Below are 72089 nucleotides of genomic sequence, written 5' to 3' on the forward strand. Positions count from 1 at the left end.
ATATATATATATATATATATATAAAGAGAGAGAGAGAGAGAGAGAGAGAGGAAAAACAAGACATATATAGTTGTGTCCATTATAGGAGATGGTGGGACGTGCTTCGCCGAATCGTTCGATACATTGTGAGAGGGCAAGAAGATTGCACTTAACATGTAGGGAACGCGTGATTTTGCAAGACAAAGAATCATGCGCTAAAGACAAGTTAATGGGATTCAAATTTGAAGTGGAAGGATGCAATTGGATGCAACTAGGGCTCAAAGACATTCAGAAGCAAGATAGCGCACTTTCGCCAAAATTGCTATAGTTTCCCATGGTGAAGTGGGGTGGCTCTCTATTCTACGTCATTTCTGGTATGAGATGATATAAGGCACCCATCTATGTTTCCATTGCTATTCTATGCTCCTACTATTCGCTCACTTGGACCTATGAACCACTTGTGTAGTTTTTGTCATGCTTAGTTATGGAAGCAAGAAACAAGAACAAATATGCAACAAGTAGTGGGAAAACATTGTTGTGATGTTGGGCTTGTGTAATTGTTGCCTTTACAAGAACTACCTGAGATTTTGAAAGCTTTATTGCATGGGAATGATGCTACAAGTAGATAATTCAAGAATAACATAGAGCGTACAATAGTGTGATGTCTTTTGTCTCATTAGGTGCCCAAATTGATGGGATGTTTTTTGGGGATAGAGGTATACATAAATTTTGGGTCCATGGTAGTGTGTACCATCGTGTGGGTAGTTTGCTTCGTGATGATACTAGCATGAAATTCCACATTTCACATGGTTATATGAGCTGCAGGATCGCTTGGATGATCCAATGATTTTGGAATCCTTATAGAGAATGATACATGCATGCAATCCTTATGCCAACACATTGGTAGCTATGGGGGGGATGGTGAGAAGAAATCCACATGTAGACTTAAGGATGGTTATTTTGTGAGAGTCGTTCAACCTCCAGACAATATTTGGTTCCCATGGCTAGCGAGGTTGCCGCTATCAAGCCAGGACAAGGGAATGATCTTGATGTTCGTAATAGGGACATCCAAATTTTACGTCGCAATGGCCATATTAGAAGAATATCTAACTTGCATCGATCATACATGCCACTCATGTATGTTATTCTCTTTCTTTTAGGGGAGGATGGATGGCATGTATGTATCCCATATGTTGATGATCCTGGTCACCGCGGGGTACAAGGGCAGAAGTGTGTGACATAGAGGCAATACTATGCTTATCGTTTGCAAGCGAGGTCTGATACAAATGCATGCCTTCTGTGGGGGGGAGATTACTACAACAGTACATGGTCGATGCATACAATATAGTATGAAGCAATCCAGATTGCTATGGATATGTAATAATAAAGCATCTTTGCATGTAGAAATTTACCAAGGATTGGCGGACATGGTAAATGCAGTTGATGGGGCAAACACCTTATTTGGCAATGCTACACGGCACGGGGTTGTGTTGCCATCTTCTTTTACGGGAGGACCCTGATATATGTGTCAGTTATATCAGGATGCTATTGTGAAATTGGGGGATCGAGCTCTCCTAGTCACTGGGACAACATCCTAATACAACACTAATCTAAGGAGGATGCAACCTAAGTGCAAACATGATGAAGAGAGTGCTCATGACATGTACCTCAAGCCGATTAGGTTCCAAGATAGATTAGCTTGGACTCATAAAGAGAATCTTGAGATAGTGCAAAGTGCTTGATTGATATTACTTCAAATGAACCTCCCTTTTATACGTGAGGGTATTTACATCCATATGCTTGCTCACATGTGGGATATCTCCTCCACGCCATGTGGTAGCTTGCCCTTTACTCATACCTTTGCTCTACATGTGCTCATGGCACCATAACTCTCAACACCTCCCCTTGGTGCCATGATCCTTTGGCTACCGCAAGGTGGTCAGATGTGAGTTACATTCCATCACCTCCCCTTAGTGCTTGCATTGCTACTTAAGGTGGTTAAGTGTGTCTTTTACATGTCAATACCTCCCCTGGGTGCTTTCATAGCTACTCTCAGGTGGTCAGGCTTGATTTACAAAATATAGGCAAGGTTGGCAAGGTTTTTGTTTCTCAATACATGCTGTTCTTGTCATTTTGCTCATGGCTTGATGACGATGGCGTTTGCTTCTTTGCTTAGTGTAGCTTCATGCATGATGCTTTGTTCTTCCATGTGCCTTGATGCTTTATGTGTGGATGCCATGCTTCGTGCTATGGTCATCTCATGCACTTGTGCTTTTGGCATGCTTATGACAATGATGTGTGCATTCATGCTTTGATTTGTCAGTTGTTGCAAAGGTCTTACCAATTGATCTATTTTAATATTGGTAGTGTCTAATTGCTAACAATGATTCTGATCTAATAGGTGCGTAGAGCTCAAAAAGACGATGACTTTTCCTTTTTGGAGCGTGTGCAAATTCCTCTTGGATTGCAAGTTACGGCTTGTCGAAGTTTCTGTGAAGAAGAGGCCTTGATGATGTGGCACATGGATTCACATGCTGAATTCCATACTATGCTTAGCAAGGGACTCTATGCTTAGGTGGCACTGCTGACTGTGCATGCTTATGTGGTAGTTAACCAACCCTAACTCTAACAATGGTGGGTTAAGTTAACCAAACCATGATTGAGTCTTATCTACCACGTGTCACTTTGTAGACTAACCCAAGGTGAGTGGCTTATCTGCCACGTGTCTCTACCTTAGGCTACCACGTGTCCTAAGGTTAAGACCTTAGAACATAAGGAAATGGAAGCTTTGAAGCTTCTTGCAGCCGGCGACGCGATGAGGAGGATGATGGCGCATGGTGAGGAGGATGGAGAGGGAGTCGCGTGAGGCTGGAGTTACCGGAAAGTCGATGAAGGAGCCATTGCGTGTGGTTGATAGGCGACCGTTGACACTAGTTGTGGAGAACCTGGAGGTCTGCAAGTAGTTGGAGTTGTCGTTGAAGCTTGATGGAGGTGTTGCTTGGCGGCTATGGTAGAAGCTCTCACTGATAACCTAGAGGCTATGAGGCAGCCCATTGTGTGGAGGGCTTTACGTGCTGGAGGCCTGTTGATGGACATGCTCATTTGGAGAGACGTCATCTATTGGGGAGTCCAAGTCATGGATGCTGCAGGCTGTGCACAGGCCTTCTGTGGGAGCTTATTGTAGAAGCGTCATAGGAAGCCGGGTGGGAAAGCAGTTGGACGAAGCTTTGGAGTAGTTGCCCTATGGGCTGCTTGCACTTGCTAGCTAACTGTTCTGAACAGAGCGAAAGATATGTAGTCAGGTCTTTGTTCTTTCGCCTACAGGGAACACTAAAGGAGATTAGTGTTTATTGGGGTCTCTCCTTAGAGGTCGCGATGATGGGCTCGTTGAGGAGACCATCGAGTCGGAGTTTGTTGTAGTAGGGCCTTTGTTGCTATGTAGTCGCTCTTTGCTGTGCTGTGTAGCTGTCCTGTGCTTGTTTGTTGCTTGCTTGAGGCCGAGTCAGCTACTGTAGAGGCACCAAGAACAGCTTGGGCCAATAAAGCATTACTCTCTCGCAACTCTATTCTCTCTTTCTGACACAAAATAAAGAAGAGTAGATGGAAATGAGACTAACGGAAATTTCTAATGCATGACAGAAATTTCTTGAGATAGAAGAGAACTCTCAATCAAAAAATCTACATCTAATCTAGGAGAGCTAGGACCTAAGCTCTGATACCATGTGAAATCAGGGGATCGACCTCTCCTAGTCACTGAGACAACATCCTAATACAACACTAATCTAAGGAGGATGCAACCTAAGTGCAAACATGATGAAGAGAGTGCTCATGACATGTACCTCAAGTTAATTAGGTTCCAAGATAGATGAGCTTGGACTCATAAAGAGAATCTTGAGATAGTGCAAAGTGCTTGATTGATATTACTTCAAATGAACCTCCCTTTTATAGATGAGGGTACTTACATCCATATGCTTGCTCACATGTGGGGTATTTCCTCCATGCCATGTGGCAGCTTGCCCTTTACTCATACCTTTGCTCTACATGTGCCATGGCACCACAACTCTCAACAGCTATGGCCATTGTATGCAAAAGGGGTAAACTAGATTTGTTCATTACATTCACTTGCAATCGGAAATGGCCTAAAATATCTAAAACATTATTGCCTCGTCAGAGTCCACAAGACCGCCCTGATTTGACCACCCGTGTGTTTCATGAAAAGCACAAGGATATGATGAAATCATTAACGAGGGATGACCTATTTGGTAAGGTAGTTGGGTACGTTCTGTGATTGAGTTTCAGAAGAGAGGCTTGTCACAGTCGCACATATTGTTGATTCTAGAAAGTGCCTTCAAACCAATAGAGATTGCATACAAATTGGTATGCACAAAACTACCTGATGTAGCATTGTTTCCTGAGTTGCATAATGTCATTAGTCAGTGTAATATTAGTTCATGGTCCATGTGGGGCATTGAATCCCTCTGTAGTTTGCATGATTGATGGTACATGTTGTCGTCATTACCCACGTGCCTTCTCTCAATGTACTGTGGTGGGAAATGATGGCCATCCTGTCTACATGTGTTGGGATGATGGTAGAGAGATACGGGTAAAACATGGTGTGGTAGACAATCGATGGATTGTGCCATTTAATCATTTTCTTTCCATGAAATACAAGGCATATATAAATGTTGAGGTTTGTTCCATGATCACTGCAGTTAAGTATCTATATAAATATGTGTATAAGGGTCATACAGTAAGGATGCAGATTGCAAATCATGTAGGAGGGGAAGGAGAGATGCACAATCTGCATGATGGTATTATTGATGAGATCACACAATACTTGGATGCACGCTACCTGCTGGCTTCAGAAGCGTGTGGAGGACTTATGAATACTCTATGCACATTGAAAAGCCTAATGTGTAGCGGTTGGAGGTTCATCTCCCATTGATGAATAGTGTGATATTTCGAGATGATGATAATTTACAAGATATAGTGCAAAGGGAGCAAAATAGACAAAGTAATCTTACAAAGTGGTTCAAATGCAATGCATTACATTGCATCATGATGCAAAACAATATGCTTTATGGAGACTTTCCAAGCACGTGAGTTTGGAACAAAAATAGGAAGACGTGAACACAAAGAAAGTTGGGAAATACCATTGGCTGCATGTACAATGCACCATTTGGAGGTGATAAATACTTCAACACATGCTACTTAACATTTGCAGGGGCTGTAAGTCTTTTGATGACCTACACACATTTGGTGGGAAACTTTATCCCTCTTTCAAGGCAGCATGCATTACGAGAGGCTTACTGGAAAGTGATGAAGAGTGGTTCGTGTGCATGTAAGAGGCTATGTTTGTTTAGAATAGTACATAGTTGAGACAACTCTTTGTGACGAATTTGCTCTTATATGAGCCGGAATCTCCTCGGCTTTTATGGGAAAATTTTTGTTCGATGCTTTCAGATGATTTTTTTCACGCATTGGAAGTAAGTCAGGAGAATCCAGTTCATCGTCACACAATGGCGATATGGTAGTCCCTTGCACATTTAGATCATATTCTTTAGCAGCATGGGTGAACATTGGCCGATTTTTGTGGTTTGCCTACCATGGATACAGCAAGTGATTTTGTTGCAGATGTGTTACTACAAGAGGAGAGGATGTTTGATGTTCAGCAGTAGGCAGAAATTCCCGTATGATGGAAGCAAGTCTGAATCCCTTGTCAGCTGGTCACCTACGATTAGATTTTAGTAATTGCTCATGCAAACATGGGTGATGTGTTCTTTCTAGATAGTCCGGGAGGATCTGGAAAGACCTTGCTTTATAATTGTTTGCTTTCTCGGTTACATGGGGAGGGACACATTGCATTGGCATGCACATCTTTCGGTATTGAGGCATTGTTGCTCTCCAATGGACTTATGGCACACTCACACTTTAGATACCATTGAATCTACATGCCACTAGCACTTGCAATATCAGTGTGAATAGTACTCTTGCTAATGTTTTGAGGCTGGCAAAGCTAATAATATGGGACAAGGCTCCCATGACTTATCGACATGCCTTTGAAGCACTAGATAGGACTTTACAATACATCATGTCGAGCGATCAACTATTTGGTGGTAAAGTAGTGTTGCTGGGAGGAGATTTCCGATAGATTTTGCCACTGGTTCCAAAGGCTGGACGAGAGGACATCGTAAATGCTGCTTTATGTCAGTCGAAAATCTGGAGACACACAAAGATCTTAAAGCTTACACAAAACATGCAGGTGCTTTAATGTGGTGATGGTACCTCAAAAAGTGAGTTCATCTAGTGGGTTCTGGACATTGGAAATGGGATAAGCAGGGGCACAAAAGAAAGTGTTATTGTAATTCTGATGAAAATGCTTTTGCAAAACAATTCCATGGAGGGCCTGATTGAGTGGGTATATACTGGACTTTCACAAGTTGTGAACTTTGCATCGTACTTTGGAGACTATGCGATTCTTGCACCTCGAAACCTTTAAGTTGATGCAATCAATAATGTAGCACTAAATGCAATGCCAAGGGAGGGAAATGAGTATTAAGTGCAGATTCAATGAATAGTACAGATGTAGATTCATTTCTGTACGCAACAAAGTACCTCAACAGCCTCGACCTTAGTAGTGGGATTATCCACCTCACCGATTGGTTTTGAAGATAAATGCCCCAATCATTTTGCTGTGCAACCTGGATCCACAGAAGGGACTATGCAAAGGCACTCGATTGATATGCAAAGAGTTCCACACAAAGGTGTTAGAGGCCGAGATCATCACTGGTACGCATATTGGCAACAGGTTGTTCATTCCGAGGATAACCTTTCTTCCAAGCAATTTGCAACTACCGTTTGATATGAGGAGGAGGGAATTCCCCTTTCGATTAGCATTTGGCATGACAATTAATAAGGCCCAAGGTTAAACATGACCATTCTTGGCTTATACTTGGCAACACCGGTGTTCAATATGGACAATTATATGTGGCTTTCTCACGTGTACGATCATCAAATGCTGACAAAGTATTTGTTCAAGACAATGCCGACGAGGCCAGCGGTGTTAAGGATTCAAGGGTAGCATATACTACAAATGTTGTGTATAAGGAAGTCCTGTAAGTGCAGCAACAACAGCAAGTATGTATGGTTGTTGCCTTCCTACATTGTACCGTTGTTCATTGAAAGGTAAAAGCATATGTTTCGTTGTTTGCTTATGACTTGTACATTAGTTTCAATATAGCTCATGTATTGATGACCATGGGCCAAAGCTCAACCTAATTGTAACTCAACGTCCTCTAATGCTGCCAAAATGCCAATACAATGGCTATCCAATGAAATGTAGAGAATGAGTTTGATGTCGTTTCACAAGATGGGGTCTTGGGGGTTCTCTCATTCCCCTCCGCCTTCACGTTTCCAATCTCTTCCTAGTCTCCTGCTGCCCCTCTTGTGCTCCTCTTCACACCGCCTCGTCCCTCCCCCCGCACATACATCACCTTTGATCGCTCTCCCTCTCCCCATTCTTGGTGATATCTTCCGGCCATCATGTTTTTGACATTGTTTCTCGTGTTCTTGTATCCATGTCTGGCGCCTGTTGCATGCTAAGTCTTCCAAAACTCATCATCAGCTTTTGATTTTGTTCAGTAGGTCTCATGGCATCCATCGGCGGGCAGGCCTATTATTGCCATCAATGTCACCGAACTGTCCGCCCAGCTAGCGTGGTCGATTTGGTGTGTCCGGATTGCAACGGCGGGTTCCTGGAGGAGTGGTCGGGCTCTGTTGATGACGGCCCTTCTTCAGACGACGCCCCTTCTTCTCCACTTCCCAATTATAATATATGGGACTTTATGGCGCCCAATTTCGGTCAGCTGCTCGAAGATATGTCAAGTGTCCTTTTGCGGATGCAGACAACACAAACGGCACACGGGCTTGGACTGCACGTGGAGGGGCAAGAAGGGGGGCGGATTAGCCCTGGTGACGTTGGGGGCGTAGACCCCATTCTTCTTTTACGGGGCCAGATACAGAATATGCTTAACATGCGTAATGCGGAGGTGTTCATTGACAATGGAACTCGAGGAGGGCCTCGGCGTCTGCAAGGCAACATTGGAGATTATTTCTTTGGACCCGGGCTTGAGCAGCTCATCCAACAGCTGGCAGAGAACGATCCAAACAGGTACGGGGCTCCTCCGGCAGCCAAATTGGCAGTTCAAGACCTACCTACTGTTAAGATATCGGAGGAGCATCTGGGAACGGATGCAGCTCAGTGTGCGGTCTGCAAGGATGAGTTTGAATTGTGCTCAGAAGTCAGGCAGATGCCTTGCAAACATATGTATCATCCAGATTGCATTTTGCCGTGGTTGGCACAGCACAATTCCTGCCCTGTATGCCGATATGAATTGCCCACGGATGATCCTGACTATGAACAAGCTCGTGCACGAGGGTTTACTATATCAGCCTCTTCTGCGTCTGTAGGTGCACAAGAAGAAGGGGAGAGAGGTCCTAGTGGGTTTTCAATTTGGGATACCCCGGAACAGTTTCCTATGGGGAGGCTCCCTATCAATACGACCGTTGATGCCTCGGAGCAGCAAAATGCCCCTGCCAATGCCGGAAGCAGCGACCCTCCAGAAGGAGGTAATAGTGGAGGGTCTGGGGGGAGCGGGGTTGGGACAGGAAGAAGGTTTTCTATCACCTTTCCTTGGTTCAGGGGAATGGCAACCACCTCACAATCTCCTGCAAATGCACAGGCAGAAAGCTCAAGTCAAGCAAACAGCGGGGAGACTGTTTCAAGTGGTCCAGTTGGGGATGGAAATGATACCCCAGGCCAAACCTCAAGAGCTCCTAGAACGGATGACGATGGTGACACTGTAATGTCTGAGACAAGGCAAGAGGATCTGGATTACCCCTGGCCTTGAATTTGTAGTTATCACAGTAGTTGTTTATGCACAACCTCTATGTAATTCCACCAGGGCAGTGGCTGTCTATTTTCGTTTTTTAAGTCTCATGTCAGCTTTGATTGTGAGATACTCAGAGCATAAAGGTTGTTCTTATTTTGATTTAGCCTTGTCTGGCTGAGGCCTGTTTACCGGAGATAAACCATATAAAAGGCAACGTGGCACCATAGCCGCAGAGCATGGAGTATCAAGGCTTGTTATGTATGAAGGAAAGTTCTGGACTAAGATGTGGACTTTCTTGAATGGGGGTTTAAGTTCTGCCTCATAATGACTCATCTCATCCTGGAAATACAAATGTACAATGTCGCAGGTATTCCAGTAACCACATTATCAATGCTATGGTGACATGGCTCTGGAAGCAAATTATAAGCGTCAGATCTCTTTTCTAACAAGAGGTACTGAATGTTTAACTGGAGAGCTATCCACAAGCATACGTCAAGCGGAATAGTACCTGCTGGCGTAGTTGCACTTACTGATGCATGGATTTTCCAACCTCTTCTACTAAATAAGTAGAAAATTGTCTGTTTTTGCAATCTCTCTGTGCTCTTGTTGGGAATTATTTCCAATGAGTATTCTGGTAATTAGATCCGATTCACTTTGCCACTGTGACTCGCTATCAGTTTGACAATGAAGCTACTGAAGGCGTCTGCTTTCTAGTGAAAGTCTCTCTCTCTCTCGTCGTGTTGACGTGGGTCAAGTCACAAATGTTTGAGCTAAAAAATTCTGTTTCCGACCTTCGGCACTTTCAAATTTCAAACAAGTTTCTAGCAAGTATTTGTCCTTAGACAATTGATATCTTCTTGAGTCATCGTTGGACAGATAATCATGGTGAACTGTGCACAGCTTTGCTTTTTGAGCTCTGTCAATGTCTTTGTTATGATTTGGGAATCTTGAGTTGGATCCCACGACAAGTTTCCATGCAGGCTTTTAAAACCTAGGATACACATTTTTAGGTACGAAGACATTGTTCTGTTCTCTTGTCTTGGGGTGAGTTTTGGTGGAAATGCAGCATGCGATATGACTATTTATCGTCATCTATAGGATGCAGGCTGCAATGGTCATGGTTGTATCTGTTGTTTCCTTTCTACGGATAGTCATGATGCTAGTAGACCCATGATGATACAAACTGAATTGTTTCTGATTTTGAAGAAAAGGAGTTGTATAGGTTGAAATTTTTTGGCGTGCCATATAGCCCGATGCCATATTGAGAAGCTCATTTTTTTGAGGGATTTGCGCCACTTGGTAGAAATCTAGAGTCTCCTCTCTCTCCACATTTTTAGCCCCCTCCTCTCCTCCTCTCTCTCTATCTCTCTCTCTCTCTCTCTCCTCCACTCCCTCCGAGTCCGGACTCCCTCTCTTCCTTTCTCTCTCTTTCTTCCTCCTCTTGGGCAGGCCTATTGAATGATACATATCATTCATCTTGTTATACATATGTGAGGTTGCAGTGTCTTCAGTTAATCTATTGTCTTTGACTTCAATGGAAGAGGTTTCGGTATAAATATGTTCAGACTCAAAGGGGATTTTTTGTTGTATTGTACGATTCGCATTTTACTTGTAATCTAGTGAATCTACAAAGGAGTTTGCTTTTGATACTAGAATTTTTACTTTTTCCACCAGCATCTCTTCATATGCGTTTTCATTTTAATCATTCCCTTCCTGTTCTTTGTTCTTTTTCCCTAGTGTATAGACTTCTCTCTTTTAAAAAGGTAAAAGTAGAAATCAAGTACTACGCTTGGGTTTCATGTGTCCCTACGAGTGATTAACCGAGAACGAAAGTATACGCTTACGATGTATGTCTTTATGTTCAATTCCTTGAAAGCCTATACTGTCCATTTTACAAGCTGATTATTAGAATTTTTGGTAGACAACCTGTGGTGCCGTGCGTAACAACTTTAATCATGGGGTGGTGTTTGTGTGCATTAGTTTAATTCCATGAAAGTTCAGAGCTTTCATTATTCCGAAGGATGATCTATATGCTGTTGCTCTGCTCAGGTGACTCTGTGGTTGGTAGACAATCTTTTTTGTGCCATGCCGGATTGTCAAAAGAGACTGCGCTGAATGCACATTATCAAGAACTTTGCCGTTAAAACTTTTTCCTTCAAGACGTTGCTAATGGACTGGGCATATTAATGGTAGAGTGACGTGACGAACTCAACTTGGTAGCTGCAAAGAACTGCGCAAAATCACGGTTAGAGATATTTTAAGGATATTTTGATGGTGCATTGTATCTTTTCCCCTTCCTTGCAGCGCGAGGTGTTGTTTGCAGTCATCATCAAAGAGGGAAAAAGGTGGAAGCAATTTCATGTGTATAACGATTTATCGGCGTCCATCAATGTATCTTGGAAGCTGTTTCTTGCGGTGCTATGCACAAAATGACATTTGGGACAGGAGATGGGCATGGCTTATAGGCACGTCCATCTTGTTGCATATAAACCCCACTTGCTTTCGAGGAGTAGAGAGCTTAATCATGATTGATGACCTTGATTGGATAGAGAGAGAGCCCATCTACAAAACAAATTCGAGGATCAATTTCTTACGTTTAGGAACTCCATCGAGCAGTTGGTTACCTCACAAGCTACCCTTAGGGAGCAAACATGCGTTAAGGGTGCAGCCAAACACTACATTCACTACATTAACAGGTTTGATTTTTCAAGCATCATGCATGAAGGCATGCACTCACACATATGCTATTTGCATGTTTTTGAATTAAATCATTAGTATAAAAATGGGTCGGCCAATGCATCTAGTAGATGGTGTAGAGATTGATACTTGGTAGTTGAGGTGATGGGATGGTCTTGGGTGAGTGAGTTGTTTGTAGCATTGGCATAGTAGAACCCAAGGTAAGCTTGTTTGAGTCTTGTTTGCTCATTGCAACAACAAACAATGCATCGATTGACATTAGTTTATTTTTATGATGAGCCTCTAACTACTCCTAAGCTTGTAGGAAAATTTTGAGTTGATGGCTTTCGTTTGCCATCAACCTTAGATGAGATCCTTGACATGAAAGCCATATCTTCTTTCTAATTTTAGTTGCAACGTCTGCAAGTTTGCTTCAAGAGAAAATTTGGCCAAGCAAGCATGGTTATTGGGTAGTAGCATGAACAAGCTTGATTTTTTAGTGTTTCAATGTAAGTCTAACATGAGATGATTATAGTTGGTAATGGACAAGATTGCATTTTGTGCTCAAACTTTTGTATGTAGAATGAGCATCCTCTTTTAGGGATCCCTCATATGTGGAGGGTGAGAATGCTCAAGGCACATTATTGAGATAGTAGAAATATCAAATGGAAGCATCGTGAGAGTGATCCCTTAGGCTTTTGGGGAAATGTGCCCCACTTCTCGATGAATTTAGGTAGATTGGACACCTGTTTTTCGTTAGTGGTGGGGCTATTCGACTCCCTAGAGCTTCCAATTCCTTTTGAGTGATAATGTAGCCCTTTCGGCCTTGTAAGCATGCTCTATACTAAAGAAACTAGTGAGTCCCATCCTTTTAGTGAAGATTTGGCTCCTAGCACACACACCACATCTAGAAAATCTTAGGGCCCTCGTGCTTGCTCATGTGAACATGGCACCGCTAATTACGTAGGGGATATGATTGATAGTAGTTAGTTGATGAAGTGGTAGGAATCAAAAATCACTATTCATGGGACAACTAATAGATCTAGAGCAACATATTTGTGATGATGCCTTTAGGAAGCATTATTGCCAAAGAGAAATGACAAAACATTAAACAATCCTCCCACTTAAAAGCTTAACACTATGGAAAGCGATGGGAGAAATAGTATTCGAAGCAATGTAGCATTTGATAAGAACAACTGATAGTTGAGCTGTTGGAAGCAAAAATAAAAATTGACTTTTAGCTTTCTCGCATTTCCTAAAAGATTTGGATGCTTTTTGTTCCAAACAAGAATAGCTAACTTATTTCAAGGCTCAATGTCACTTGGTGCTGTGGCAAGCTCTCTCCTCATTTCCCTTCTCTTGGCTTAATGGTTTGATAAATTAACATGATGTGACTTTTGAGCTTCATCAATAAAGAATAAAAATACAAATGAATTATAATCATGTGGAAGACCCAACATTTCCTTGAATGATGACATCAATCAAGAAAGATTACTAATCTTTGGAAGAGTCTTGAGTCACAAGAAACATCTAGAAAGGGGAATTGAGTCTTGGCAGAGATTATGACCAAGGCATGGTCCTCTCATTCTACAAGGGTTTGAGGGGCTTGCAAAGGCTCATGCATTATGTTTTCTCATGGATTGAATAGCTCTCATGCTAACAGTTTGGCAAGATGGATGCCTAGAAGCCTTTTGAATGGCCTTTTGTAGTATGCAGGGTAGTCAAATGCCTAGTGCATGGAATCTCAGTATGCCACTTTTTTGTGTTGTTTTGTGCAATGGGATTATTCCTTGGTACCCTGAGGATTTTGGGCATGACATGAAAGAGGGAGAAGGGTGATGGATGTCAAAGGATGCAAGAGATACCAAAGGATGTGTTTTAGCATAACTCCATGAATAAAGGGGCCTTCAAATAGTATATTCATAGGATGCCACCTATGTGCATCAATCACAGCACCTGCAATCAAGGGGTATGAAAAAACCCCCCTACCTATGGATTTTTATAACCGATATACACCCCTTTTGTAAAATTTAAGATGATTAAAGTATCCCCTATATATGAAAATTTTTTGCTTTTTGAAGTGAAAACCCTCTATGTGTGTATATTTTCTATAATCGCATAAAAATATAAAACCCCTTCTGTTGATCATAGGTGGTATCTTACATATCTATTAGTGACCCCCCCGAGCATCAATCCTAAAGAAATATCATCTTATGCAAGACATAGAACCCTTACAAATACTATCTTATACAATCTTAACCTTGACCCCTTGTTTCTTTTCCTTAATGTTTAATGAATTTAGCTACTCAACCTTTTGCATGTTAACCTAAGAATTGTGTAGCTTCGATGCAAAATTGCATCTTGCATTTATCCAACATTTGGTGATCTTATTGATGAGATTGTCTTGGGATCTACATGTACACATGGACTCTACTATAGATGATTGCCCTTAGATCTCGCAATAGACCCAAAAGTTGGTTTTTTATATCATTTACTACATGGACTTTACTATAGAAAATTTCCCCTGGATCTTGAACATTGGTTTTTTCCAATTAGCATATTGTTACGGCCATATTTAGCATCTCATACATGATAATTTACATAAGTGCTTAAAGACTTGGCATATACAAAAACCATAGACAACCATTGATAATCAGATCTTAGACATTATAAAGGCCCTTCATTGAATATTGTTTAAAATGCCTAACTAGGGACATTGTTGGCCATTGTCTTCATGTTTCTTGTGGTGTGCCTCAAAGTTGTTGATTTAATCTAGTAACTACATAACTACTCTACGTAGTATATGAAGATTCCCTTATTTCATATTCTCCTATTATTTAAGTATGGACTTGCATTGATGGATTGCTAATTCTAACTTAAGTGAGGATTAAAGCCTAACAACCACAAGGAGGGTTTTGTACTAGACCATCTTGTTGGAGAATTTCTCCTTTGGTTTCACTTGTAATATCATATGCTAGACCTAGCACACCTTAGTTGTAGCTTACACTTTTTACCTACTTAATGATCTAACAAAGTAGTAGAATGTGATAAGCTATATTGGAGAAGGGAAAATACATACAAAAATGGGAGCTGATGTCACATGATGTTCGGAGAAGCATGGAGAAGATACAAAATTAGGGACTACAATGATGTATTAGAAGCTACTGTAGAGATTTCAAACCCATAAAGTCACCATTGTAAACTCCCTCTCTCCTATTTTTGTGAGTTTATGCCATTAGATTTTAATCCATTTCAATATCTATTTTTTGTTTGGGGGTAAATTCAAGTTGTTTTGAAATGTTAAGTGATTTTAAATTATGCTTAGATAGAAGTTCTTAAGTAGCTTTTCACCATAATTTAAACATTGTAGTTCTTGTATGTGAACACAAATTTGTGTAAAGGAACAAGAGTTTTAGTGAGAGTTGTATACAATCATTTTAATTATTACATGCTAAAATGAATGATTGGAAAGGTTTAGATCACACACACACACACACACACACACACACACATATATATATATATACGTGTACATGTGTGTGTGTGTGTGTGTGTGTGTGTGTTCATAAAAAAATACATCTAGATAATGAGAGAACTAAAACTTAGTGCTTTACTATTTTGATTTTGTTGAAAATTTTGAAAATTATGTTAAGAAGCGATTGTGTAATGAGGATAATTTATGTTGTTTGACTATATTCATGCATTTAATTGCTTTTATTGTGAAACCCTAGCATCAATTATCAAATATAAGGGTTTATTGTTTCCTCAATGGAATAGGAAACTTGATGGAAAGGGAAAATAAGGAATATCAAAGCAACATATAGTATGTGATGAAGAACAATATAAAGAATAACAATGATGAATGGATTCCCAAGTGTAAAAAAAAATTGGATCATAATGCAACCCACTAATTGCGACTTTTATAAAATCAAGAGGAAGGATTCAAAATACCTACCCAAACATTGAAGTGTCAGAGGAGAATTATGGAATTTGAGATGAAATTTAGAGGCAAAAGAGCAAACAAGGCCTATGTTCAACATGCCTTCATGCACAAGGACATGTATCTCTATCCTAATGAAGCTCTTCCACATCAAAGACCCAATTTTAAGTTCTAATATGGCAATGATTTAGTGTGCCTAATAAGTGTTTTTTTGTGATAATGTATGATTTTTGGTAGATTTATACCCTTCAAACTTTGAAGAGTGGCAGCATTCATAATGCCTAACTGGGTTGTGGCATGTACTCCATGTGGTGCTAGAGAGTCTTCAATATGAATGTCACACTTCATTAAAGTTGAAGAAAAGTTGGACTTGCTTTTATCACTCAATGTTAATTTGGGTTGATAATGAAGGAGCATATGGGAAATTACAATATATTACCTTGCCTGAATTAGAGAGTCTTGAATGGCCTCTCCCCAACATATAGATTCATGAGGCTTGTACAAGACAAATGTTCAATGATGTGTAGACTACAATGATACCAATCAATGTCGAAAAATGTAAGCTAGATCCTACTTATGACTTGTAGAATTTTTTACCAATTGCAAGAAATAAAAAAAGAACTAGATTGGCATTCACTCTATAAAGGCCTTATTTGAGGCATGTATAGGTGAATTGTTTATAAAGGACAGACAATGAGAATACCTAGTGCAGAAAGTTTAATACATTGCCAAGAAATACCTGTGTCATATTATTCTAGTGAGTTTCTTATTTGAATCTCTCATATATAAGGCTCCTAGTGAGTTTCTTGTTTGAATATGTTTAGTAGCTATTAATAAATGGTGTATGAGTTCTAAAGTATAAGCTTTTTGTCAGCTCTATGTTTTATTATGTTGAGTGGCTATAAAACAATGATGTAGGATATAACAAGTGCATTAGATTTAAGTGCTAATAGATTTATCGGTTTCGTGTTTGATTATGTTGAGTGGTTATTCAAAAACGATCTATGATATAACAAATGTTAATAGATTTGTATGGAATGGGCACTCCATGGGAAGGTAATATCTATGCATGTATTTCATGTATCAAAGGTTTAGACGGATAAAACTTCCTTCGTAAGATATGGATGATGATTTGTGAGATGAGAGGCCATACTCCTCTAGCTAAGGTAGTTATTCCTTGTTTTGGGCATGTAGATCTCATGCTAGAAGTGGAAGAGAATTAGAGCTTGCAAATAATATGGAAGAGAATTAGTCCATAGTCCTCTAGCTAAGGTAGTTATTCCTTGTTTTGGGCATTTAGTCAAATACTTGGTCAAAGGATCCAAGTGCTCATATTTTGTGCCAATGAAATTGTCTAGGAAGGCCCACATAAACATTGTCAGATATTCATCAAAAATTTCCTAGACCATTATTTGGAAAGTAGCAACAACATTCTTAAGACCAAATCCCATGACATTGGATGCATAAGCACCCAATTATATGATAAAGGAAATTTTATCCTTATTCTCTAAAGCCATGAAAACTTGATTATAGCCATCGAAGAAGGAACACATGTCACAAGTCCACAACAACAACGGGAGTTGCATCCATGAAAGGCAAAGGGAAAGGATCTTTCTTGATCCATTTAGATTTTGGTAATCCACACATACTCAGATCTCCCCATTCTTTTTTGGCATACTGAGAATTGGATAAAGCCAAATAATCTTATCAATGGGTAGGATCAAACCAACCTTCTACTATTTGTCAATGCCTTCCTATACCCACAACACATAGTTGGGATTCATTCTGTAACACTGCTAATAGTGCTAAAAGAGCTTTCAGTGTTAACCTCTGGTTAATAGGTGACTTAAATTAGGAGACTTACAACGAAGGACTCAGATAGTGGAGCTAAGCTGGCTAGTGAGACAGAGAAGTGGTAGAGATCTAGACCGTCAAGCCCCAAAGATTTAGGAGCAAGGCATGAATCTAGCAAGGCCATCCAATGGCATAATGCGATCCACCGAGTTAGCTAGGCCATTTTAGAAGGTGGTGAACTCACCTTAGGAAGCTGGCAGGATTTCTTTAGATATAGAATTAAATTGTAATAAAGAATAGTAAGTAGTTGGTGTGAGAACTAGATAGGCTATTGCATGAGGATTCATAGAGCTGCTTAGCTAGTCAAGGCATGGAGAGGGGTGGAACACAGAGACTACATAGCTATAAGCTATTATATATAGAAATCTCCTAACGATAATGGAAATATGATTTTTATCTGTTTCCACTTGAGCAATTTTGGCATGTCTTCATACTGTTTGCCTGCTCGAGAGTCGGTATGTTACCCTTTTATTAGTTTGCTAATGTTGTGCTCGCTAGTCTCCATGATAACTTTCAACCTTGCACAACAACCCATAGATTGAAAGAGTGATCATCTTGGTTATGAGCCTATAGACGAGGAGCTTGATTAAAGTATCTAACCATTTGAATCAGGGACAGTGAAAAAGACCATCAACATTTGGTGATCTTGTTAGGGATGGCATGCTGAAAGTGTTCAGCGGGGAGTTGAGTGGATTGAGGATAGAATTTTGTAGATTTGAATGTATGAGTTCCAACATCAACAATCTATGCTAACCCAGCTGAGTTATAACAATTACTTAGTTTGGCAACCTCTTACAAATAGCTTCTCTCAAGATAGTCTGAGACTATTAGCATCTTGCGAGCTTATCTAGATAATGGGGAACTGGACTGAGGAGTATTCTCAAACAACCCTATATATCATTCAATTACTACAAGGATGTCTGACACGTGCTTGGTGAGGAGAGAAAGATGCGTAGCCTGATGAGAGGAATACATTTGAAGAGGACATAGAGGTTGGTAGGATATGGAAGACTAGGAAGTTGCCATGAATTTAGAACCAATACGTGATGACTAGTGTTTATTCGAGAGAGGATCTAGAGGATTTTCTATGATGACAAGCTCGAAATAGACAAGAACTCGACCGCAGATAGAGGAGAATGTTTCTAGGATACCACACAAACACTAAGGAGTTAGCCAATTTTGGGTGCATGTCCAAGAAGACCTGAGCTTTCAATAGGGAGGATATCGTGTATGTTGGCAGAGCATTGGCTTGCACTCTTCTCAGGTACTAGTAAGAAGATTTTGAGCAATCATCCATAGAGAGTCTCCATTCTGGAGAGTCCAACACGTCATGACCCAGAGCTATGAGCATGGTTCTTCAAGATGACACAATGAATCAAGGTCTAAAGCCAGACATGTTTATAGCAGAGAACGATGACAAGGGTCTATACATGCTTCTAAGCAGAAGACCAACATAGTCATGGCCGAGCTTCTAATCAAGACTTGGAGAAGAATTATGTCAACAAAGCATCACAAAAACTATCACCATTGGTACATAGGACAGTTAGTCTTGCTCCCTCAACTAGATACCGAACACTGAGTTTGGTACCATTATGAAGTCATCATAGTAGGACGTCACAAAAATGATCACTATTAGGACGATAGACAATCAGTCATGTACACCATCTAGACATTGAATGCCAAGTCCAGGACCATAGTAAAAGGATGTGGCCATAATGTCAGTAGTAGCAGAGGCTAGCAATAGTGAAAGTTCCAGTGGCTACTTGGTGAGTGCGAGCTCTATCATTAGCGACCAAAGGACACTGCCACAAGCATGTCCGTACAAGAGAGTGTCACCATGGAGATGGCACCCGAGCTGAAGCAAAACCTGATTTGCCTTCTATCAAGACTAAACTGACTACACCCATTAAGGTCAAATTTTAGGTTTACAATGGGACTAAAGATGAGGATTGCTACATTCATTTGTAAAGTTTCTTTTGTGAGTTTGTCACATTAATGGTGCAATGATATTAGAGGACTATATGAACTACTTCCCATGCATAACCAACAAATGTCAAAGGCTTTTTTGAAAAGGTTCAGATAGGAGATTAATGAGGTAAGACGTCCAAAAAAACAATGACTTGAACCAGAAGGAACATGAGTGCATCCAAGATTTTGTGCTCTAATAGCAATCTTTAATTAATTAGCTCAGTACAGCTCCAAATGATACATCATTGTGAGCTTGCTTGATTGTGTGCTGTATGCAGATTGATCTTAAATATCTAGAAATATTCAATCCTACAAAGACATATGAAGATTTGTTGAAATGAGCTATTGCATTGGAGAAGAGTGTGCTATGCAAGAAGAAGCCCAAGAAGAAGACAAAAGCAAGTGAGGATGAGGATGCCTCCACCAAGAAGAATAAGTTGAAGTCCACCATGAAGAAGGCCTTGAAGGAGATGGGTTACCAAAAAAGCCAAGTCAAGAAGAAATAGGGTGTAACAATTGTACCAAGAAGGGACATACAAAAGACAAATGGAAGACAAAGTATTGTAGCATTTGTTCTAGATTTGGGTACGATGAATCTAATTGTTGGTATGCCAAGAAGAAGCTGCTACGTGAATCAAGTTGAGCCCGAGTCTAAGAATAAGGAAGCGCTAGCACCAAAGTTTGAGCAAGGCAAGGGTAAAGGTAAAAATGGGAAGGATAAAACTCAAGGTCCTTCATAGACTTGTTGCTACTTGTGTGACGAAAATCACATGATGGATAAATTCCCTTTATGGTAGGAGCATTTGAAATTGCTCCACAATAATAAAGAAAGGTGAGAAGTTGACTCATGATGCTAGACAATTCTAGCTGAGCTCTGGTGTTCAGTCAATGCAGTGACCCGCTCACAATAGCAACAAGCTATTGATGATGAAGGATTAGCCTCCACCCATAGTTGATCTTGATTGGAAGACCCAACAAAAGATTGCCTCCTGGGTTACTTGGGAACTAAAAGGGAAAGCTCCAACATTGAACCTACCTCCTAATTTAAGTAAGGTAGACAGCTCAACAAAAGCCTCGACAAGCCAGTCTCAGGACATCCCAAATTTTGAAGGAGAATCGAGTCCTAAAATGACTAAATCATGGGAAATTTTCCAAAAGATAAAGGTAAGTCTCACTATAGAAGAATTGCTTAAGTTTGCACCTTATTGCACGGATTTTCTATTGCTATAGCTTCAAGCTAAGTAACCCGCATTGATACCTCGATGGTAGTAGACCAAGTCCCTATGATTACAGTAACAGTGAAGAAGCAGAATTTCCTAGGCGTGGTTGTAGATGGTGGTGAAAGATAATGTGAAAAAGTGATAGGGTATGCTAAAAAGTGGAAATATTGAACATTACTAGAGAGTGCTCAACTAGCACGACACAAATATCAACCACCACCCGCCACCCTCCCAAATTTTGTAAAAGAAAATGAAAATTAACCAGCATAAAAGTAATAGGCAAATGGCATAATAGCTATAACCATTGTCCCCTTTTGCTTCTACAACTATTTGTCCCCTCCTTGACAAGCACCTCCTTCTCTCTCAATTGCAAGCCTCCCCAACATGCTGTAGCCTCATGGATTTAGTATGCAATCTTCCTCTTCAAATAGACACACCTAGCAGGGTGGCTAAAACTAGCAAGCAAATATTGGCTCTCCATCACCCTAAACTTTACAAAATATGCTACACCCAATTATGCATTAGACTTGTTACAAAAGCATACAATCTCAAGTGACTAATCATTGTTATACATAAGATTTGTAACTAGCAACACAAGCGATTTGATATTTTGCTAGGTTGTGGGTTTCTTTTAATGTGCTAGGATTGGGATTTTAGACTACACAGTACACATAGCACACTGGTCAATTTATCACATTTACATAGATGATAGATCCCCGACTAGAACCATTAGGCTTAGAAAATAATGTTTCCTCTCTCTCTCTCTCTCTCTCTCTCTCTCTCTCTCTCTCTAAAAATTTCATAAGATGCAAATGAAAGTTAACTAGCATAATGATTTCTGAGCAAAAAAGATAGCCAAAGATAGCATTGGAAGTCTGAATACTGACCTGCATTGTGTCAATCATGTGTATGATGTGCTCCTCTTGCTGCTTGCATCCAATCTAGAGCCTACAGATATCCTTCTTGTTTGGAGAAAGTTTGTGTTATTGTGACAGAACAATGTCATTGCAGTAATGATTTCCTCAATTACGTAGTCTCTACTTTACTTGCTGTCGATAAGTTGACTTCTCACATTGAGTTGCATCGCTTTCACTCAATAGCCAATTGTCGGAATCATGTTAGTCCTTCTATGGAAATCATCTTTGATGTTGTGCACCCAAGCCATTTCGTGTTTGTTACAGAGGAAAATAACATAGCTAATTCACCCTCTTTGTGGTTAACTAATCGAAGCTGAGTATAACATATGCACCCCTCTCATATTGTTGAGGCCATCCCTCAAGTTAGATAGTATGACCTCTTGGGCATGCAACTCCTGGGGTGTTGGAAGAGTGGACACTCAATGAATCCTTGGGTATAGGGTAAAGCTTCTAAGGACTTGAGCTTGGTAGTCCCCCAAATGACGAGATGTTGTGACCTAGAATGCTCCCACCAGTTTTGAAACCACACCTCATGTTCTTCATTTTAATGGCATCGCTTGAATGGGTGCACTTGTTGCACATTGGAGGCTAGCTGCTTAGCAAAGAGGCGTTTTTCCTTATGTTTCCTCTCCCTATGTATTCATTGCAAATATGTCTTCAATTGTCATTTGGATATTGTATCATCAGGTTTCATGGCCTTCAACCTCCTACTTGTATCTTGATCAGGTACATCAACTTTTCTATCTCACAGCCTCTATTTAGTTCTCTTGCAACCCATAACAAATTGCATCTCACCATGTGGCTCCTGATTTTAAATAAAGAAAGTGAACAAAGGAATGAGAAATAATTTATGTTATTAGACAGCTAGCTTGTAAAGGAAAACAAAAGCTTCATGACAAGAATCAAAACGTGAGCACGTTCTAACTTCCAAGAGAGCCTGAGGACCATAAAGAGCCACGGCAGCAAATGCCACCAAGGAGCAACGAAACATGGAAATTGTTTTTCAGAAAGAAGCAAGTAGGGAAAGAAGCCGAGGTCATGAATGCAAGTGAATTAGATTCTAGGAGAATGTTCAGGTGACACTTAATCTAGCGTGTCCCTTGCCAACAAACCGAACAACATCATGCACTGTATGAAAAGGAGGACTCTTTTGGGTGGCAGGTTCTAAAGGATACAAGTTTCCATCCACCCAAAGGTCAAGATGCTTCTTCCCTTGCAATCGAAGACTGTGGAGCACACTTTGAGGAGTTCCACTATATCCCAAAGAGCGTGTGCTTGCATATTCTGCCACCAATTGTAGGTTCACATGGTACTTGTTGGATATGTCCTCAAATGGTGCCATGAGTACTCAAAGAGAGGTATCAGTGATGCAGGCTAAAATGTAGGGGAGAGCTGGCAAAGATGGAGCAGTGAGAGGGAGAGAGTAGCAAGGAAGAGGGAGGAGGAGAAGCAGATGAGGGCAAGAGGAAGAGGAGGAGGAGAGTAGGGCGATAGGTGTAGATAGGAGGGAAGGGGCTACTGTAGAAGGGAGGAGGAGGGGAGAGATGCTACAGGAGGGAGGAGGAGGGGAGAGATTCTGTAGGAGGGAGGAGCAGAGGAGAGGGATCCTGAGCAGCTAGAGAAAGAGGGGAGAGGAAGGAGGGAGGAGGACCCAGAAGGAAGAGGAGGAGGGGAGAGGGAGGAGGGAGGAGGAGGAGCAAGATAGAGGGAGGGGGAGGGAGGGAGAGGGAGAGGGAGGGAGGGAGGGAGGGAGATTTGAAATTTGAAATTCAAATTTCAAAAAGTGGCCCCCTCCCCTCATTGATGGGGGGAGAGGTGGGCTCAAATGTGGGCTTAAACCACCTAGATTGGGCTGGTTAGGCCTCTTTGGGACCCTCCAAGCCCCGTGTATTATCCCACTAAGCATTCCCTAATCCATTCCTTATGAGGCCTTTTTGAGACCCCAATTCTCCCCTAATGGAATGTTTTGATCTTGTGCCTCGTATGATGCTTATTTTGATCATTGCGAGGAAGATGCCATGGTGACAAAGAGGAGTGAAAATCTAATAATCATGCCAAAAATGAATGAGCAACATGGTGTTAAAACATTTTACTTTAAGATAGATATCAAATTGTAGGATGTGAAAATTTATCTAACTATTTCATAGAGAAAGGATAGCTTGAATTTTCGATTGTGGAGTGAGCATGTTTTCTCAAATTGAACAAGGAAAGCTTGAATTTTCAATTGTGGACCTGTGCATGCTTGTGCAAATTAAAGGAAAGAAAAATAAAATAGTGAAACTCTTACAAAATTACAATCTTAATTTGACAATATTGTACTGGTTATACCAACTTCAAATATCTAATTGTACAACTCAAAGATATTACAAATTTAGCAATCAAAATTGTGATCAGATGGTTCTAGACAAAAATGTAAACTAGCCTATCTCGGCCATAAGCACACCTTCATTTCCTCAATGGTCACATTGCCACATCCTCATTTACATTGCGACTCTGCAATTTTGTCAAAATCTCTTGGCATAGTAGCTCTCTCCTTTGGATCAGTCTTGCATAGAAAATTTCAACAATCAACCAAGATTTTGACTGCAATCCCTCCCTTCAGTGAGTTGCCACCGAAATCTCCTACAACATCTATGAGAAAGCTGGCAATTCCTTTAAATAGCCAATTCATAGCAAAACAATCTGACATTGGTGTCCATGTGCCCTTGGGAGTTGGATGTGCATTCGGACTAGCATACAACTTTTGCATAAACCATGGAAACTCCTTTGTAGGAGCATGGGCTGAGTCTTGCTGATACTTGTTTTTAGTCTAGTTAGGCTTCTTCCCCAATCAGTGATTCCTACTCACACCAATTCATCATCCGCTATGAAATCCAACATGTAGGTGGTTGCCTGCAGATCAATGTGAGCATATCTTTGTTTGTGGATTACTCTCAAAGCACTAGCAATAGACAAAGCATGCTCATAGAACAACCTTGCTCACAAATTGGTAATAGGGGGTACTAGTCAAAGCAAGGTTCTTCTCTTAGATGTATAGACTTAACCCATCTCACATATGTTTTATAAAGTTGTGGGAGACACATCAACATATCGTGCACACTACCTCCATTGAAAAATGGAATCACAAACCAAAGCTCTTGGGTGTGTGAGTATCCTAATACTTGATAAATAGCTCCATAGACCACTGTCATTGTGCTAGCTCATTATTTAGTGCTGCATGAGCATGGGCATCATTAGTCTAGTCTTGCAGCATACCACAATGTAGGTCCAAGACCTAGGACACCCAAATTTTGTATAATAAACCTTCCCTTCCCATCCTTTACCCACTGTATCCTCACTGTATCATGCATTTTTAGTGCTTCCAATGGAAATTACACTATGTGAGAGCACACGTCGGCATATCTATACATAGTTGTATTTGTGTTCTCCCTTCAACTTGGGCTAGATCAATGTTTGCATCTCACCCACCAGCCATCTTGGTGAAATGAAATAAGGCACTAACTGTCACCTTTTCTACAAGCCCTTTCCTTTTTTCTATTTTTCCTTTGACTAGAATTTGTGGACCCTTCCATTTAGTCATCTAGAGTGCAAGATTGTCCTCTCCACTGCTGACAGGCAAGGTGACATTTCTTGCCTTAGCAAATAATTCCCATTTACTGATTGGATCTCCCAATACTTGAGGGAAAAATAGCTCCACTATGAATTTCACATTGACTTCACATCATACCTTAACATTCGGTCGTACTTGCTAGTTCAAGTAAAGATGTTCAAATACTTTGGCTTGTATTTGAACTCGCAAATATTTTGAAGTTGGATTGGCCCGAATATCTTCATCACTTGATCCTAGCATATGTGAAATTGCTAACTGATGGACAAGCATTTGAACCTTAGCCTTTAGTTAGGTTATCTCGATCTCTTGTGATGCCATGACAGATAGATGTATAGTAATCTAAGGTAAAGAAACACAAGAATTACACATGCAATGCTAATGACAATTAAGACACTCACAAATGATATGCAACACAATTGACTGTCATGATGCAAAATAATTTTCATAGAACTGCACCATAGAATAACAAAATATAACTAAATACGTTTTGATTTCTAAAACAATGGAGGGTTAATGTCAATTAAGCCACACTCCACTACAAATTGACTATCATAATGCGAAGTATTTTTTACATATAAGAAATTTTTGAAAGTCGCTATCTAGTATCTACCTATCAAGGTGGTAGAGGGTAGAACTAGAAACATGTAATAGCATCACAAAACCAAGATGATCTAGATCATCTTTGCCAATCACACATCTGTTTGGGGAATGTTATTATTGGGATGAACTAACACCTATATATATATATATAATAAATAAACATGGTATATCACTAGATTGAGATCCCGCATAGGTTTTTGATATACTAATGTGGTATTTGGCCTGTCAAACGGTTATCTCCAATCAATTAAAGAAAATGCATTTTTTAGGCTTAGAATGTCAAGACACATTTTTTAATCGAAAAGTACGTATTATATTTTTTTTAAATGTACTTTTTAAATTCTTGTAAATTGACTGGCTTTCTCTATAGTGGCACTAAATTTATGTTGTAGCATTGCTTGTTTAGGTCATTTCTATCATCTTAGTTACTGTAGTGTAGAATGCTTGGTAGTCACTCTCTAAATGACCATAACTCTCTCCCTCGCTCGAAATGATGAGTTTTTAGGAGCAAACTAGAAAGGAAAATTGCTCTATAGGAAGACCACTACAAGACACATTTTTTAATCGAAAAGTACGTATTATATTTTTTTTAAATGTACTTTTTAAATTCTTGTAAATTGACTGGCTTTCTCTATAGTGGCACTAAATTTATGTTGTAGCATTGCTTGTTTAGGTCATTTCTATCATCTTAGTTGCTGTAGTGTAGAATGCTTGCTAGTCACTCTCTAAATGACCATAACTCTCTCCCTCACTCGAAATGATGAGTTTTTAGGAGCAAACTAGAAAGGAAAAGGGCTCTATAGGAAGACCACTATAAGAGATTAAAAATAGGAATCTAATGAATGGAAACATTTCACGCTCAATCTAAAACTAATCTAGGCGAGATAGACCTTGAGCTCTGATACCATGTTAAAATCGAGGATCAAGCTCTCCTAATGTGTACAAGAAACTCCAAATGAGAGAGAGAGAGAGAGAGAGCATGCCAGGCACACTCAATCCAATCTATTCCAACTTTTTTTCAACCATACAATTGGAGACTTTGACATATATAGATAGCCTCAAGATCACCTTTACTTATCATCATGCCAATGGCCACATGTGTCTTCTTCCTTATCTCTCCACAACTCATCCTTACCTTTTAGATCTTTCTTAGTTCTCTAAAATTTTTCTCTCTTCTTCATGCCGCTCTTTTATTACTCACTATCATTCTACTGCTCCATGGCACCATAATTCTCAATAGAGTTGATGATTGAGCTAGAAATAAGAAAATATAATGCTTGAAGGGAGGGACATTTGATTAAAGCCTTAGAGAAAAAGTGCTACAAAAAAATGATGTCCTACATGAGCTATATAAAGCCAACTAAACCATAGTGGGAAAAGTAAAAAAATAAAATTGTGTGTGTGTGGGTGTGCATGCGTTCATGTGTGCCTCTCTCTCTCTCTCTCTATATATATATATATATATATATATATATATAGACACACACACACGTGTGCATGCACATGCACATGCACATGCATACGCACATGCACGCATTATTGGAGCAAGTCCCATGCACTTGAAATTCTAGAGATTTTCCGGCTAGTATATTTATCGGAGCCCATGTGCCATTAGCTAGAGAGAATATTTGTATGTTCCCATAGGCGGGCCATGCGCCCATTATGCGAAATACAATTATGTAAAATATAAGCAATGAGAGTATTTACATAAAATCCTAGTGATGTTGTTTCCATAGCACCAACAAGGTTTTTAATGTGTTTACATGAAAGCTATGGACCAACTGGTAAGTATATTGTGCAGTCCCTATTTACATAGTTGGGATTTGGAAATCAATATTGCTAGCCATACAAAAGAGTTAATGCTCTAGAATTACATATTGTGTGAGCCATGGATGATGTAGCCAAAGGTTTTAAGCTCTAGTCCTTTGCAAAGGACCAATATATCTTTTCCATAGTTGAGATAATGGCACACTTGGAAAATGAGTAACCAAGAAGAGACTTGTAGTTACACATCAAGGGAAGCTATAACCACAATTTCGATTCAGCTTCAACCATCCCTACCATGTTATAATAAGTGGAAAGGTGGCTTGAGTCAAATCTTGTGAACTGATAGGGGACTTGCTATAAGAGGAAAGTGAAGTGAAATTGCAAGGAGGGTGCTAAAAATAATGCTCCCCTTTGGCTAGACAAAAAGTTGAAACCAAATGGAGCATGCATATACCTATACATATATACACATCTCTCTCTCTCTCTCTCTCTCTCTCATCTATTACATAAGGCAAGGGTCATGTGAAGTTAATACAAATATTGTAAATAAGAATGAAACTAAATATAAAAAGTAATTAGCAAAAGAATTGGTGACCAAGAAGCATTGACTTGCCAAATTCTCCTTTAAACCATTCCTAGGAGACCAAGTCAAGAGATCCATAAGGAGGAGGTTGAACAATTTCTATCATTGTTTGTGGTTTATGGAGTGTGAAGCTCTAGTATATGATTATGGGTTTTGTATACAAGAAAATCATTGTAGTGAAATGATTGCCTATTTTCAGGATTAGGCAATATGGATGTACTTGATTGCAAGTAGTAAAGGCATGTTCGTTGTTTGATTATGGGATGACTTTAGCTTATTTTGAAGGATTCTTTTTTGTGTTTTTGGTGAGAGGGAGAGGATTACCACACCTCCCATGTTGATTTTGCACCTACTTTTGTGTGGATATGCAATGATTGCTTATAACAATGTCTTCCTACATGTCAACATTTGCTTCTTGGAAATCCCATGCTACTATGTGGGATCCAAGCTCCACAGCCTAAACCAAGAAATTTCGTGATTTCGTGCTACTATTTGACCGATAATATTAAAGGATACTGCAAGGAGCAAAATTTCAAATGCCCTTCATAAGAGTGTTGGGTGGACGAGTGGCTCTTCAACATGTCGCGACTCTTGTGTTTGAATAATTTTGTACATGCCAAGCTTGACTAACCCTATCTTCGCAGTCTAACAGCTGTGCTGCCCGTGAATTCTACCTCAATGCCTGTCGCATCTACAACTTCTGCGCTTCTTCTGATTAGCTTTCATTGACAATACTACATCGTGGAAGCTTCGGCCTTTCAGACTCCAGAGCTGATCTTTCGTGAGGAGAATTTTTAGAACGCGTTGGGCTGTCGATCATTTTAACGGTCTGTCTGTCGGAAAGAGGACAAGACTCTTGGGCTTTTTTGACGAAATGGCAGCGCACGTTCGTGGTTCCTTTCATACAGGCTATAGTCAAAAAAGGATCGGTGATGATCTGCACAATGTGAATTTATGAGCACCAATAGCCGGTGGAAGCAACGTCGTCATTCACGATTCGCAATGCCGGCGCGCTCTCTTGTCAAACCATCAGCTTTCACAGTCCCATCGTTACCAACATCTTGACGCCGAGCCAATCGCTTCGGTGGGTTCCCAACCTCAGAAGAGTAGAATTCCGAACGACCCCAACACATCAATTATTTGCTTCCGCCACAAGTTCACTTATAAATATACACTTTGAGCCTCTCATTCTTATTCCGAAGCGGGTTCACAAATTCCTACAGCTAGCGTAGAGCACCAGATTATCATTTGTATGCCTCTGGGCCACGAAAGGTCACTGATTGGTAGTTTTCACCACAGCATCAAATCGATGGCCCGAAAAACAAACATCATTCTCTTCGCTGTGCTAGGATTTCTCATCTTCCTATTTTGTGCAACCCATGCGTCTGCACAGTTATCGGCTATCTTCTACAGCAAAACATGCCCCAACCTACAAACCATAGTCTCTAATGTGATGACCAAGGCAATACAAAGTGACCCGCGCGTGGCCGCATCAATCTTGCGTCTGTTCTTTCACGATTGCTTTGTCCAGGTCTTTCTACTCTTCTCAGCATTTTTGTAGCGTGTGTCCGTGCTTTCAACAAGAGCTGGCGCTCCTCGGCTAACCCTACCATCTTCGCTCTGCTGAGCTATCAGTGTATCCTCTCGTCATGTGTTCTATTATTCAAATGAAGCTTACCTTTTGTGTCCTGACTGACATGGATGAAATATATTCAGGGCTGCGATGCGTCTATCCTATTGGATGATACGACTAATTTCCAAGGGGAGAAGACAGCATTACCCAACGTTAATTCTATTAGAGGGTTCGGCGTCATTGATAATATCAAAACCGAAGTTGAAGCTGCGTGCAAAGGCATCGTGTCCTGCGCCGACATTCTTGCACTTGCTGCTCGGGAGGGCGTAGTTTTGGTAAGTTGGACTTCCTCGATTCTGACTTGATGAACGTGCATTTTCAAATGGAAAGGTTGATGTATTCCGTATTTGGTCGGAAAAACTTATAGCATGCAGTATTCACAAATGCTGCCTCTAGAGAGGTTCATCTTCGTAGACGGTGCTTGGAACTTGGAAGAGAGAAAAGAACATTGAATGATAAACCAACGTACAACAAAGCTACCCTACCTGACAGAATTTTTGCGTTAGCCTTTGCGTTCTACGTTGCATATCAGAGATATCTGTAAGTACAGCCTATGCATCAATGGAGTGATATATCATTTGTATGTAATATGAGGCTTAAAACTTGTTTCTAAACCATCGAAGTATATGTTTATGATCGTGCAAATGTTTACATATTTCGATACACTGACACAGGACATTGACGTACATAGAGTAACGGTCCACGCTGGAATGTGCTTCTCGGGAGGAGAGATTCAACAACGGCAAGCTTGAGTGGAGCAAACAACAATATTCCGCCTCCTTCGTCAACTCTGGCTCAACTTATAGCTAAATTTCAGGCTCAAGGCCTCTCAACGCAGGACATGGTTGCATTATCAGGTTTCATTCGCAACGCTTAGTCTCTCCCAAAGAGACAATTATATATTTACGCATATTTCATTCATTCACAACATGCAATACATACACTGCTCCTTTTATTAAGAGTAATTTTTTCGCTTCCTGATATCATGACAGGAGCGCACACTATTGGTCAGGCGCGTTGCACCAATTTTAAGAAGAGGCTTTACAACCAAACAGGCAACGGTCTGCCGGATCCAACCTTAAATACGGCATACCTTGCTCAACTTAAGGCAAAATGCCCGGCCAGTGGCGGAGACAACAATCTTTCTCCGTTGGATCTGGTGACGCCAACCATATTCGACCGCCAGTATTTTATCAATTTAGAAAACCAAAAGGGTCTTCTCAATTCAGACCAGGTCTTGTACTCAACAGCTGGAAGCTCTGCTAAATCGTTGGTCACAGCGTGGGCCAGCAACCAAAACGCCTTCTTCAGCGCTTTCACGTCCGCCATGATCAAAATGGGCAACATTAATCCGCTCACAGGTACGAGTGGGCAGATCCGAGTAAACTGCCATCTGAAAAACTAGTTGGCAATCGTCATTAATCCAGTTTAGAAATAAATTATTGAAGCTGCAGGAAACGGCAGCAAATTAGAGAGACGAGGGTTAAAGGCCACTGTAGCTTAACCACAGTTATGTATAATACTCAAACACATATATATATGGATGAATAGAAGATTAGGGTGTTTTGCACTCACCAAAACTTGTGTGGCTCTCTTTTCTGGCTCTTCCTCTCTCTCTCACCTTCTTCCATTCCACTTCTATTGTTGAGATCTCTCATTGGTTTAGGCAACCACTGATCTGCATTGTATCAAGAAATGAAACAAGTAAAATCACAAATAACCATCGGGATGGTTCAGGCAACCATTACTGACCTACGTTGTATCAAGCATGTGTATCATGTGCTCGTCAAATATCTTGTGTCCCGTCCGTTTTCTACAGATGTCCTTTTTATTTGGAGAAAGTCTTGTATTTTCATGCCAAAATGTTGTCACTATTGCAATGACTTCCTCACTTAGGCTGTCTCTCCTTTTCTTGCGTTCTGTTGAAGCCCATAGACTACTCGGATTGGTATGATCAGGCATTGCTTCCACTCTGCATGCACCTCCTGGAGGGTTGTCACTCTATGAACTTTAGGGTGCAGTTGTCAAGACTCAAGACTGGTATTCACCTGAATGGCCTAATGTTGCTTCCTCAAATGCTACCACCAATCATGACATCACAGCTCGTGTTCTTCACTCTGATGGCAATGATCGAATGTGTGTATATGTAACTACTTCCTACTATTGCTCTGCAAGGAGTCGTCTTTCTTCTCATTGTTTTTCCCTTCGCAAACATTGCAAAAGTGTCTTCCATTGCTGTTTTGATATCGTGCCGTTTCTTTCCTTGACCTAAAATCTATTCCTTGTGCCCTGACCAAGCTTTTTAGCTTTCCTATCTCATAGACTCTGTCTACTTCTCTTGCAAGCCATGGTGAGCTGCATGTTGCCATGGCAACAATCAGTGAAAGACGATAATGCCAAACCAAAACAGAGAGAAGCTAGCTTGTGAGGCAAGCAAAGAATAGAAGACAACTTACCTGAAAGACAACAATGCCAAACCAAAGACGACACAAGGTCACGTCAAGGTGTGCATGCAGGTTATAGGGTGGGGGCAGGTTTTAGGTACTTAATCTTTCAAGAATTGATAGGCGGGAGGTGTGAAAATCTAAAATTTGCGAGAGTAGCGAATTTTTCAACCGTCAATTTCCCCCCCTTTAGCAATACACGTCAGTAAAATTGGATATCCCAAACAAGTGCAATGTGGCCTCAAATGCTTCAAAACACAAATAGGCAAAAGGGCACGCTATCGGGTTTGATGTTGTGTATTATGAAATGTAATGATCTTTGGCATGCTTATGAGCCATATAGCAAGCAAGTGCAAGGAAAAAGGAATAATTCAAAATTGTAAATATTGTTGGATTTATTAAAAGATCTTTGCACATGCACAAATTGCACATTTTTAAATTCTTCCATTTTAGGGTGAATCTAGATACCAATATCAACAACTATCAATGTTTTAAGACCACCATGTAGTAGTCCCACTAGTTTGGATTCCAAATTTTTAATTCGTTTTGGTTTTTAACAAATAAAAAAAAAGTTATAGAGCGTGCCCTCAATGGGTGTTCATCACTTTAGCACAACATTGGAGCCCCATTAACCCACACCTAATGTTCTCATTGAGGTGTGTCCTTGGGTTGAGGGGAAGTTCATGTAGCATACTTTTGAATGATTACTTAGTTGCATGTATATACAGAAGATGTTTTTGAATAAGTTTGGAATGTGTACTACAACTTGAAAACAAAGTTTATCGAATTTCGTTGAGCAATGCAGAGGCAATGCATAAGTTATGGGTCATGAAAGATACCTGTATATAAAAAATTCCTGAAACCTTACCAAAAATGGCTATGCCCAAGTAAACAATGACCCAAAAAGTAAAATTTTTGCTTTACTTAATTTAATCCTAGAACCAAAACATTCATAATGAACATATGAATTTTGTATATCTCAACTAGATTCTCTTTCATAATACAAGAACATGAGTTGTCATGCTCACTTAAGTTGTGTTGTAAAGAATAGACCCAGTTTGGTTTTAAAATAGGACTTGTCTCCAATCTTTTTAGGTACTTAACAATGCAAAAAAAAATAGAATTTGTTTAAAAGACTTACGTGTTGTAAGCAATAGGCTAAGCTAAGTTTTAAGATTGATCTGTAAAAGATATTCATAGATACCTAACACTATAAGATCTAATTTAAAAGACTCGTAAATTAATCTAAACGTGCTCATAAGCAGTTTTGGCAAAGTGCACATTGTTTTGCCTTGTAATTATGGTGAAGACACCCAAATATACGCAAATGAGAGTAAGAGGCTTCTTGCCACTCCATGCCTCTTCAGGAATACCACCATCCAAACTCTTACTAGGTGATCTATTGATTACATGCACTGCAGTCTTCATTGCCTCAGCCCAAAAACCAACAGAAAGACTTCATTGGAAAGCATGCATTGCAACCTTTCTTGAATGGTACGGTTCATCTTTTCTGCAATTGGATTTTGCTCTGGAGTATGAGGGGATGTGAGCTCCCTCTTAATCCCACGTGTATCACAGAAATGCTGAAAGTCATGAGAAAGATACTCTCCACCATTGTCAGTCCATAGGCATTTAAGCGTTCTACCTGACTGATTCTAAACCAAGGACAACCATATCTGAAATACTTAGAACACATCACTCTTCCGAGCTATAGCATAAGCCCACACTTTCCTAGTTGCATCATCAATGAATGTCACATAGTATTCAGCCCTGCCTAATGACCGTGTAGGCATGGGACCACATACGTCTGAATGTACCAAATCAAGCTTTTCAAACTCTTTCTTTCCCCTTCTTTTATGGGCTGATTTAGTCTGCTTCCCATAGAGACAGTGCTCACAAAATTTAAAATCAGAGAAACTCAAATGCAGTACATAACCCAAATGGCATAAGAGTTTTATTCCATTCTGGCTCATGTGCCCCAACTTGCAATGCTACAAAGAAGTGCTTGGCTGCTCAATTATTGCAACAACATGATCAAATACCCCTGATACATGTAAGGGATACAAAGTCCCACACTTGGCACCCCTAGCTAAAAGCATAGAGCCCTTCTGAATTTTCCAACTCTGAAAGCCAAAAGTGGTGTGAAAACCAGCATCATCTAGCTAACCCATTGAAATAAGACTCTTGGTCAGCTTAGGCACATGTCTCACATGTTTCAAAACAAATGTAGACCCATTTGCAAAAGAAAACTTTATGTCACCTACTCCCACGATGTCACATGCATAGTCATTTCCAAGATGCACACAACCTGTCTTTCCACTGTCATAAGTGGAGAACCATTCCTTATGGGGAGTAACATGGAATGAAGCACCAGAATCCAAAATCCAATCCTTGGAATATGCATCATCTAAAGTGGTAAGCAACTCTGTAGATAAACTAGACATGAAGAGAATGTCATTATCACTATCATGTGTGACTGCATTGATCTCCTCGATCTTCACTTTTCCTTTGTCCTCCCTTGGACTCTCTTCCTTTTGATTTGCACCCCAATTTGCATTCTTTTTCTTATCCTTTTGCTCTCTTTTCAACTTGTAGCAATCCTTTTTCATCTGGCCCTTCTTGCCACAATGGTAACACTCAATGTTCCGTGCCCTCGATTTGCTACGAGACTTTCCTCTTTCTTGGGACTTCCCCCTGAACTGTGATCTGCCCCTTTGCACATTTAAGGCTGCATCTTGCTTGTTGCCATCCATAGACTTTCGTCTAATCTCCTCGGCCAACAAGCTACCCACAACATCATCAAATTTTAGTACTCCACTAGGTGCAGAGTTACTGACAACTGTACGGAAGGTATCCCATGAGGATGGCAATGAACATAAGAGAAATATTGCCTTAGTCTCCACATCAAAATTCATCTTCTGAGCCTGAAGCTGGCTGAAAATAATATTGAATTCATTCAAGTGAGAAGCAATGGAGACCCCTTCCTTAATCTGCAGCTCAAACAACCTCTTCATGAGGTAAACTTTCTTAGAGGCAGTTTCCTTCTCATAAGTGGCACACAGTTTCTTCCACAAATCTTTCGTAGTCTGCTCATTTACTGCTTGGAAATAAACTGACTCTACAAGATGAAGTCTAATAGTAGACTTTGCTAATGCATCCAACTCATTCCAATCATCCTCAGACATATTTGCAGGCTTAGCCTCAATCCCTGCCAAGGGTTCAATCTGCTTCTTTTGAATAAGCACATCCCTTATTTGTTCTTTCCACAAAGAAAAGGTTGTCCCATCAAACTTTTTAATGCTGAAAAACTTCTTTTTAGACATGGAAGAGGATGCCATCATGCAAATGAAACAAAATCCCAAATGCTAGTGCCTGCAAGAGAGAATCACACCAAATACCAAGTGCACCTAAATGTGTATGCCACAATAGAGTGAAATATCACCAAAACTCAAAGCTCAAAGCATCAAAAGATGCATCTGACTCATGTGCATATACTATGCATCCATATGAGCAAATCTGCCCAAAAGAAAATGCCAATAAGTGCCAAATGACTCAAGCATAAACACCATCCACTGGCATATGCATCAATAATATCTCATCCAAGAGAGCATAGCACTATCAGTGCATCACCTGCAATGTGTCAAAGCTGTCCCTCAGCATAAAATAGCAGCCATGTGCAAAGCATCCAGAAAAAATAGCATCCCACAAGGCAATTTTGGCCTATCAGCGCATCCAATAAGGACTGCAATGCATCCAAATGGCCTATAAATCATCCACTGCAACTCAATGCATACCACGAATGAGCGCACACTACTCAAACTACTGTAACCAGAGTGATCTGCATAAGGTATGCTCAAAAAATCATGGTCCCACGGTAATGACCGCTACTGAAAATAGAACCTGAGATGCCTTAAAACATGGGCGATATTGCATAATCGGACTCAATAAGAAAATTTGCAAATATCTCTCTTCTGTCGGAACTCCAAAATCCCAACCGATGAGTGAGAAATGGGAGTCAACACTTATCCACTGCCATGTGGCATAAATCCAAGGTTTCAAAACCTTAGAATGAAAAATGCATAACAGAGAGACGAAATCGAATACACAGAGATCTATAACTCTGAAAATCCTCCACCGAATCGTGCAAGAACTGATAGGTAGGGGTTTTTAGGCGTCCGAAACGCAATGGGACAGACGGTTTTGGAAATTGTGGTCTCAATCACTGGGTCCAACACACGGACTAAAAAACGTTTTTGGAAACAGAGCTATTGGTAAACTCCACCAAAGTGTGAATGATGAGCAACATAGAAGTTTTAGGACCTCTGAGTCCACCAGAACTGACAGATCTACAAATGGTTGCTCCAAACTTGAGTTCCAACACCCGAGCAGAAAAATGTAGGAACTAACACAGTGAGTCAGAAATCCAATGAAATGACCCCAGATTCAAGAATGAAGGTGTTTCCAAGATCCTGAAGTGAAGTGGACACTAAAAGCAAGCAATAGTTGCCTCTACAAGTCAATACGGAGTCTCTGTCATCGAACGGAACAGGGAAAAGCTCAAAAAACGACTTTTTCTTTGAAACCACTTAACAGGCTCTCAAAACCACTTTGCAAAGCCAAAGTGACTTTTCCAAAGGTTCCTCCAAGGTCTTTGCACACTCGAATGCAAGTAAAGTCACCCACAAACCTCCCACAGAGCTTCTCCTTCCTCCCACAGAGCTGCTGAGCTTCAAGCATTCACGCACGCTCAACTAGATCACCCGGGCTCTGATACCAGTTGAGAGTGCTCTCAACGAAAGTAAGAACGGAAGAAGGAGAGAGAGAGACAGAGAGCCACACAAGTTTTGGTGGGTGCAGAACCACCCTAGTCTTCTTTTTCATTCATTTATATATGTGTTTGAGTATTGTACATAACCGGGGTAAAGGCACAGTGACCTTTAACCCCCATAGCTATAGCTTTAAATACTACTATGACACTATAATTGTGGTGCAACCTTGCTATAACATTAGGGAAGACTTTAGTGGAGTTACAATACTATAGTACTAGACTATGCTATAATGGACATATGATAATGGTGTAGTAGTCCTATATAGTCTTGATAATATATTGCTAGTGAGAACTAGAATACCGATAAAATAGTACTATGATAGTGGTGCAATATTGATATAGTAGTGTTGACTATTGTTAGTGATATAATAGAACTATGATTAAGTTTCGGCTAAGGATTGGAATAGTGATACAACAGTATTGTGAAGCTAGTACGATATTGTTTTAATGCAAGGGAATACTCTCAAGGGGGGGCTCACTCATAAATATATAAGCATAGCACATGGGTTTAATAGAAGGGGTTTTAAAATTGCGTTTTTGCATTTCTTTAAACATACAAAAGGATACCATTTAAAGAAATATTCACAGATTGAATAGAAAAAGGGTGCATTTTTTTCATGAAAATTCATATGGGTAAGGGACTTTTAAATTAGTCCTTGAACACACATGATATAGAGGATGTACATATAGTGAACCCCCTAAGGGAATACTCTAACAATGCACCAATAGTACTTTGGGATAGTGGTCCAATACTAAAATAGTGCATTGCCAAAGCATTGGTGAAGTCAAGAAATAAAAGTTCCTTACCAGTTGAGCAATATATTGTTGGTATTTTAATCAATGTTATGCCCATGCTCACTTGGGATACCATAGTAGTTGAGGCATTCCAATGGACACCACAAAATCATGCCATCGTCACATTCAAGGCACAAGAGAATAGCTAGCAATCCTTTGCCAAAACCAAAGCCTTGAAAGGCACCATGATATGGACAAGAGAAGATCTCACCTAAGTGGAGGCTCATATCATACTTGCATCATCTAGGTCGATATCTGGCAACAAAATAGCATTATCTCAAAATTCAAGGAGCGAACTAATTATGCATGTCCTCACATTGAAGTCCTCAACTTCTTTGCGGCTCAAGATCAAGCATCATGATTGGCTAGAGGATGTTTTTCATGGTTGGGTGGCTATCATATAGTGGTCCATAGGCTAGCCATCTTCATCTATAAAGGATACCAGTTGCTTGACCATGGTGTCCACTTGGTAGCTTTTAGAGGATGGTTCCAGCATGGCATGGAGTTTTGGTCTTCTATATACTCAGAAGGGTGGCATTTTTCTCTTTTCTTTAGGCCTTGGGACTAGTAGAAGAGTTTTGGTACTAGGATTGATGGAGTTAGCATATGCAATACTATGAGTCTATAATAGGTCATAGGGAAACTACTCTAGGTCATAGGAAGTCCCTAGTCGATTATATTGAAGTGTTTATGTAAGAAGCAACATAACTAGTTGGTATGAGCTCCCTGTCCATCATATGAATAGTCATTCTACAATTTTGATTCATTTGAGTCACCTAGAAATCATCTTTGTTTCATCATCTCATGCAAGCATTGTCACCAGTCTCCTTGATGTTATGTGATTTGGGTATGCTGTAGTTTATATCATATGTGGAAAGCTACATGAGTTTGACTTGGATTTGAGAGAATAGCCTACATGTATTTAATTCTATCAACAATTGTAATGAAGTTCTTAAAGTCAAAATTCTTGTGAGTGAAACTTGAAAGCTTTGTGACTCTGTTTGTAGATTGTCCAATGAGCATCTCATTAGTTTGCCTTGCAAGGAGTGTGTTTGAGTCTACATCTTGAGATATCAAGAGAGTTACCAGGATGATATGGACTCTATGAAGAAAGAGAAGCTATGGCAAGGGCCATTGTGCATCCAATAGCCAAAACTTTCCCCAGTGGGACAATTGGTAACATGCTATATCTTATGTAGAAGGGCCTTTGGAGTGTACTAGCAAGAATGGAAAAAAGGCATAAGAGTGAAGGTCATGAAGTAGAGAAAATACCAATATGGGAAAACAAAAATGAAATAGCAACAATTAGAATCTCGAGATGAGCAATAGGTTAAAAAAAATTCATCATATCAATGTTGGAAAGACTGTGGCAAAGAATTAGATCATCCTGGAGACACTATTTGGTGTAAAAATTAAGCATTCTAAGGCAACATTGAAAAAGGACTCTTCAATCTAGAGATGGGAGAGTCAAAGAATCTGGGATCCTACCTCGATCAAATGCCAATTCTTTTGAAGGAACTTCATGAAAAAAGGTCTAGGGTTGAAGATGAAGACAAGAAGGCCATTTTTCTAAAGAGTTTACCCCCAAGTTTAATGATACGGTAAGGATACTACATAACTAGATGATGATGCTAATTTCTTGGATTTCATGGCTTTATAGCTCAATGAAGAATAGCATGAACAATCTCTTCAACCAACTGGAGAGCCGGCTTACATTATCAAAGAAAAGAACAACATTAAGAAAAGAAGGCTTGTGGTTTTTGTGGTAAGCCTAGTCACAATGAGTAGCATTATTGGAAGAAGCAAAGAGATGAGCAAGAAGATAGAAAAATAATTTAAAAGGCAAAGCTCTAGAAGTGTCATCATTAGATGATCATGCTAGTTATGCTACTTTTGTAGAAGATGACTAGGCTTTTTAGGGCTCTTATGGTGCATGTTTTCTAACTATATTGCACTTGTCTTGAGTCATTATTTTGTTAGCTCTTATGGTGTTCTTTGTTGCACTGATCTTGATCTCTTTGCTCAATCAATATTTTCCTAAGCATAGCAATTGTTGTAGTTTTTTGCCTTCTGTTCTTTCCTCCCCATGTTGGAAAGTGACCATTATGGGGAGACCTGTCCTACTAAGGATCAAGGGGTTGTTATTTGGTGCATCATAACTAGCTAGAGGATGTGTCTGGCTATAATTAATTGGTCCATAGGCTAGACATCTACATCAATGAAGGAGACTGCTTGCTTGGGTAGTTGGCCAACACATGATTTCCATTTGGTAGTTTGTAGAGGATGGTTCCAACATGGCATGGAGATCTTAGCTTCCACATCCTAGGAAGGGTGGCAGTTTCTCTGTCTCTTTAGGCCTTGAGCCTTATAGAAGAGGTTGATGGTATTAGGATTGACGAGGTCAACATACATAGCTCCATGAGTCTATAAAAGGTCACAAGCATACTGCTCCAGATCATAGGAAGTCCCTGGTCAAGTCTATTGACTTGTCTATGTGAGCATGAACACAACTGCCAGCCCATAATATAAAGAGTCATTCTACAATTTTGGTTTGTTTGAGTTGCCTGGCAATCACCTTTCTTTCATCATCTCATGCAATCATTATTTTACCATTCTCCTACTACTATGCAATTTAGGTGTGTTCCACTATGTATCACATGTGGAAAGCTACAAGAGTTTGATTTGGGTTTGACATAATAGCTTCCATGTCTTTACTTGTAATAGTGGACACTCAGTCTATTAACACATGTAGTGCTCAAGTTTTCTAAGACATTAAGATGCTCTATCATTAATTGTTGATATGTTCATTTTGATGGACTCTTAGTCCTTAACTAATATAGTTTCTTTAGTCTCATAGACCTTTTGGTCTTTCGTTGACTATAACTCTCTCTCTCTCTCTCTCTCTCTCTCTCTCTCTCTCTCTCTTTCTCTCTCTCTCTCATGCATAAAAGCAATAAATGGCATACCCATGAATGATTTAGAGCATGTAATGCACAATAACTTCTCTCTTCACATTGGTTTTACCAAACTATGGTAACATACTCTATCTAAAAGATTGTGGGACTTTTTCATTTTTGCAATTGGGATTCAAGTAGGTGTCATGTTGCTTACGTACATGTGTAACAACAAATAAGTGGTAGGCATGGCTACATGGTAGGTTAGATGTATTGCAACCCTCCTCATCAATGTACTTGCCACATGCTATGCAAGTGCCCACATACAATACCAATGGAGTCTATAGTAAAGGCTACTTGGATACACTTGGTGATAATGAAACAATCATGTGGTAAAGCAACACCTCTACACAATAATATTGGCACACTTTCTCCTCCATTTCCTCTTCTCTTACAATCAAAGCAGCCTATTTTTAGCAAACAAATTAAACATCAATACATGGTTTTGGTCACTTATCATGTGCTATGTCGATTGTCATATTTTTGTACCTATAATGATGCTAGTTTTTCATTTTTTCCCTCTAGCTCTCCAAAATGACGCTTGATTTTTAAAGTAACTGTACATTCCAAAATCTTAAGGTCCAACATTTTGGTGGTCCCAAGCTCAATAACTTTAAGCTTCTCCTGCAAGCTCTGAAGTGTGTTTCCAATGTGTTAACAACTTCTATAACACCCTCAATCTCATACAAAAGAGTGTTTACACTATCTAGTTCAATAGCCATAAGCCCTACATCAAATCTTGCTTCCTCAATCTTTGCTTGAGTGCCATCCTTTTCAATGCATCCATATCTTCCAATGTGTATGCATAGTCAATAGTCAACACAAGACTAATTTCTTCTCTTTGTGCTCCACTCTTTGACTAGGTCCTATGCCATAAGAAATAGTATTGTGTCCCTTTCATGATAACCCAATACTCTCCAAGACCCTCTCCACTTTCTTGCCCAACTTTCTTGCAACCTCAAGTTATTTTTTATGGATAGAGCAAACTCGGGCCATGCAACCTTGTGCTTTGACATATCATCTATAGCAAGGGCTATTTTTTATATTCTTGTAGACAAACCTATGTGCAAATGCCACACCTAGTTCATTGTTTAGAGAGGGTTCCAGCTAAACCATCAAATATAATGCAACCAATATTGTATACAAGTGTCGCTTGACATTCTTTCCACTTGACTTTGTAAAGCCTAGGTACTTAAGAACTATCAACCAATGTTTTCAAGTACCTTAGGATCACTCCAATAAGAGATAACCATGGTAAAATATCCTCACTTGTCATAAATTCACATATACATCTTGCTAAGAGTAGTGATTGGGCTCCAATCCACTACGAGTAAAATGCCTAAAAGTACCTTGCATGAAGTATGGAATTTGTGGGCCATGCACAATAAGCAACATGTTAGTAAACATATTTGGGTATGGTTTAAGCCAATGCAAGCATTCTCTGAATGCTTGAGGTTGCACTTTGGAAAATATGATTTAGTCAAGATAGTTGCAAGAAATTTAAAGGTGGTCTGCTCCTTACTCTCAAGTAAAACTTGACTCTAGATTTTTCTTTACTTTGCACTAAGCTTCATTTGTGAAGTACAAGTTACTCGACCATGTAGCGGTTGTAATGAGAAAGCAGTGGGTTACCCTCCATAAAATTGCCTACTAATGTACTTGTTTGTGAAGACATGTCTTAGCAATATAGTGTAAGTGACCAAAATATGCCACATGTTAAACCTCTTTGCACCATGTATGAGAGGTCCCACACCCCCACACCCTAGCTTGTAAGCCTCCTCCACATCCCAAAAAAAGCCAACAAGATAAGAGGAGCTTCTATCACCCCACTTTATTACATCCAATGATGACATCATTATAACATCACACATGGGACTAAATTTCCCAATTTCTCCCCAATGTACACATAGAATGATACATTTTATCCTCAAAAGTCACCAATTTACAAGCCACAAGGGCAAAGGATAATGTGCCATTAGATGCACCAACAATCACCCCCATTGGTCAAGCACCATAGTAGGAAAAGTTCACCATCCACAATAAAGATAGTCAATATAATAAACAAGGGTCACGACAAGTATAGCACAAGAATGCAGCATTGTAGTCTCTAAGTCACCAATTTACAAGCCAGAAGGAGTGAAGGAAAATGTTCCATTAGATTCACCAACACACAATCCACAAATACTAGTGCATTTTTTGCACATGATAGATGGAAGAAACTACCTCCCAAGTAAAAAAGATGGCGTTGACATGAAGCAAAATGAAAGAAGCTTCCTCGTAAGAAAAGCAAGTTGTCAACATGAAGTAGAGATCAAAGAAGCTATCCCATAAGCAAAGCAAGTCATCAACCTAAACCACAGATGGAAGAAGCTATTTTGCAAGAGAAGCAGGCTATCCCACATGTGGAATTGTTGCATCATGCATAGGAGGGCCTCCATAATGCATATGATGATTACTCTTTTTGGAGTGCCTACTCAACTATATTGAAACTATCCTTTTTTTACACCATTAAAATTGGTTCCAAGTATTCACTATTAAAGACAAATACTATTAATGGCCAATATCCAAGTTTCAGTAATGGACCAATTTACTATGTACCCATAAAAAAGACATTTGTCTTGATTGGCGGTGGTGACTAGAGTCACCTGACCCCAACTCTGTAGTACCCATGTGAGTCTAAAACATAGCCTACTGCTATAATAAAAGCTAACTATAGTCCTAAATATGCTTCTCAAGACTCATTTAAGATACAAGGATTGAATAAACTGAAGGATGACTCTGACTCAGATGACTTACGAGATAACATATCTACAAATGTAAAAAATAATTAAACAATATCATACATTAGCATGTGTTTCTAGTCAAATAAACCAAGCATAAGTCAAAAGAGATAGGTAAGAAGGAGAATAGACACTTTCTAAAAGAGAGAATATGAAGAGCTTCCCTATACATTGAGAGGCAAGAGATATATCAAGATACCTACAAAAGTAACATTGCAACATCCTTTACATAATACAAAGAAGAAGGGGAAAAGGTGAGAAATCTCCCTCTTTCTCTATAGCTTCCTCTCATCATGCTTTTCCTAATGATTGCTTCTCTTTCGTTCATTTTTTCATGAAAAGAGAAGACGACAAGAGCCCTAAAAGACAAGAAAAGAGGTAATTGCAGGTAAGCAAGCTCCCTCTTTCTCCATATCTAGCTTTCTCTCTTCCCCCTCTTTCTCCATCTTCTTCTTTTTCATTCTTACATGAATTATAAGAGCAGAGAAGCATGAAAAGGAGATAGGAGAGGATTTTTAGACTAGTGTGCACAAAAAGAGAAAAGGAGAGGTGATTGGATAAGCAGGTGGCATGAAAAAAGTACACCACCTCTACAAAACCTACATTCTGTTTTGTGAGGAAATCATGGAAAAAACTCAAAAAACTTGGCAAAAATCAAACCAAAAACCAAAACCGTTTGAATATAAAGTAGAAAACATTTAAAAACAAATATACGATGTGGATTTAACATATCTTGTGTGGAAAAAGTAAACAGAGAAGGGGATTTTGACTTTAAAGCTCTATCTTTGCCAAGCTCCAACTTCCTTCCTCCTTCAAAGGGAAGTGGAGGAGGGTAGGAACGTTAAAGAGGATAGGAATGAGTAATGGGTGTGAGGTCGGGAAAGTATTTCAAGGGTGTGGAAAGTTGAAGAAAGCAAGGGATGGAGGAGAGATCTCAAATTGGGAAAGCAAAACTAAAATATAGGATATTGGGTCTTGAGTTTTTGCACCAAATCCCATTGGTATATCCATTTGAAATTTGAATTTGCAATAGAAATATTGATAAATTTTTAATACTCAGTTGGTATATCCATAAAAAATGTCAGTATACCAACCATTTGGACAGATATATCGATGGAGTAGAGAGTATTTTAAAGTGTTACTTCAAATGTTGATAGACTTTTGGAATCATGGCGGATTGTGTGTAGATGGTTAGATATATTTCATCATCATTAGATAAAGAACTAGTGCATGGGAGCTCATAGTGGATTTGTGAGAGGAGCATGTTCTAATTTCATGTCTGTGCAAAGTTACCTTATGGTGATACAATCTTAATAGCACTATCTTTGTATTAAATCTATACTTTTACTATTTTTTTTTTAATTATTTGCACATTTTCTTTTCGTATATGCACACAAGAGAAAAACAAATCAACAACTTTTGAAAATGCATGGAATTTTACAAACAATGATGAGGCATTAAATGTTTAGTAGGTGAGGATTATCAATGCATCACTCTGCAACGAAAGTATATGGAGAAGATGCATCAAACTAGATTCAAGGTTTTAATTTTCTTGAGGGAATAATTCTAGGGTCTAACCTAGTGCTTAATTCTAGCCCATGCCCCGAGTATAGGGAAAACATTTCTTATATAGCATTTCTTATAATATAGCATGCATGCACCTAGCATAGGAAAATCATTTCTTATAGAGCATTTTTGTAAAGTTCTTGCAATCTATCCCAATCAATAAATGATGCTTATGGCATCTAAAGGGATGTAAATTTTTAGGTTCTTCATTATAGACAAAAGTTATAGGGCCAAACCATCGCAATAAAGGTATTTTGCCACTTTCCTATCATTGAGAGGATCCAAGATATGTTCGAATGCAAGTCCATAGCAACCCAAAACAATACAATTACAATTTTTTTGTGTTATTTCAAGTGTTTCCATATTCTAGGCATGTTGGTGGAGTGTGCGTAGATGGATAGATAAATTCCATCATCATCAAATGAAGAAACAGTTCATGGGAGCTCAAAGTGGCTTTGTGAGAGGATTGCTCATTCAATAAACTTTAGGTCATAGGAGTTTAGGGCTCAGGCCCTACAAGATTTAATAGATCTTTGTCTTCAAGGTTTAGGGCTTAGGTCCTGCAAGGTTTAATAGATCTTTCTCTTCTCTCTAAAGTAGGGTTTAGAGTTTAGGGTTTAGGGTTTATGTCCTATAAGGTCTAATGAAGGTATGTAAAAATGAAAAACTCATCATGACCTTGATTTGAAGCATTTCTCATATGGTTCTCAAAATTATATTTTCATGTTGAACGTAGATATTTTTTACTTCATAATGATTACATGAAGGTATTTTAATCGAAACTTGGTGTGGAAGTTAACATATATATTTTTTATATTATCAAGAGTACAAAGAAACTTTTTTATGGGAGGTATACAAAGCCACTTTTTGTATAAAAAATTATCACTCTCAGTGTTGGTATGAATGCTTGTATACTATCAAAATGGGCATCGATGATCATGGTATATATCAAATAGAATACCACTCTATAACAACAATCATTCGGATGCATATTTTAATGGCAACTTGGCTACCAACACTCCCTTATCTTTCTTGATGGAACTTATTTTTTCAATGGAACAACCTTTCCTAGCTCCACAAAAATTCTCAATCCCTAAAACAGTTGCAAATAAATTATGGAAATAGCCTCTTGTTTAGTAGCACCTACCAACCGATATTGTAGGTATTAAAGCACCCTCGCCATTTTGGCCCCTTGAATACATTAAAAGCTTCTTTAAGGGATACACTCTTCTTGCTAGATGTACTATGACCATTACCACTTAAATCCACTCTCTTAGTTTTGGAAACATTTATACTCTTCTTGCTAGAAATGCTCCATTAATGTCTCCAAGCTAGGAGGCTTCTAGAGATCTGTTTTAAAATCAATCTTAGTTCCTTTTTTAAAGGAGGGGGATTCACCAAGATCTACCATTCCCAAGGATAAGAATACCCCAAGGTCATTTTTACGAATGATCTTAGCACCCTAGGCATTCCCAAGGATAAGGATACCCCAAGGCCATTTTTAAGATTGATCTTAGCATCCTAGCCATTTTCGCCCCTTGAATACATTAAAACCTTCTTTAAGGGATCCACTCTTCTTGCTAGATGTACTATGATCATCACCACTTGAATTTTCTCTCTTGATTTTGGAAACATCTATAGTCTTCTTGCTAGAAATGTCCACTAATTTCTCCAAGCTAGGAGGATTCTAGAGATCAACTTTAAAATCAATCTTAGTTAGAGATCAGTTTTAAAATCAAAATTGGTTCCTTTTTGAAGGGAGCCGGGGCTCAACCAAGCTCTACCATCCCCAAGGACAAGGATATCCCAAGGTCATTTTTAAAATTGATCTTGGTAACACATCTTCTCTTTGAAGGAGGGTCTAGCCAAGGAGAGTCATTTCTAGGATAGGATCAAGAAAAGCCTCCACCAATGCCTCTTAGTTAGCAAGCTCCTCAAAATTGATTTTGGCTCTTCATAACACCTCCCCCACCAAATGGTGTGATCAAAGGAGCATCCCAAGAATAAGATACCCTAAGATTGGTTCCAAAACTAACCTTGGTACCACATATTCATTTTGAAGGAAGGTTTAGCCAAGGATGGTTTAAAATTTTTAAATTTCAAAAATCCATTTAAATATTTTATTTTTAAAAAATTGACATCATCTTTTTAACAAATGTTAAGTACTTATTCAAATATCAACTCGTCCTTTCAGATTTCAAAGTCATCTTTTCAATCTTGTGCTCTCTTTTGGAAGAAATAAACTTGAAGACAACTACGACCATTCATCTTATACTTTAATTATGAAGACAACTACAACAATTTTCATTGTTTATTTATAATTTATTGTTTCTCAATTTCTATTCTAGTAGGGGAGAGGAATGAAAGAGAGTTTTCAGCTCCTTGCCATATTATATCCTCATTAATAGTCATAGACTACAACAACTACCCCCCTTAGGTCATTAATCATCTCCACCTTGAGATGTTGTATGAACAATCTTTCTCCACAATAACTATGATATTAGGTAGAATCTAAATATTTGGAACATATGGTGTAGATGATTATTGAATATGGCACACCTTGAATTGAACTTTATCACACATAAGGCAATGAAGATGGAATACTAAAATTGCCCCACATGTGAGGCCATAAGTATGTCACACCTGAGACTACAACAATAAAGATTAGGAAGGAAAGGGAGGAAAACAACAAGTATACTATATAGGTCTTGTATCATGGGGACTAGGCTTTGCATTGCTTTTGAAAATGTTGTAATATTTACTTAATATACATTAAAAAAATAGCTTTATTTAATATTCTTTTACTAGAGCTAGCTTTATATTGACACCACACTATTTCCCAATGGTCTCTTTTTGTGCCATTACTATAAATAAAGCAATATGCCATGATTTGATTAGACATATGTACTTGAACTCCTAGCACTTGATTGGACATATTATACTTGAATTCCTAGCACTTTCTCATATTGGGACAACACTCATTGACAAAAAAGGCCCATACCAAAAGATTAATAGGTTGTGCTATGAGATATATCATGCATTTGAGATTATTCAAAGCAATAGATAAATGTGGATATTATGTGCTAGCTAATTATGTCATAGTCCTTAATCTTTCACTATAGACATTATTTTTTAATGGAGGAATAAGGTTATAAGAAATCAAGCTAATTCAATTGCTCACAACTCATAGTCAATTTCATGGCTCTTTCTAATTGCAAACATGGCCACTATGGGCTATTTCTTACATTTCCAACATGAATAATGATAATCAATGCTACCAATCCAATCTTCATCTATGAATGTTGACAATTGAAATGTTGAATTACTACCATACTTCAAATTGAAATCAATGGTTCCTTTCACGTATTTGGGCACTCAACATGCTACATGTAGTTGAACTCTCTTGCACTGCTACAACGTGTGCACTTAACCAAACCTTAACTCAGCTCCCACAATCAAAACACAGCTCCCTAGTGAATTTGTACTTAAGGAAATGAGGCCGAAACTAGCTGGGGACCAAATCATAGCAAGAGAACCCAATTCATAGCACCCAGGAATATATTGCACTTGAAGAAGGAATCTATTTGGAGGCTGGAAACTCTAAACAGTGATGAGGAATACCAATGGTGGAGTTGAAAAACAATTTGTCATAGAGAGAGAATGAGTGAGTAGAGGGGAGAGAGAGTTAACATAGTGTTAGGGGCTAGAAATAAAGGCTAGTGCCAAAGGTCTTTATTGCAATAGATTAACTTTATACAATTGGCTCACAAACGAGCATGAAGCTGAGTACGATATTCAATACAATTTAGAGCTCAGGGGATCTTCTTTTACAAACTAGTCCTAGCTTGTGCTTTTCCAAAAGTAAAACTTGCTTCTCCATAAAGAAAGCGCTTTTCACCAAGTGGGGTGCCTTTTATGGGACTTTGACTCTAATAGGCTTCACTTTTTGGCACTTGCCCCTTGAATTTTGAGCCTTTTTGTACTCGTGTTGGCCCTACACATTCAATAGACATTTTTCAACACTTTAATCCATTAAAGATTAGTCAAATCCATGCTTTCTAGTTCATGGACTAGTCCTAATCCATTGTAGGCATCCCCACAGTACAAAGTCAACTTTCTTTAACCAAAGTCGATATAATAAAGATTCCTCTTTATTTCTTGATAGAAGCAACAATTGGTGACATCCCCTCAGGTTGTAATCAGTTGCCCTCAACTGAAAGGCTACTTGGTAAAACTTGAGGATACTTTGAGAAGAATTCCTCATCTACCCACTTTGCATCCAGTGCCGAATAGTTCTTGAACTTGACAAGGTCCCTTTTTGCAGGTAACCCTGCCTTTAGGTCCTTTCTTCTTTGCATGATACACAATATGTTCTGGTTGGAGGATCTCATCCATATCTTCCACCTCTAGTGGCTCTTCTTGAACTGGTTCTGTGGACCTTGGTCCTTGGTATTTCTTTTAGGACTCGTGTGAAAAGCATTGTGAATCTTTCAAGTCTTTGGTAACTCTAGGATATGCAACTTCATCTATGGGCTCTCTAATATGGAATGGCATGATCTACAAAACAAGTCTGGGTATACCTTTTCTTTTCCTTTCATATTTCTAAGTGTGGCTTCTTGAACTTAAGGAGTACCCAATCACATTCTTAGAGTTTCATCTCTATCATAGCTTATTTGCAGCTTTCTTTTGCTTTTGTTGTGATATTTCGACTGCTATTTGAACTTGAGAGAAGACTATATCAAGGTCTCAAACATATTGGTTGATTGTAAATATCTTATCCTTAGTCCACAAAATAGGTCGTAGAACCACCTTCCCATATATTACTTCAAAAGGGGCGATTCCTGTAGAGTTGTGAGTGGTGTTATTGTATGCAAATTCCACTAGTGGAAGGTACTTTTCCCACTTAAAGTTTTGTTTGGACACGGCACCATAAAATTAACATTCTCTCCTTAACCATCAATCTGAGGATGAAATGAAGATGAGAACTCCAATTTTTGTGCCCACATTATCAAAAAGTGCTCTCCAAAATAAACTGGTAATTCTCGAATCTCAATCGCTTACTATCAACTTAGGCATCTCATGGTGCTTGAAGATCTATGCCGTAAATAACTTGGCCAAATGGTCTTCTTTGATAGTCTTATTGATTGGAATGAAGTGAGATCGCTTAATAAACCTATTAATTATGGTTCATATCCCATCATTCCCGTTCTTTGATCATGGAAGATTAGAGATAAAATCCATAGCAATGCTTTCCCATGGCCTTTGCAATATTGGAAGCAGCATTAGGAGTACTAGAGTCTTTCATCTGATGTACTTAACCTTATTTGCAAGTAAGAGATTTGGTTGCAAACTTGTGGATACCTTTTTGTATGCCTAGCCAAAAGAAGTACCTCTCAATAGCTTGGTAGTAGAAGAAATACCTCGATAACCTACATATGGAGGGGCATGATATTCTTCCCAAACTTTTGTGCAATGTTTTGGATCACACAAAGGTGATCATTTTCATGAAGTGCCATCCCTAAGTGAATACAGGCTAGATGAGTGTCCTTGTTCAATGTTCCTCATGATCTTTTCAAATTCAGAATCCTATAGATAATTTCCAAATCAAGGTTGCCTAATAGTGGTTCCCCCAAATAGATTTTTTGGAGGGGGGGTTCAAGATTGCCTAATATTTTTCCATATAACTTTTTTTCTATTTTATTTGTTGGGAACTACTATTTGGGGCATGGAGGGACATTCCCCCCAAAAAAATTTGAAAAAAAATGGCGAGATGGCCCCAGGTGTGAGCAAGCATGACTTTGGGCCAGACGGGGAATGTCTCTCCATGGCCCAATTACTGGTTTTCCCAAATCAAGGTTGCCTAATAGTGGTTCCCCCAAATAGGTTTTATGGAGGGGGGGGTTCAAGATTGCCTAATATTTTTCCATTTAACCTTTCTTCTATTTTATTTGTTGGGAACCAATATTTGGGGCATGGAGAGACATTCCCCGCCAAAAGTTTTGAAAAAAAATGGCCAAAAGGCCCCAAGGGTCCCCGACTTTTTGCCAGACGGGGACCCTTGGGGCCATCTGGCCATTTTTTTTCAAAATTTTTGGGGAGGAATGTCTCTTCATGCCCTAAATATTGGTTCCCAACAAATCAAGGATGCCTAATAGTGGTCCCCCCAAATATTTTTATTATTTTTTTTTTGGGGGTGGTGTTCAAGATTGCCTGATACTTTTCCAAATAACTTTTTTTCTATTTTGTTTGTTGGGAACCACTATCTGGAGCAAGGAGGACCCCGACTAGCCCAAAGTCACACCTGCTCACACCTAGGGCCATCTGGCCATTTTTTTTCAAATTTTTCTGGGGGGAATGTCTCTCCATACCCCAAATTAGTTCCCCTAAATACTTTTTTTTTTTGGGGGGGGGGTCAAGATTGCCTAATATTTTTCCAAATCATCTTTTTTCTCTTTTATTTGTTGGGAACCACTATTTGGGGCTCAATCTTGTTGAAGCCTAGTTCAAGTGGTTGCCTTTCTTTATTTACACAATACTTGTTCTTCTTGGCTCAACTGATTTTTTGTATAGATGTGTGGCTAATGGGGTGTACCGATGTTCATTATAGAGAAACTTGCTAATCACCAGGAAGGGGCTAATTAGGGGCAAGAAGTAATGTCATAAGACACAACAAAGTCCTCTTGGTCAAGCACACATTTGGGCCAAACTTACATTGTTTGATCTAATTGCACACCCACATGCACATTGAGGCTAAGAGGCCTTTTTGAAATTGATTTTTGGGTAAACTTCAACAAGCAGCAAGAATAAGACAACAATAATAAAACAACATAGATTATGATTTTACTTTATTTCATGAGAATGATAATATTTATTTATTTTAGAATGAAATAATATCAATTACCATAGAAAGGGCAAGTACAAGCAACCTCCGTGGGGGAGCCAAAATATAGTGTCTACAAAAGGACACGCTATAATATAATAGGTGTCCTCTAAAGGAAAAGAACACATATAAGACAGATAAATGTTGATGGGTATAGTGGTAAATGCTAAAGAATGACCACTTCCATCACGTTGAAGAAGATTCTTCCCTCTACCTTTGATTGCCTCAATGTTCTATCCATCCATGCTCAAGTTCCTTAATCCAATCGAGATTACTTCCACATATTTGAAAAATTTTGAATAATATTTATCTAATAAGCTATAGGGAGAAGGTAGTTCATAATCTCTAGATGTAGCCCTCATGCACCATGTAGTTTGCACCCTTTACTTGATTGCTTTCTCCACCACAACCTACCAGGAACACATTTTGTCACATGCACTTGTAACTCAGGGAACACTTCTACTTCTTGTTGGTAACATTGAAATGGAACAATGAGAGATGTAAGAAAATAGATTTAATTACTGAGTGAAAGTAATTAAAAATTTTAGATTACAAAATAGCTTTGTTGTTACACTATTAATACCAAGCACCACATTGTAGGAGAATCTTGCAATGGAGCCATGAGAGGGTTTGAAAAGAGATGAAAAATAATAATGGTGAGAAGAAAAAGGATTCAGGGGTTAGAAAGTGATTAAGTGAGAAGAAGAAGGATTGAGGCATTGGAAAGTGACTGTGGTGAGTAGAAGAAGGATTCAAGGGTTGGAAAGGGATTTTCGTGCATATGCATGGTTTGGGGGAAGGTTTGGAAGGGTTTTAGGTCATTTTTGGCACTTTTGAAAAATTTCAAATTTTTGGGGGGAATAGTACCCGCGAGATACTTTTTAGGAGCGGGGACCACCTTGGGGTATAAAGAGGGTGGACTTCTTGCACATGGTGGGGATCCAAATGGGAGAGGGAGGTGCACTTTTTGGGACCACCAAAGCCTAGGTAGGTGTACTTTTTTGGACTCATATGGGGGTGATGGAACCCTCTATAGACCGTATTAGTTCTTAATCCATTTTGCTAATCCACTCCTTATGAGTCCCTTTTTGAGTCCAAAATTCCCCTAATGCATTAAACTTTTCAAAGATGTTGTATTCAAAGATCGTGCTCAATGTTTTAATTGACTTTATATCTTGCCCTTGTACATGTTAACAACAATGACCACCATGACCAAGGATAGCAACCGCTTATGTATGCTTTGCCTATATCAAAAGACATATACTTCACCCACATGAATGGGGCATCGGTTGTAATTACTTAATATACTGACAGGCTCCTGCCACGCTTATTTAATACTTATGTTTGCTTTGTGTAAATTGATGTGTAATGTAAATTATTGTGTAGTTACTAAAATTACACGCTAATGAATAGCAATGAAACTCAACCTACATTGGAATTGCACTTTATATAATTGCAGGGTCAATACATACATTTGCAGAGTGCTCTGGCATGTTGTAAATGAAAAAGATTCAGTATAACATGTTATTTGCAAAATCATAGAGTGCATTGCAAGGACAAAAAAAGATGTACTATAATGTGATTAAAAAGAATGATGATTTGCAACATCTCATTTGCATTTTAAATTAATGACATTATAAGCCATTGCATCTGATTTTTTCTTCCAAAATGTAGGAATATTACAAAGCATCTTATGAGGGCTCCACTTGAGCATGGCTCTACTATCCACTTTGCAGCCTCTACACTGAACAATGTTTTGGCTACAAGCCCTTGCAACTTGAGCGCATGCTTCATCATTATATAGTTTGTACTGAAACGCATTTCACCTGGTTCTAGAATCTCTAATGGGTTATTCATAGTGGGTTGTGATTCTTCAAAATAGCCACAGTAATTATTCATGCTTGAGGAAATACATCACTTTCAAGCCTCATCCATAGCAGATTTAAAGAATTGGGTCTCAAGTTAACCTATACCTTAAACCATGAATCCTATATCATAAACCTAAATCCCATACCATAAAACCTAAATCTCCATCCGCAATCTTAGTCTTCAATCTCCATGCAATCCCCACATTTAGTATTACATAGAATGATGCCTAGGAAGAGCATCTCTCTCTTTCTCTTTCTCTCTCTCTCTCTCTCTCTCTCTCTCTCTCTCTCTCTCTCTCTCTCTCTCTCTCTCTCTCTCATAGCCTATTAGAGAATGATGCAAGATATCACTTGAATATTTGTCTTGTGAACTAGATCAAGTTCAAACTCAGGATATCTATGAAAGTATAAAATTAAAAAATGTAGAAATGGAACCATGCTTAAGAGATTTTAATGGATCACTCATGTAATTTAACGGTACAATTTTGATAGCCTAAGCAAGTAGGAGTGACTATACATTTGATCTAGCTTATTGAAAGCAATTCATTACCATCTTTAAAAATTCCACAACACACATACATGCAACCAAAAACAAATCCACACCCAAATGTTAGAAAAACGTCATTGGGGGGCTTGTGGAAACCGTTGGTTCATGAGGTGTTGAAGTATGGTGCTTTGGTTCATGATTGGTTGATACTCAAGGCATAGCATGGATTAGGTATTGGCTCATGGAGTGGTGGATTAGGTGACACTTTGTATGCATGTGCATTTGCATGGCAAATATATGGAAGAGAAATCTAGCAAGGCTAACTAAAAAGCTTTGAGTGGTCTTGACATTTTTGGGGAATCAGTGTCTCTTGGTGATTACTTGAAGAATATCTTGTGTAATATTTTATGTTGTATTTCATTTTAGACTAGAAAAGAAATATACGTCAAGTTGCATGTTGTTGTAAGTTCCTTACACCATTAGAAAAAATTTTATTTATTTTTTATATTTAAGTAAGAAATTCCATGTTGTTAGAGGTGGTGGCCTATGCCCCTCATTTTTGCATGGAGCATTATCTAATGAGCCTTTCTTGGAGGGCTAGGTATGCTGCTTGACATGTATACACTGGGTACTTTAGTCCCATAAGCAAATGTGGACTGTATAGATCTTCTTGGATCTCATGATGCTAATGTCATCTACCTATTCCATATCTCTTACTTCATCTAACATTTCCTTGTTGATAGAAGTATCTATTTCCAAGATCACCATCCTACACCTTGGAATCTAATTTCTTTGCTGTATCATTTTTGGGTGTCTTAATCATGTCTAGCTTGTCTTGATCATCTTTGGGTTGTCTTGATCATCTAGTAAGACTATGTATTGGGGTGATTTTTGGCTAATGAGGCCTTATTCCTTTGACTCTGATCTTCTTCAATTGTGGTGTAATTGTGTTGACTCTAATCTTCTCTGGTGCAATTGTGTTGGCTAATGAGGGCTTAGTCCTTTGGCTCCTCTTTGCTCTAATCTTCTTCGATTGTATTGGCAAAAGAATTCTTCAGGGAGCCTTGGTGCAATGGCTAATACCTTGGGAGGTGATTTGGAACCTTTGATATCTTTGAGATCTTGCTATAGTAACTTGTGTAAGGCTAAAATTTGCCACTTCTTAAAGAGACATACTCCTACTTGAAGTGGGTCTTTGATAGATCTTTGATTCCAAGTGTCATAGATGCCCAAACCAATGGACAATTTCCTCAAGTGGAAGGATTTGGAACCTTTAACCTTGAGTGACACATGGCCAGAGGCCTTAAACATTGACGTGCATGTTTTAAGTCGAAACAAGTGCAAATACAACACACCTATGCCTTTTTTGAATGCATTCACAATAAGTGCAAGTGAGAAAGGACATGAATATAGAAAAATGTAGAGGGGAGGGGAAGGAAAGCAAACAAACAAAATAAAAAAACAATGGAAGTGGTAAAGATGTGATGATAAGTGGACCAATGGAGTGATGAGCTATCATTAGGTAGCTATTCCCATGCCCAATAGAGATGATAATGATGACAAATGGGATACAATTCTTAACATACCATTACAAAGCATACATTTTTGTGTCTTGGATTGTGAGATGCATCTCATTGATAAGTTGCCTTATTTGCACATTGTGTATGTATGGACCATGAGACCTAAAGAGAGAGTTGCATCATGTTTTGCAAGGGTTAAAGCTCTTCAATCGAGCATGGACCTAAATGGAGGAAATATGAAGCTATGTAAAGATAACTCTCTCAAGGAAATCAAGAAACCTTCTAAGTAAAGTGTCCATGGGGGCAACAAGGGTACAAAGGTTTTTGTCCAATCATGGCAAAAATCACTTATATTCATTGGAATTACTAGAAAGCATTATGAAAAGTATCATATTTGAAAGATGACCTTGATGTGAGAAATTTAAGACCATAACTTTAGAAAGCATTAGATAACTTATTTTAGATCTTAATAAGCCTTCCATAAATAATGAGGATTTGCAACTATATTATGTCTCTATGAAAGAGTTCATTGAAGCCATGCTAGATGGATGGGTTGGATGACACATTACTAAGACCGTATTAGGACATTGGGAAAATCCCATGAAATTGTAACTCTCTAATTTGGTTTCAAAGGATGAAATGTGCTCTTTTTTGTTCAATGGAGCTCGCTTAAAATTCTCAAGTTTTGTTTTTATGTTAGTGGCTTCTTGCATGTTTTCTCATGATCTAAGTATAATTAACATTCATGAAAGGAAATCATACTAGATCTTTACAATTTGTCTTTGCCATACTTACATTGGTATTTTTCTCAAAGGGACTTTATCTTTCTCTAATATTGTATGGCCATACTGTCAAAGAGTCGTACATTCATACTTCGCACGTGCGATGCCAATAATCCATACACAGAAGGGGAGGTCCTCCAAGAAGGTAGAGGATATGCAAGTTTGCAATGTCCAAATGGTGAGAGAGATCTAAAAATATTATTTCATACACACACACACACACTTTTTTAGTGAAATCTTATATTTTTGGGTGGGAAACCTCAAAAGAGGTAAAAACCCATCAATAAAAACAAGGAAAAAATTTACAAGTAAAGCCACAGAGCAAAAATCATGAGGCAACCAAGTAAAAAGTTGCATATCAAGATGGAGGAGGATCAAACATAGCATCCTCCAGCTTCAAATTATTGATCTATAAAAATTGATACAGTGTGATGAAACCACACCATCAATAAAAACCAGTTGTTTTTTGCCCTTGTGATTCTTCTTGATATAGGCTGGTACCCGAAATTTTTGAATCACAGGGTCAAAAACCTATTGTAACATGGGATGAAAAGATTCCAGTAGTAAAAAAGCCACTTTTGCATCTCGAATAGAAGACTCTGGCACAGGCATTAGAGGCAAAGGAGCTAGATGTAAACATCTGTATCCTCCGACGAAAGAGCTACATCTGATAAAGCAGGACACAGCATCCCAACTTTCCTTCGAGGATCAACTTGAGAAAGAGCATGTGCAGCATTTTGTATGATCCCCTTTGCAAGGGGCACATCCATATCTAAAGGAGAAGGAGGCTGATGATGCTCAATGGGAGTCGGGGATCCTGAACTTCTTCAATAAGAGAAAGATTAACCTCTGATTTTTCTACCTTCCTCCAGTAATGCTTCGAAGCAGTAAAAGAAGGCTTATCCAGTAAAACCTTAACAGAAACTAGAGGAGAAGGAAGAGTAAACTTTACAGTTGAAGAAGGAGTAGGGGGAGTGGTCATGGAAGCCGAAGGTCAAGCACGTGCAAAATGACCAACCTGCCAACACCAATAACATGCTATAGGAAAAGAGGCAAAATGTAGCCTAATGTGCATCGGATGAGCAAATCCCAAATCAAGATCCAGAGTAGAGGGCACGGGCTACATCATATCCCATAAAATACAAAGGCGAACATCCCAAGTAGCCTACAAAAACTTATGTCTCGAAACATGTAGAGGCTTTCCCAAAAAGGCTGCAAGAGTACAAAGATGATGTGAAGAAGAGATAGAGGCAACGTTTTGAGGGTAATCCAAACCAAACAGTGAGTCAAAAGAGAGGCAGATAGATCAAAAATCGGATCCTAGGGCATCACATAAGCAAAGAAACCAACCCCATTGATACCATCACAACTGACAAGTCGCTCCACCACATCAGTCGAAGAGCAATGGGAATAATAAAAACCTTTGCCCAAAAGGACAAAGGAGGAAAGGCAATCCTGACCCACTGCAACTTCAGCCCAATGACGAAGTTGAGCTACAAATAAAACCCTACCCATAAAGTAGAGATAGGAGACAAACCCCAAACTGCTAAGCCTGTCGAAGACCAAAAACTAGAAAGGTAGAGTCCAAAGAACAAACAAGCTGTGAACCCGATGAAGGAACATCTGTGACAGAAGCAAAACACATCTAGCGAAGAAGGTCCAATTGAAGGGAAGACGAAGGACCATCCACGATATCCAGCTTTGCCAATTTAACAAGGTGGAAGGAGGCAAACTGCCATGCTTCTGCCAAAAGAAGACATGTGTAGGAGGAGCAGAGGCAAAAGGGGGGCTGAAGTAAAGAAAATGAAAAAGCCATCTGTCGGAGCAGCAGGAAGAGGGGAGGAAGAGACATCATGAAAAGACTGTACAAGACCCAACATGAGAAGAGAAAAAGGCTATAGAGACAAAGGGGAAGACCAATTCGGTACAAATCTAGTTGTACAAACATGGGAGCAGGTACAGAAGAAGGAAAACAGATGGTTAAAGGAACCTGTACAGAGGGGGGAGCCTATAAGTTCTACTGTACAGCCTATACAAACGATCGTACAATAGGTACGGCCTATGCAAGGGTGAAGGAAGGGGCAAGTAAGAAAGGTATGGTTGGGGGCGGGCTATGTAGTGGCTGCTGCATAGAGGGTATGGGCAGCAAGGGTTTGGGACATGTGCAGATGAAAGATGTACACACACACATACATATATATATTATATATGATATGTGTGTGTGTGTGTGTGCTCATCCTATAACTCTACTACCCTTTTCACAGAGCTCAATCAAATAACATTGAAAAGAAAAATCCAACCATACTTTTCCAATAGTTTGGTATTTTTGGCAATACTCCCACTTGGAGTTTATTGAGATCTCTCATACTCTCTAAAGACATTTCTACTAAAGTCTAAGAATTTTAATAAATTAGATATATGAGAAATGTAAAACTAAAAACATATAGAGCTTTCACCTCAATCCTTATAGGGCATCAAGATTAAATGTTTCACCTTAAATGTTTATATGTTGAAAAGCTCACATGTTAATGTAATACTTTATCAAAGAATCAATTTATTGTGGGGGTTAAAGGTCACTGTGCCTTTACCCCAGTTATGTACAATGCTCAAACACATATATAAATGAATGAAAAAGAAGATTAGGGTATTATGCACCTACCAAAAACTTGTGCGGCTCTCTATTTCTCTCTCTCCCTCTTCTGTTCTACTTCCGTTGAGAGCACTCTCAGCTGGTATCAGAGCCCGGGTGATCTAGCTGAGCATGCATGAATGCCTGGAAGCTCAGTAGCTCTATGGGAGGAAGGAGAAGCTCTGTGGGAAGCTTTGTGGGTGACTTTACTTGCATCCAAGTTGTAGAGACCTTGAAGGAACCTTTGCAAAAGTCACTTTGGTTTTGCAAAGTGGTTTTGAGAGCCTGTTAAGTGTTTTCAAAGAAAAATTCATTTTCCTTGTTCCATTCGACGACAGAGACTCTGTATTGACTTGTCGAGGCAACCATTGCCTACTTTTGGTGTCCATTTCACTTTAGGAGCTTGAAAACACCTTCATTCTTGAATTTGGGATCATTTCATTGGATTTCTAACTCACTGTGTCAGTTTCAACGTTTTTCTGCCCGGGGGTTGGAACTCAAGTTTGGAGCAACCATTTGTAGATCTGTCAGTTCCGGTGGACTCAGGAGGTCCTAAAACTTCTATGTTGCTCATCATTCACACTCTAGTGGAGTTTATAAACAGTTCAGTTTCCAAAAACGTTTTTCAGTCCGTGTGTTGGACCCAGTGATTGGGACCACGATTTCTAAAACCGTCTATCCCATTGCGTTTCGGATGCCTAAAAACCCCTATCTATTAGTTCTTGCACGATTCGGTGGAGTATTTTCAGAGTTATAGATCTCTATGTATTTGATTTCGTCTCTCTATTATGCATTTTTCATTGTAAGGTTTTGAAACCTTAGATTTATGCCACATGGCAGTGGATAAGTGTTGATTCCCATTTCTTACTCATCGGTTGGGATTTTGGAGTTCCAACAGAAGAGAGATATTTGCATATTGTCTTGTTGAGTCTGATTATGCAATGGCACCATGTTTTGAGGCATCTCAGGTTCTATTTTCAGTAGCGGTCACTACCGTGGGACCATGATTTCTTGAGCATACCTTACGCAGATCACTCTGGTTGCAGTTTGAGCTGTGTGCGCTCATTCATGGTGTGCATTGGGTTGCAATGGATGATTTATAGGCCATTTGGATGCATTGCTATCCTTATTGGATGTGCTAATAGGCCCAGATTGCCTTGTGGGATGCTATTTTTTATGGATGCTTTGCACATGGATGCTATTTTATGCTAAGGGACTGCTTTAACACATTGCAGCTAATGCACTGATAGTGTTATATTCTCTTGGATGAGATATTGTTGATGCATATGCCCATGGACAGTGTTTATGCTTGAGCCATTTGGCACTTATTAGCATTTTGGATTGCCATTGTAGTTGGCATTTTCTTTTGGGTCAGATTTCCTCATATGGATGCATAGCACATGCACATGAGTTAGCTGTATCTTTTGATGCTTTGAGCTTTGAGTTTTGGTGATATTTCACTCTATTGTAGCATACACATTTGGGTGCACCTAGTATTTGGTGTGATTCTCTCTTATAGGCACTAGCATTTTGGATTTTGCTTTATTTGCATCATGGCATCATCTTCCATGTCTGAAAAGGAGTTTTTCAACATTAAAAAGTTTGATGGGACAAACTTTTCTTTGTGGAAAGAACAAATAAGGGATGTGCTTATTCAAAAGAAGCAGATAAAACCCTTGCAAGGGATTGCAGCTAAGCCTGCAGCTATGTCCATAGATGAATGGAATGAGTTGGATGCATTGGCAAAGTCTACCATTAGACTTCATCTTGGGGAGACAATTTATTTCACAATAGTCACTGAAAAGACTTCGGAAGCTTTATGGAAAAAGTTGTGTGCTACATATGAGAAAGAGACTACCTCAAACAAAATCTATCTCATGAAGAGATTGTTTGTGCTGCACATGAAGAAGCGAGTATCCATAGCTTTGCACTTGAATGAATTTAATATCATTTTCAATCGGCTTCAAGCTCAAAAGCTGAATTTCGATGCAGAAATGAGGGCAATATTTCCCTTATGCTCATTACCATCCTCATGGGGCTATCAATAACTCTGCACCTAGTGGAGTATTGAACTTTGATGATGTGGTTCGTAGCTTGTTGGCCAAGGAGATTAGACGGAAGTCAATGGAAGGCAAGAAGTAGGATGCAGCCGTAAATCTGCAAAGGGGCATAGATCACAATCCAAGGGGAAGTTTCAAGAAAGAGGAAAGTCTCGTAGCAAGTGCAGGGCACGGAACATTGAATTGTGGCAAGAAGGGCCACATGAAAAATGGCTACTACGAGCTTAAAAGAGAGCAAAAGGATAAGAAAAATAATGCAAATTGAGGTGCAAATCAGAAGGAAGAGAGTCCAAGGGAGGACAAAGGAAAAGTGCAGATCAAGGAGATCAATGCAGTCACACATGATAGTGACAATGACATTTTCTTTATGTCTAGTTTATTTGCTATAGAGTTGCTTACCACTTCAGATGATGCATATTCCCAGGATTGGATTTTGGATTCTAGTGCTTCATTCCATGTTACTCCCCATAGGGAATGGTTCTCCACTTATGACTGTGGAAAGACAAGTTGTGTGCATCTTGGAAATGACTATGCATGTGACATAGTGGGAGTAGGTGACATAAAGTTTTCTTTTGCAAAGGGGTCTACATTTATTTCGAAAAACATGAGACATGTGCCTAAGCTGACCAAGAGTCTCATTTCAACAGGTCAGTTAGATGATGCTAGTTTTCAAACCATCTTTGGTTCTGGGAGTTGGAAAATTTAGAAGGGCTCTATGCTTTTGGCCAGGGGTGCCAAGTGTGGAACTTTATATCCCTTACATATGTCAGGGGCATTTGATCATGTTGTTGCAATAACCGAGCAGCCAAGCACTTCTTTATGGCATTGCCAGTTGGCCATATGATCCAAAATGGGATGAAACTCTTATGCCGTTTGGGTTATGTACCACATTTGAGTTTCTCTTATTTTGAATTTTGTGAGTACTATCTCTATGGGAAGCAGACTAAATCAGCCCATAAAAGAAGGGGAAAGAAAGAGCTTGAAAAGCTTGATTTGGTGCATTTAGATGTATGTGGTCCCATGCCTACACGGTCATTAGGCACAATTGAATACTATGTGGCATTCAATGATGATGCAACTAGGAAAGTGTGGGCTTATGCTATAGCTCGAAAGAGTGATGTGTGCCAGGTATTTCAAAAATGGCTGGCCTTGGTTGAGAATCAATCAGGTAGAATACTTAAATGCCTATAGACTGACAATGGTGGAGAGTATATCTCTCATGACTTTTAGCATTTCTATGATAAACGTGGGATTAAGAGGGAGCTCACATCCCCTCATACTCCAGAGCAAAATCCTGTTGCAAAAAAGATAAACCGTACCATTCAAGAAAGGTTGCAATGCATGCTTTCCAATGCAAGTCTTTCTGGTGGTTTTTGGGTTGAGGCAATAAAGACTGCAGTGCATGTGATCAATAGATCACCTAGTGAGAGTTTGTATTCCTGAAGAGGCATGGAGTGGCAAGAAGCCCTCTTACACTCATTTGCATATATTTGGGTGTGAGGCATATGCACATGTGCCAAAAAGAGCTTCGAAAGAAGCTAGATCCTAAGTCTAGGAAATGCATCTTTCTAGGTTATGGTGAAAGTGGAGAGATGGGCTATTGTCTCTGGGATCCAGAAGCAAAGAAGATCATACACAGCCATGATGTAGCCTTCAATGAGAAGAAGATGCATAAGGCACCCATGAGGGATGTGGAAATGAGGAGAATCACTTTCCAAGACGTGAATCCACCTACATATGTTGATAAACAACAAGCTGTCCATGCACCAAATGTGCAAGAAATGGTACCACCAAGTACTCCCACAGGCATACAATCAAAGGTAGATGATGGATCATCTATCGGTGGAAATGATGAGCCAAATGTGGCTGATATGCAGGTGGGATAGCAAGCTGAAGTGGCCTTGAGAAGATCATCTAGATTGTCTAGACTGCCTGATAGGTTTGTTCCAAGGGTAGACTATGTGATGCTTACTGATTGTGGGGAGCCTTCTTACTACAAAGAGGCTATGATGCACGAGGATCAATGCAAGTGGGAGTATGCTATGCAATCAGAGATGAGTTCACTTATGAAGAATAAGATTTGGGACTTGGTTTCTTTGCCACATGGAAAGAAAGCATTGCCATGTAAATGGGTCTACAAGATGAAGGTCACAAGTGATGATGTGCCTAGGTACAAGGCCCATTTGATCACTAAAGGGTTCAAGCAGGAGAAGGGTGTGGACTTTGATGAGATATTCTCTTCAGTTGTGAAGATGACCACACTTAGATGCATGCTTGGACTAGTGGAAGCAAAGGATATGGAGCTTATGTAGATGGATGTCAAGACAGCTTTCTTGCATGGGGATCTACATGAGGAAATTTACATGGTACAACTTGAAGGCTTTGAAGAAAAGGGCAAAGAGCATTTAGTTTGCAAGCTAAAGAAGAGTCTCTATGGTCTTAAGCAAGCGCCTAGAGAATGGTATCAGAAGTTTGATGCTTTCATTCGATCCCACGGATTTAGAAGGAGTGAAATTGATCACTGCCTCTACACTTAAAGGGCTAAGGATAATAGCATGATACTCCTCGCACTATATGTGGATGATATGCTATTGGCTAGCAAGAATACTTATGAGCTAGGTGCATTAAAGGCCAAGTTGCATGAGGCCTTTGATATGAAGGATTTGGGACTTGCAAGTCATATTCTTGGTATGCGCATCATGCATGATCAGAGTAGGAAACTCCTTTGGCTTTCACAGAAGGAGTATATTACAAAAGTATTGCAGTGTTTCAATATGGAGGGGGGGAAGGCAGTGAGTACTCCATTGCCTCCATATTTGAAACTGAGTCATACAAATAGTCCCAAATTAGATGAGGAGAGGACCCTGATGGCCAAGGCTCCTTATGCATCAGTGGTTGGGAGTCTTATGTATGCTATGATAGCTACTAGACCAAACGTTGCATTTGTAGTGGGAGTTGTTAGCCGATATATGGCTAATCCAAGAAAGAGGCATTGGGAGGTAGTTAAGTGCATCATGAGGTACATGAAGGGTACCAAGGAGATGTGCATCTGCTTTGGTAGAGGAGACATGCGTGTATTTGGGCACACAAATTCAGACTATGCAGGGCATGTGGATAGTAGGAGATCCACTTCTAGTTATGTATTCATCTTTGTAGGTGGTACAGTGTCGTGGATGTCTTGTGCATAGAAGTGCATTGCTTTGTCTACCACAAAGGCTAAGTATGTTGCAACCATAGAGGGTTGCAAGGAGGCTATATGGCTTGATCAGCTAGTGGGAGATTTGGGGATTCATACAGGTGTACCGACATTGCATAGTGATTCCCTGAGTGCTATTCAGCTAGCATGGAATCCAGTCTTTCATGAAAAGACCAAACACATTAAGGTCAGGTACCACTTCATCAAGGAGGTACTTGAGGACAAGCGCATAGAGCTTGTCAAGGTTCATACAGATGATAACCCTACAGATATGCTAATGAAGAGTCTACCTAGTCAGCGGTTTGAGTATTGTTGTGTATTGATGGGCATTGGATAGTATGCTCACTGGTTATTCTCCCTTAAAGGCACATTGTCCTTTAAGTGGGAGGTTTTGGGGGTTAAAGGTCACTGTGCCTTTACCTCGGTTATGTACAATACTCAAACACATATAAATGAATGAAAAAGAAGATTAGGGTGTTCTGCACCCACCAAAAGACTAGGGTGTTTTGTACCCACCAAAAACTTGTGTGGCTCTCTGTTTCTCTCTCTCCCTCTTCCGTTCTTCTTCCATTGAGAGCACTCTCATTTATTTCTTATAGTACATCACTCCATATATTTTCTATTTATCTTCCATATTTACTAGTAATGAGGTGATGGAATAATGCCTCATTTCCTAGATGAATGCTTCACTTTCTACTAGGTATTAGGCTTCAGAATTATTTTCTTCATTATTTCAAGGAGCCCTCAAATATTAATTCAGTCAAAACTATTTATTCCCTTCAAATCAACCCTTGATAATTCCAATAGTCACACCCATCTCTTATGAAACGTTCCAAAATATCTTATATTCCAAGTTTATTCCAATTCCATCATAGAAGAATCCAAGTGCATTACATTTAGGTATAGCAATATTATCACTACATAATATAAAGTTTTGATGGCATAAGCAAACATATATAGGTCAAAAAGGAGACATAAACTGCAACAAATCTGTCATCATCATTCATCTTTATCCAAATCCCTCATACAATCAATTGGGGGGAAAGCTTGTGAACAAGGATATATATATGATCTCCAAAAAACTGCATAATAATGGCTATAACCAAGGATTACTAAGTTTTACCAAAACATTCATGTGTATGGTAAATCCATACATAACAAGGTCCTTTTTCAAAATTCTCAGTACTATCCAAAGGTTGTATGAAAAAGAACAACTAATACTATAGAATATATAGAGGTATTCACATGGGTGTCCATTGCATAAGCATTGCCATATTACTTGTTATTTATGGAAAACGAGATTATTAGAAAAATAGTCAAGAAGAGATATATACACTCAACAAATATTTTTAATAAAAAAAGTATTCTAACAAAGGTGCTTCCCAATCAGAGTTCGTCTACTTGTTTCTTGGCTTTCCTTGCCATATATGGTCGAAGCCTACATTTAGCTTCTTCTTCATGCGCTTTTTGCATCTTATGATTGACAAAAGCTATATAACTAGGCTTTAGAATGGAGGCAAGGTATAGAATGGAGATGAAGCTTAGGAAGATAAGGGGATAGAATGGAGGTAATGCTTAGGAAGATAGGGGATAGAGGTAGAGCATAGAGGTAGCTGTAGAAGTTGCAGCAAAGGTGGATATAAGCAAAGTAGGCAAAGGAGGATATAGGCAAAGTAGGGAGTATTTAGATAGTTAGCAACTACACTAGTAAGGGCACTGCCTAGAAGGTCATCAACCTTATCACATACTTAAAGTGAGAAGGTAGATCCATTTGAAATCCTATGGTCACGTTTAGGAGTAAAATGTAAAATAGGGAAATTTACGGTTATAATGAAGAACACACTTACTCTTCAAAACTTTGCAAGATAGCCATATTGCTCTAATAGGCAAAAGCATACCACATATCTATAAAAATTGTGTGTTAGCATAGAGTCCTTGGAATCATTATTAAAATTGCATAAAAGAGAAATTCTTGTAGTTCCAAGAATTTACAAGGCTCCGAACGTATAGAATTGTGGTCGATCAATTAAAGGTACATAAAAAAAAAGGGGGGGTTAATTGAAAGAAGCTACCAGTTACATTGATGTTTGAATATAGCAACATCCTCCATACCAAGAGATGCTACAACCATATCCACTAGTAAGTTGCATCAAACCAACATAAAATGTTAATAAAATGTGTATTGTATTAGGGGTAATAATGTGTACATGTGTTCATGAAACAAATAATAAGCATGTGAGTGTGTGTGTCAATGTGTATAAATTTGCATGTGTTTGTGTATGTTCGAATATATAACATGTGTGTGTGTGTGTGTGTGTGTGTGTGTGTGTGTGTGTGTATTTGCATGTATGTGTGCTTTATAAGTGTGCGTGCGTGTGTGTGTGTGTGTGTGTGTATGTGTGTGTGTGTGTGTGTGTGTGTGTGTGTGTGTGTGTGTGTGTGTGTGTGTGTGTGTGTGTGTGTGTGTGTGTGTGTGTGTGTGTGTGTGTGTGTGTGTGTGTGTGTGTGTGTGTGTGTGTGTGTGTGTGTGTGTGAGAGAGAGAGAGAGAGTAAATGTGCGCATGTGTTTGTGCATGTAAGCATATGTAGCCTCTGTGTGTGTGTGTGTGTGTGTGTGCCCACCCATATCCCTGGGGGAAGGTCCACGTAGTGTGGAGTAAGCCCACTAAGTGGAACTTACCCCCCAACTAAGAGTTTAATAAGTTGATTGATGTCAAACTTTAACCCTGGAAACTTCTTTTTTTTAATAAAAAACCTAATATTTTTTGTAATAATAAATGTTTTAAATCCATTTTTTCTCAAAAAGATGAATTAATCTAAGAAGATCAATATAACCATAAGTGAAATGTGATGCATTATATAAAAGTGGTAAGACTTATGAAATACAAACTTTATAGGCACAATTTTTAGGCCTATTACTATTTGCATCAATGAAAGAAATATTTGGGCAAGGTAATTTATCCTTCTTCCAACATGTGCATGTTTCAAAGTCACCAATGGAAGTATTGAGAAAAGTGGTAGCACAACTATCATAAGTGTATTTTATATTAATAATATCCAGAGGGTATATACGATATCGGTCATTCGGATGTATAGGGTTATTATGAGAAAGGCATTTTATGATAAAATCATTGTTAACAACTGCAAGGTCATCCATATACCTAAATGATAAAAGAAAAGATTTAAGCATATCCCTTTGTTTTAGTTTAGATAGTTTTTTAATAAACTGTAATTCAAACCATGCTAGATAAAGATTACACCACAAGGGTGAACAAGAATATCCCATGGGGATACCCTTAGTTTGTATATACATCCTATCCCCGTGTTTAGAGAAGCAATTATCTAAAACAAAGGTATTTAAAGAAATGAAATTATTGAAAGTAAGACTACATTCTTTGATTTTTTTAGTTAGCAAAAAAGATTTTCTATGTTTTTTAAAACCACAATAGCCAAGGGTTTGTGTAATTTTAATAAAATTATGGAGTGATTCAATAAGACTATTGGGTCCTTGATGTGGGATGGCTTCATAACATGAGGTAATATCAAATGTAAAAATAGAGTACGTGTTTAGGCAAGTTTACAAGGAAATCATATCGGTTTTGGATAATCCAGTATGTATTAGTTTTAACTTGTGAAAAGGTAAATAAATCTTTGTGTAGCCTTTCCATGTATTCTTGTATACCAATATCTAAGGCTTTAAGTAGTTTAGTAATATGATCAGTAATGTTTGAGAATATGCAATTATGAGCATTAGTTAGCCATCTAAAGAAATTCTTATGAATTTTATAAGTACCCATTATGTATGGGATAAAAGAACAAGTAGGGATGTTAATATCAAAGGGTTGAGAAAAATTTGTAACAAGATTAGCAATTTCCCCTTCATTAGTGATGGAAAGTGAAAACTTAGGGGAATTATGGCTAAGCTTCTAATGAGAGACTTACAGCAGATGAAAGTAGGGGTTTGGGCAGATTTGTCAAAGCCACAAATGAAAAGGTGGTTATTGAGATATCTAATTTCACCCATAATATTGGGGTCTTGGAACCATGGTTCTTGATTAAACCTATGATTGGGGATACGATTATTAAAGTCCCTTAGGACATGTTTCTAATAAAACTATGATGGTCAGTAGTTTCGTTTATGCACATCCAGTTGCATAGTTTTGACCAAGCAGTTTTTAACTCCTTAATGACTGGATAAGGGTTAATGGGAACCTGAGGAATGTGGTTTAGACCTTTTGTCATAAACTCTTGTAGGTGAGGATGTCTGCACAAGGTAGGGTCAGTTGATAAAATGTGGGTGCCAAATCCTTCAAATTCCCTAATAAAAGGTTTAAATCTATTTGAAGTAGGACATATGCAACCTAGGGGTTTGGGTTCAAAATTAGCAAATGTGTCAAAAGGTTTATAAAGCGAACAAGCTAAATTTTTAGAGTATTTCCAACTAAAGTCTATATTAAATGCAGAAAAAAGTTTTATTATTGTTAAATCTCTCGAAGACTTCTAAAAACACTTTTTCAAGTAAAATGAAGTTAAAAACTTTATTAACGAAAAGAAGATGAATAAATCTTAAGTTCTAGTTTTCTTTTTACTGAGCATAAGTAAGCCATTAGGTCTTTTAGTAAGAACTCTTGCCTGATCATCTTCGGTATTGAAGTCAAGTGCTCTAGTCATATCACTAAACTCTTCAAACCCACGAAACATCTGTGGCTTCTTTGATGTGGATGCCATAGTGCTAGAAGTAATGGAGAGTCTTTTAGAATCCTTGCTCTTGGTTGGCTTGAGAATTGGCTCGATTGTGTTGGAGATAGGGGTGTTGAGCAGCTGAGAATGCAGGGGGGAGTTGGGGGTATATAGAGCTAAGTTGCGAGCTGCTTCGAACATATACTCATGGAACCAAAAGTAAACCAAGAGAGCTGTTCAATTTTCTGAAGGGAAAGAGGCAACCCGACCAATATAGGCATAAACAAGAGCTGGTCCGAAAGAAAAAGGAAAAAAGTAGGGAAGGTTTTGAAAAACGTACCATAGACGATGATCAAACCAAATGATAGAGGATGAGCAGGAGGAATTAGGGTTAGATTTTTTGCAGTGACACTTGAGAAAAGGTCTAAAATTGTTCCAATAGTTTTTGAGAAATTTTTTGGGTTCTTGAACTTTATCTTGATTCAAGACAAGTCCTTTTATTCTAGCAATGAGTTCTGAACTAGAGCATTTTGAAGGGTCTATGTCCAAAAGTTTAATTTCGCTGAGCTCAAAGCAAAAGTCATTAGAAAAAAGATGTTTAGATTGGATGGCAGTAGATTTACAGTAGTCTACAAAATCGGAGGGGAAGCTACAAATTAGAGCAAGGAAGTAACATAAAAAGGGGCTCTATGGTTTATGACCTCAAAATCCCATAATTTATGTCCTAAATGAATAGAATCCAACTCAAGTTATCGCGGAGGGAGGAGAGGGATGGCTCCTACAAAGGCTTGGGAAATACCTTTCTATACTGAAGCTGTAAGTGGTTGGGAAGTCAAAGATGAAAGGGCCTCTTTTTCTTCATTATCCAAGAGATCAAAACCAACTAAATGATTAACAATATCAAGTACACTTTTGCTTTCTATAAGGATAGGAGGAATGCCATTTATTTTGAAAAAGTTTGTTCACAATGGAAGGAAGGGTTGAAAAATAAAAATTGAGGTCGATGCATCTTGGCAGTCAACAATAGGAAGTGAGGAGAGTAGTTTGTTGAAAGCTTCTAAAAAATCAAACTGGTCTCTTTTTTATGCAACCAATAAAGCAATCCAATCATTGACAGAAGCAATGGTAAAAGGCAGAGGGAGTCTTCTCCAAAGAGGCTCTTTTTTCAAAGTCTAATAATTATTTGTGGAAATCTAGTCCTTTAAAATAGGAGAGGATGCATTGAGTACCAATAGGTGGAAGAGGTAAAGTGACATTAGTTGTTACAGAGTAACCCAACTTAACCAAGGAAGGGATCCAAGTAGTCTGCACATGAAGAGAGTATTAGTTTGATAATAATAATAAAAAGGGGGGAAAAAAACAAGATTAGGGAGAAATTTTAGTAATTAATTAATAGTAATAATTACTTAAGAAATAAATATATGGCAGTAGCCTGACCAAGGGCTACTTGGGAATATAATCTGTGTGTAAATAATTCAGTATCCCATCATATAAATGAACCATATATTTATTTTCAAGTAATATTACCAATAATTAAAATAAGAATTTAATTTAGAAAAAATACATATACTCCAAACATTATATTGATCCTAGCTGAAGTGCAAAAAAAAATTTATTTATTTATTTTTGATGGAATCCAAAGGAGATAACAATGTATCTTCAAGGGGTAGCCAAGGTAGTCTTGTACTTAATAACAATTATTCGAGGATGAAAAAACTATACCTGCCAACCAACCAAACAATAACGAAAGTTAGAACTTTACTGGTTATTGAATGGGTTCCAGGTATCCAAGCATTCTTCCCTCACTTTTCATTTTTTCACAAATAATATACATCAAATATGCAGAACCAAGGCTAGTAAATGTTGTATACCATCAACCAAAAATATAGAGAAAAGGGTAAGAACATATTAGGTGCAAGAAAAAACAAAGTTAAATTGTGTGGAAAAAATGGAAAAAACATTTCCTAGCCTTCCATAAAGGAGGCATGATACAAGTTAGAGGAAAAAAAGCCTACCATGTAGGAGGCACAATAAATTAGAGGTTAGTGAAATAATTTCCTAGCCTACCATAAAGAAGGCATTATAGATAATGTAATTGCTAAGCCTTCCATAGAGGAGGTACAATAAATGTTAGAAACAAATTAGAGAAATGGATCAAAGCTAGAATTTCATTGCATGGGTGTCCTATGCATAACCACTGCCATATTGCTTATTATTTATGGAGAACAAGATTATTAGGAAAATAGACAAGAAGAGATATATATAGTCAAGGAAAATTTTTAATCAAAAAAGTATTTAACAAAGGTGCTTCCCAATGAGAGTTCATCTACTTGTTTCTTGGCTTTTCATGCCAAATATGGTCGAAGCCTGTATTTAGCTTCTTCTTCACGGGCTTTCTGTATCTTATGATTGACAAAAGCTATATAACTAAGCTTTCGATTAGCATTAATTCTAGCGGTTTTTTTGTCCACATGGGTTTTCATGCCTAATTCTTCCTATAAGACAAGAAATAATTTAGTGAAAAGAATAGAAAAAAGCATTATAAGAGTGTTAGAAAGTTAGCAAATAATTAGATATTAATTGCATAATTAAGTGGTGGGAAGTGTACAAAGATGCAAGACTGACAAGGAGTTAAGTACTGCAATAATACACAAAGACACAGCTACTGGGAATTTATCACTTAGCATCAATTATGCCCATGCAACAAGAAAGAGAGGGACAATCATAAAATGAAATGCCCATGCAATAAGAAAGAAAGGGACAATCATCAAAGGGAGGTACCAGTATAAAGAACAGAGCAATAACTATGAAACAGTAAATTCCTGCTTGCATTGTGCTCATCTATATGTAAGCATAGAGAAGCCTACGTAATGGAGGGAGCATATAAGAGCACGTATTACATGAGTAATAGTGCATTGGTAGTTATAGATAGTGGATCAAAGCAAGTCAAGGGGCGAGACAGGGCAATAGTGCTCAAGAAAG

At 38.9% G+C, this 72089-nt stretch overlaps 2 protein-coding genes across 2 annotated transcripts; both read left to right on the forward strand.

Moving 5' to 3' along the window:
- The first annotated feature begins 7324 nt into the window (after window positions 1-7324).
- On the forward strand, window positions 7325-8971 carry LOC147899842 (E3 ubiquitin-protein ligase RING1-like). The gene has a single exon (XM_087377027.1). The coding sequence runs from the start codon at window positions 7629-7631 to the stop codon at window positions 8886-8888; it is 1260 nt and encodes a 419-aa protein (XP_087233153.1). The 5' UTR covers window positions 7325-7628; the 3' UTR covers window positions 8889-8971.
- A 20244-nt stretch (window positions 8972-29215) lies between these two features.
- LOC147899843 (peroxidase 4-like) lies at window positions 29216-31110 on the forward strand. Its single transcript, XM_087376710.1, has 4 exons — window positions 29216-29536; window positions 29722-29913; window positions 30330-30495; window positions 30631-31110. Exons 1-4 carry the CDS (start codon window positions 29258-29260, stop codon window positions 31041-31043), a joined length of 1050 nt encoding a protein of 349 aa, XP_087232836.1. The 5' UTR covers window positions 29216-29257; the 3' UTR covers window positions 31044-31110.
- The last annotated feature ends 40979 nt before the right edge of the window (window positions 31111-72089 follow it).

This window comes from Dipteris shenzhenensis, chromosome 7 (genome assembly GCF_047967505.1).
Source record: "Dipteris shenzhenensis isolate YYH24624 ecotype China chromosome 7, Dip_SZ_1.0, whole genome shotgun sequence".
Taxonomy (NCBI): Eukaryota; Viridiplantae; Streptophyta; class Polypodiopsida; order Gleicheniales; family Dipteridaceae; genus Dipteris; species Dipteris shenzhenensis.

Excerpts from the sequence above, each read along its gene's own strand:
- LOC147899843 (XM_087376710.1), top strand. The coding sequence starts at position 29,258 with ATGCCTCTGGGCCACGAAAGGTCACTGATTGGTAGTTTTCACCACAGC. Across the intron at positions 29,537-29,721 it reads TTCACGATTGCTTTGTCCAG|GGCTGCGATGCGTCTATCCT; the intron begins GTCTTTCTACTC and ends AAATATATTCAG. Across the intron at positions 30,496-30,630 it reads GGACATGGTTGCATTATCAG|GAGCGCACACTATTGGTCAG; the intron begins GTTTCATTCGCA and ends ATATCATGACAG.
- LOC147899842 (XM_087377027.1), top strand. The coding sequence starts at position 7,629 with ATGGCATCCATCGGCGGGCAGGCCTATTATTGCCATCAATGTCACCGA.